General features: G+C 31.1%; 1 long non-coding RNA gene and 1 pseudogene across 1 annotated transcript in view; one reads left to right on the forward strand and one right to left on the reverse strand.

Moving 5' to 3' along the window:
* Positions 1 to 4,823, reverse strand: part of LOC126743855 (uncharacterized) — a 133,384-nt gene extending 128,561 nt beyond the window's left edge. Inside the window, exon 1 of the long non-coding RNA XR_007663011.1 lies at positions 4,742 to 4,823. This is a non-coding gene — a long non-coding RNA (uncharacterized LOC126743855). The remainder of the gene's footprint in view (positions 1 to 4,741) is intronic.
* Positions 4,824 to 36,341: 31,518 nt separating this feature from the next.
* On the forward strand, positions 36,342 to 37,308 carry LOC126744170 (piggyBac transposable element-derived protein 2-like; annotated as a pseudogene).
* The last annotated feature ends 27,246 nt before the right edge of the window (positions 37,309 to 64,554 follow it).

The following is a 64,554-nucleotide window of genomic DNA, read 5'->3' on the forward strand; positions in this document are numbered from 1 at the left end:
TTTGTGGATAAATTGAATTAAATTGTATATCCTGAAGTAAAGTTCTACAGTTTTTTTCTACGTACCTCGTTTTTTACCTTTTCCTGTCTATTCCTCTTCTATTATCTGCCCTTGCCTTCAGCTACAAAGGTTTTAACATTTTGTTGATTTACAAATTTAAATCAACAAAAAAAGTTGCAAAAATAAAAAATTTAAATAAATTGAAAATAGTGTGTGCTTGTAGGTGCTCGTACAAAATGTAATAAACAAGTAAATGAAACAACGACTATGGCATACATATACAAAAACACATAAATACTCACATACAGAAAAAGTATAAATAAAATAACAAAATACGAATTAAAATTGTAAAACAAAAATAAAATAAATACATATACAAACTACAACTATATAAACCAAGGGAAAACGCGTGATCAAACAATTATGATAAAACATTTTCTTAAAATAAATATTTAATTAATTTGAATTCAATATATTTTCTAAGGGTGCATGCACACCTATTTGCTGGAAAATTAAAATTGTGATTTTCATATTTTTTATAGGTTTATTTAGTTTTATCAAATTGCATTATTTATTAAAAAGATAAAAGTATACTAAGTATTTTAAAGTAAGTTTACACAACATATCTATCCTTATAAAAATATTTTAATTGAAATATTGTTTTTTAATGTGTTGGTACATTTTATCATGTATGTATTAATAATGTTCACACTGTTATTATCTAAAGCAATTATAAAAGACTGTATTAATTTAAAATTTCTTAGGCCACATTTTATATAAACCAGTTAATAAAAATTATTTTAGGTGTTTTATAACATTAATTAACTACCTTATTTTAATATTATTATTCTAAGCACTTTTAAATGAAGTTTTTAATTTAATGTATATTTTGCACAGTAAAGGTAGTCTATGGTATTGAGACGCTCTTTTGACGCTTTTTTAACGAAAATTCCAACTGCCTTAAGTATCCCAAATCAAGTATCCAAAATCATGAAAGTCAAGTAAAATTACCAAATCAATCGAACTTACCTGTAATGAAGTTCGATTGTAATTATATGAAGTCCTCGTGAAGTAAATAAGATAAAACGTAGTCTCTCTACTCATACCATACACCACGAATTTTAAAGTAAACAATCCGCCCCATGCCCAGGGAATTCATTATTTAAAGACTTACTTAAAAATGTTTCATAATATTTTACGACAATCAAAGGTCCTTCCAACCCCTTTTTCAACTTAACCCGTAAAAGTTAGCAAAATTAAACACACAATCAAGTAATTTCCGGATCACATTGACAAAAGAACTACACCGGATGGGATTTCTCCGGGATATTAGAAGCACTTCAATACTCGAAATTCGTCTTGAAAACATATATGCTAAGTGCCCTGAAGAAGGCGTAATATAGGCCGAAACATTGGCAATAAAGAAAACAAAGTTCTGAAGAGCTTGGATTTTAATACTCCTTAATCAAAAAAATAATCTATGGTAACCTATTTCTATTTAAATATGCTGCAATATTTTAAAAACTTATTATCAATAAATTTTTAAATCATTAACTATAATTATGCTCATAATATTTTAGAAACACAACAAATGTAAAATATACCACAATTGTTCAATATGTTACTTTCATCGTTCTTAAGTATATTATTTTGATATAAGAGCACCATTTTTTATTTTACTAATTAATAAAAAAATTGCAATTATTAATTCATAGTAAAATATGTTATAATATTAAATGGTATTTAACGCTCAGGATGATATATTGGAAGAAATAAATAAAGAGAGAAAATGGGACTCTAGATGGAATGGTGGATCAACAAAGGTTAAGAAGTATGATGTTGGCTTAATTCATTTTAATATTAGAAGCTTAAATAGGAACATTGATAACTTAATTTCTTATTTAGATACATATAAATTATATTTTATTGATATTATTGTGCTTTCTGAAACCTTTCAAATTGATTCGATAAACAATTTTAATATACAGAGTTTTATATAATAATGCTAAGTATAATAAAAATGATGGTGTTGTTATACTAGTAAAAAATAATTTTAGTGTTGCTTTTTTTTCACTCAGTTGACTACTCAGAAGAAACTCTAAGTAGAATAAATTTTGAAGAAAATGGCACAACTTTTGAATTAACAGTAATATACAAACCTCCACCCATTTCAAAGTGATTTTATAAGTGATTTATTTACATACTTATACTTATATTAACTCAGTCACAAGACTTCTTTAAAAAACTTGCCTAGATCACTTGCTTATCAATCAAAAAATAAAATCTATTAATTAACAACTAAATTCATAAGTAATTGAAGCGGATATAACAGATCATAGCCCAATAATGTTTCTTGCTAGTCAAATAGAAGAAAAGCAATATAATTTAATAAATTCTTACAATGACATTAAAACTAAATTGGATATTCCTAAGTTTAGACGATAGTAGTCGAGATTTTGATTGGTCAATGGTGATACATAATCATGACTCAGAGATAGCAACAACAATTTTTTTAAATAGTTACGAACAATTATTATTAAACGCTTCACAAACCTTCAATATAAAGCACAAAAAACGAATGAAAAAAAAATTATGGAAAAGATTTGATACCCAATTAGATAAAGAATCTAAAGAATATAGAAGTAAATTAAACAAACTCATACATAAACAGAAAAATGAATATTATAGGCACAAAATTGAAAATAACAAGGGAAATATGAAAGAGTTGTACCAAATAATCAAAGATACCACATACGAAAACGTTAAAAACAAAACGATGGTTTTTTTAATATAAAAAGTAACTATAGAGAATATTTTATTAGTCGATTTGAAGCATCAAATTATTGTAATAGCTATTACATATATGTTAGAGTAGAAATGAAAACAGCAATTCCGCCACCACATGAACAGGAATTGGATGCCCCGATAAGAAAATCAATTTATTTTAACCCCATAAGATAAAATGAATTAATAAAGTGTATCTCAACGTTAAAAAATAATAGTTCATCAGGTTATGATGGTATTCAAGCTGATATCATTAAACAGACACATTTAGAAATAATTAATCCACTATTACATATACTTAACCTTATATTGGAAATTGGTAAAATACCCCTCCAATTTAAAACATCGGTAATAACACCCATAAATAAATCAGGTTTCAAAACATCCATTAATAATTACAGGCCTATCAGCCCTATTGAAGTAATTTTGCGAAACTCTGTGAAAAATTTATTAGACTAATGAATTTCTTAAGAACAAATAATGTTTTATCTTTAAGTCAATATGGATTTCTTGAGGGGTGAAGTACAGAAGATGCCATGGATTAACTAATAACTGTGGTAGAAAATAATTTAAATTCAAACAGAAAATGTTTGGCTATATTCCTAGATTTTGCAAAGGCCTTTGATACTGTGCCTCATAATATACTTCTTAATGTTCTTGAAAGATATGGAATTCGGGGTACTGCTTTAGAGTTGTTTTCAAGTTATTTATCAGGGCGACTACAAATGGTTAAGCTTAATAATGTCCTAAGTGACAAACAGGAAATTAAGATTGGCATTCCACAAGAAACAGTTTTGGGTCCAGTACTCTTTATAATATATATGAACTCACTACTAAGGGTACAGGTGGATGGGATGGTCTACTAGTATCTTATGCAGATGATACAGCCATTGTGATTTCAGGAGAGTCTTGGGACATTGTGAAAGATAAATTTGTAAATAATTTAACTATAATAAAAAATTGGCTTCAAACGCTTAAATTATCATTAAACTTAACTAAAAAAACATATTAATGCGAATAGACTACATTAGAGTTCTATTTTGATAATCACTGTATTAAAGAAACTTCATGTACAAAATACTTTGGAGTTGTAATTGATAAGTTTGTGAAATGGCAACCACACATTGATTATCTTTTCAACAAAATTAATTCATAAATTTTACTTATTGAGGGAATTTTTAAATACTAAGACTTTAATAATGATTAGAAAGCATTTGTGGAATCAATTATAAGTTACGGTATATTGGTGTGGGGAGGACTTTATGATAACTGCCCGTACAAATTAAATATAATACAGAAATATATTTTAAAAATTATTTTTAAAAAAGATAGATTGTACTCTACGCATTTACTATTTAATAAAGATATTTTTAACATCAATTTACATTTAACGATCAATTTACACTCACACAATCTGTTCTTATATGTATATGTATACATATTCGAACTAATTTAAAGTCTGTTGTTAATCATAATTATGATACAAGAACTAGGTGCAATAGGCAAATTAAACTACCACTAAGTACTAATAATCTTAATCTGAGATACATAAATTACTTTGTACCTAAACTGTATAACTTGTTGCCGGATGCTTGTAAAGGTTGCACTTCCATAAAAAAAAATAAGTTATGTAAGAGTGTAATCTCTGAAAGCGCTCACCAATTTTAAGAGCTTTTCCTCGGAGCATTTGATCACAGATAGTGTCATGGTTGGATGTATCTTAAATTTTTTAATATATATGTATGTATACATAATTTTTTAATTATGTATCTCTCTAATTTGCTTAGTCTCTTAATCTTCGTGATAATATTTATAATAGAACGTAGAATAAGTAACATGATTTGATATCGCACATGCAGATGTTTCACATCTAGGTGCTTGATTGTATCAATATTAATATATATATGTTACAAGTCAACAATATTATAATTAGGAATCAACAAATAAAGAAATTTACCTGCCATTGACGGCAACGCCGGTTACACATCGGCAATATTGGCCGTATGCAGACCACACCGTCATCATCTCTTGTTAAAACCATATTATTCGTGGTTCCTGTGTTGACCTTAAAATAGACTATGTGAAAATTGAGGTAAGGAACGCAGGCCTTCAGTACTCGATTGCAATATTTTATACATTTATTTTTTAATTATTAAGGTCTTGTATATAGTCATCAGGGTCTACACTAAGATAACATATCTTTTGATTCCTTAATATGACTTACAGTGATATGATATTACAGTTACACATTAAAAAGAAACTAATGTGAAAAAAAAATCTAAAATACAAATTTTAATTTACTCGTAAGGATACGCGATGTACGGCACGAAAACAGAGAATGAATTCCATGGGCATGGGGACCATCCTAGGAATGCATAGGACCGGGCGGATTGTTTAATTTAATATTCGTGGTGTATGGTATGAGTACAGAGACTATGTTGTTATCTTATTTACGGAATTAGGACGAAATATAATAAGTTATACCAACATCACGTTAATGTCGTGACAACGAAACAAAGCCTACACATTAAAGTAATTATGTGTAATCTCGCAATTTGCCAAACCGACCAAAAAAGCATTAGTAAGTATACCTATATATATGACTAGTGGGCGTAGAAGACGTAAACCAACTTTCTTGTCCAATGAGGAGAGTGATGGCGTTGCGGAAGGAAATTGTCCATCACACACCTTGTGCAATGCAGGTATACGCCGATCTGATCCTTGAACCTCAATTTGTTGTTGCAAATATCGTGCATGCAGCAGATTACGTTGCTCTTTTTATCTTTACAGGACCGGATTTCATTTGTAACATATTATCATCTTCTAAAGTCTTTATTATAATATTTATTTTATTTGTTTTTCTAATAGTGCAATTGTATTACAGTTACACACGACTAAAGACGACAAACAAAAAGCAATTATTAAGCCATGTAATGTCCAATATTGTCCAAGGGATGTCGACGACATGTAGTCAACATGTTACTACATTACGCTATGCTGCTTAATTTACATTGACATACGTTAAATTATTTATCAATTAAAAAGGAGGGATTTTCAGTGACTTATATATAAATAAAGAGTCTGCATAACAAATTTAGAATTTTAGCATGAAATTTGAAATCAAGAGTCTTGAGAAGAAAAAAATATATTTTCTCATTAACTTTAATGATTTTTTTTTTAATATCTTTTATACAACTAAATATTCTATAAGACTGTCCTGGAATAAACTTACCCACACTTTTCGGTTTGACAAGGTAATTGAGCGGTGTATCCTTTTGATTTTTGATTTGTCTAGCGGAAGACCTTAATTTGCACCACACCGTGTAATGGTCGATCTGCAGTGAAATGATAATACTCGGGTTAACCCGATCGGTTTGATCTTTGCACGATATCTTTAAAGCACTTGCGTTTCATGCTTTATTTTTACAAAACAAATTATGATTTTATCTTGATAGTGGGCGGATATGTATTTTTTTGTTTGCTATAATCTTGTAATAAAAATTTAATTAAAAAAAATGGGTCTAAGTAAAGAAACTTTCTACCGCGCGCTCTTGAAATGGCTTTAATTTAACAATAAATTATGATAATTGCCGGAAAGTCTACTTCTGTCTTATAATTAGAGACGAGGAAAAATACATAAAAATTTGCATTAACGACTTTCTCAACTGCCAATTTCCTACTTAAAATTTAAATGATTGCAAAAATTCTAAGAGTGGAAGTAATATTAAAATGCCCCTTTTCCATCTGAGGAAAATGCGCTCTCGATTTTCCGATTTGAACGTCTTATGAAAAATACGCTTCAGATGAGAAGATGTCGTTTATTTTCTTTCAAATTTGCATAACAAGTTTCCATTTCGGCATATCGATTTACGTTAGATTGGAGAATTTTTTTTTTTGGTTTGGTTGTATGTCGTACTGGATGTGATATTTCGGTATTTTATTTGTAAAAATAGTGGTTAAGATAATAATTCTTTTTGATAAAATACAGTAAACCTGTTTTTTAATAATTCCTTTTTGTTGGTACTAAAAATAAAAGAAAAATATAATAAAGGAAAAGTTATCAACAACAAAAATTTACATTTTTCGTTTTTCTACAGTTCATCTTATTTTAAAATTAAAGGCGCCAAAGTTGGCAAATGTTAAAAAAAATTCCCTTTATGAAGAAGGTAAACTACGTTTAGAAATTAGGGAATATTTAACAAATCTTAGCCAGATAATTAAAGCGGCTGAATTATTTATTTAAGTAGTACATTTTTCATTTATTGTTCAATTTCCAACCTTATAAAGAGTGAAGGAAAACTTTTTGATATAAGTGTGCGAAATTTAACCTAGACAATTTAGTGTTAAAGAATTTAAAAAAATACATGATGAAGGCAGAGCAAGAGCATTTCTTCGAGTAAGTAGAAGTTAAGACATTTTATATAGATTCTAATAAAATTAGACAAATTAAATTTTTTTAATTATTTTCTTATGCGGGTGTCCGTCATATGCTTCTATCAATTGCAGTATTTTTGAACTTCTTGAAAACTACTTATCCCCGTTTATTACTAACTATATTTCTAATTTGTGAAAAACCTTCGTTTTTTTGTGTTAATTTTTAGGCCTAATCTTGTCCTTGTTTTATTTACATGATTCAATAATACCTGAAGATCGTTTGCATTATCAAAAATCAAAGTTGGCATGCTAACGAACAACACGTAGTCTTCGTCGCTCTACAATTTTTGTAAAAAGTTAAGTTTAAAGTGAGTTTTTAGTACCAGTGTTGTGATCTAAGGGTAGCGGAAGGCCCTTTTTTATATTTTGCTTACTGTCTATTTACCTGCCGCCATCATGGTTCTTTCATCTAGTGCCATTCGAGAGATCAACTCTGTTATTATAGGAGTTTTTACCGATAAATTTCTAGACGAAATAGCCGGTAAGGTTGCAAACATGGTCGAAAAAAAGTTTTAAGAGCAAATTCTTCTTCATACAAAGGAAATTGCTTCAGCAAAAACGGAAATCTCCGCCCTACAGAAAGAAAATAAACTATTGCGTAGCCGTTTGGATGACCAAGAACAGTCCCTGCGCATTAACAACATATGCATTTTTGGATTTCAATCTGATCAGAATGAAAACCTGCAGGAAAAAGTAACTAGACAAATTAATGACAAAATGAATGCGAAATAAAATTTCAAATTCTGCCATAAAAAAATGCTATAGAATCGCATCAAAATTGCAAAGCAATAAGCCGCCGGCAGTATTAGTGCAGTTTGCATCTGAAGCAGCCCGGGCATCAGTTCTCAAACAGCGAAAATTGTTGAAATCTACGGGTATCCAAATAAAAGAGAGAACAAAAGATCGATTGCGATTATTCGAAAATGCGGTTAAAGTGTTTTCTTACAGCAGTGCTTGGGTTTTGCATGGTAGTGTATATGTGAAGTGTAAGGATAATATAGTGCACCGAATTTCCACACAGCAAGATCTAGATGACATTGTTAAAACTCAAAACTAAAAGGTACTGTAAACTCCTTAAATATTGTTTTTTTTGGATTGTTAATACATATTTTTTATTTATTAAACTTAAGAGCATAGAAAGACTCGGATTTAAGATTCAAGCTAGATTGTTGCAAGTAAATCAAATTTACTTAAAAGCAGTGGTTAGGCTTCTGTGTAAGAATACACACTACTTGCATATCATATGTATGAAGACTAACCTTGGTGGCCCGGAGCTGGTTATGGCAGGGAAAACATCGCCAATGAAATCATCTTTATTCAATTCAATTGCCAATGAATCATCTTCTAGGAGTCGAGGTTACCAACAGTGTGTCCTGGCATGACCACATTGCCGAGTTCGCCAGGGCGGCTTCCAAAAAACTCGGAGTGCTTTTCAAAACGAAAAAACTGTATACACCAGAACAGCTGCTGACTCTTTATAAGGCTCAAATACGCCCTTCCCTCGAGTATTGCTCGCATGTCTGGAGCTCTGCACCCAAGCATAGTTTATTCTATACAGAAGAGAGCTATTCGTCTTATCGACAAACCAGAACTGACAAAGAGTCTGAATAGTCTGGAGCACAGGAGAAAGGTGGCTGATCTCTATTTATTCTACCGTTATTATCACGGTAAGTGCTCCTCTGAGCTGGCAGGCCTGATTCCACCCAGGGCTGTTCCGGCAAGAAGGACGCGTCTAGCAGTTGCGGCTCATCAACATCGAGTCCACCTGCCTACCCCAAGGACGTCGCTGTATCGGGACTCATTCATCTGAAGAACATTTTCTTTGTGGAACGGGCTTCCACCTCACACATTTCCCGACGCATACAACCTACAGCGTTTCAAGATAAATGCCCACAAATATCTTCGCGCAAGCACCACTCCAAGAGTGACATATGACTTTCCTCTTGTGCTTATGTTTACCATAAAAAGAAAAAAAAATATCTCACAATCAGAACACTAGACAAGCTTTAAATAAGAATGTAACTATCCCGAAGACCACAAAAACTAAATGTCAAAAAACTTTAGCTCACCTCTATCTACCTCAGCAAAAATCTATAATCAACTTTCCGTAGAACTCATAAATAAACCTTATAACAAAATTAAAAGTAGAATCCACGACTGGATATTAGATGACATCGTCATTTGGTTAGTATGATAGACATAGTACTGTATATTTTTCTTTCTGTTTTTTTCCTGTCTTTCCCCTAATTTAATTTCATTCTATTTTATTTTTTTGAATCATTTTTGTTTATAAATTATTTTCTTAAAAATTGTTTTTATATTAATTAATTAATTTGGATAGATAGGAAATGCACACAGAGTATTTTTAAAATACTATTGTGCATTGGGTATTCTTAGCGGTTAAGCAGTTGTTATTTTGTAATGTTATAATGTATGAATGTATTATCTGCTGAGTATATTATCTAGTATTAAGTTCTTACATTTTAAACACAAAAGGTTAAACGAATTAAACAGTTAAGCGCTATATCATCACGAGAAAATTTGCCTTTAGGGGAGGGAAAACCCCATTTCCACGCCGCCGGGATGTGCGTCAAATAACAAATTGTATTATTTTGGAAACCCCAGCCTCTGTAGCGCGCGGCATCCTATCGACAGGTCGAGGCATTTGAATTTTAAACAGTCATAAAATGGCTGATGTTAATTTTTCTTCAGAACGTAATATTGCTCCCGTCCGATACGTGACGTGAAACCGTAATCATCTTTTAACGCGCCATCGTGTTTTTGATTGGTCGAAATTGAATTTGCCTATGATACCTGTTTCAATTCGACTGTGCGATAGGAGGGTTGTCCCAGGAGTACCCGACCTAATCTAGAGATAGCGGTAGAAAAATATTACTGTATTAGAAAGTACATAATCTATAAAGCAGTATATGTTTAGAAGCTATCAATGTGAATTTGTGTAAGTGGAGAAAATTGGTATAATAATACTTTTACTTAAGAGTTATAAAAGCTGTTACGGATTCTCCTTTGAGTGAGTTTGCTCCTTCATTTACAACACTAAAATATTAAGTAGCAGAATTTAAACGAGATCAAATGAGCTGCCAAGACTAGCATCGCAGTGGTCAACCAAATGAGGTGACGACTTCAGAAATAGTGAAGAAAATCTCCGCAAAATGGTACTGGATGATCGTCGACTGACAAAGCGTCAGCTAGCAGACATACTTATTAAGCATTTAAAAAAATGTTGTATATCGCATATTATCTAAAAATTTAGACATGAGAGGGATGGGTGCAAGACGGGTGCTGCGTTTGCTCACATTGTATAGTAAATTTGCCAAGCAACAAAGTAACATTTTTGCGTTGGTTCGTAACCATGAATAAAACGTGGGTACATCACTTCACACCTGATATAACAGAACAATCAAAATCATAGATTTAAAACTGGCTCCAAAGAAGACGATGGCGAAGAAAAAGAAGACAGTATATGTAGTAAATCTGAATTTACCACCTGCGACGTACGTCTGGCTGGACCTGCCTCTATTTTGGAGGCCTTGCTTTTTGTATTTATATAAATAATCTTCTAAAAAGGTACGATAAAGTAAAAAAGTCTTACAGGTGATACATTTGAAACAGAATTGAAGAATAAGACTGAGAAAGGCACGAATTCTGTATTGGAACCAAAAGTCTAGAGTCCATTTAACGTCTAGAAAGCCATTTAATATCACCAGTCGCACTAATAAGATGGTTACAAAAATTTACTCTCAAAATTCGAAACTTTCGTTCGACATAAATTCCAAACTCAAAATTTAAAAGTGTTTTTTTGCAAGGAGTTGGTCTATCGGTGGGATAAAAAAAGAAATTCCTATACTGCCAAATTCCCTTCCTTAATAATTAAATTATTTTCTCATTTGAACTATTTTGGAAGATGTATGAACAGCCATAATATGTTGAAAAAAATGCGCTTTAAAATTCAACAGTACAACATGTGGTCACGTAGCAAAATGAGGCATGCCGATATTATTATTGGTATTATGTAAAAACGAAAAGAAGAAACGCGGCTGTCAATTATTTTGGACAATGCATGATCTTCAATTCCTCAACCTGTATAATAATAACTTCCTGGGAAAATATTATAATTTTTTTCTATGTTAGGCAGTTTTTTAAATGCTTTGAACTGCCTGGAAGAAATTTCTTTATATTGTTCTTATTTAGGAATTCTTGCTCCAGGCAGTGGAATTAATTATTCTATTTATTCCAGATATTTGGAACAGCAATAAAAAAAGTTTAAAAAGCAGTTTAGTTTTAGAAGATAAAAAAAAATTTATTTTGCTTTATTGCATGCAAGGAAGTTATTATTCTGTTTCTTTCATATAATTTTTTATTTTTTTTTAACTACATTTACGAAATGTCTTAATATTATCGTTTTTCGTGTAGTTGATTCTTTTTTTCTTTTTTTTTCTCATCTTTATTATGGAAAGTCAATACTTTATTATTATTATATTTTTAAAGCAATTTAATTTAAAAAGGTCATCAAAAGTAAAGTATATATATATATAGGTTTTTAATTACCTAAAAGTAAAACAAAATAAAAGCATTTTTCCCAGAGAGTTAAGGTTATTATTTTGTTTTCACCAGGCACCTTGTAATATTCTTAGTTTTGTGATATTAAGAATTAGATTCAGGTTGACACGTACTTAAACACACATTCTCTACCAAAATCCACAACAATATTAAATAAAATTAAATTATAATAACTCTTTTGTTAATATCTAACTTACGGCTTGTGGTAATAACCTTACACACTTACATGAACCACTTATTTCCTTATACATTTCGTATAGAAATAATAGGTTATGGCACTATTATTGCTACTAACTTTGGAGCTCATGTTGGTCCACTCAGTTTTCTTAACAAAGAAATTGTATAAGCATGAAGATATTTGTCCATTTCTTTCCGTCGTCGGTTTATCAATCATGGAGTTAAAACCACTTTATTATAATTTTAAGACTATTTGGTGAGCTTTGATATTTCTGGAAATTAAATAAGATTCTTGTTTAGTTAATTTAACCTGTATATGTCATATACGTCGAAAATATACAGGTTGGGGAATACATCATTACGCATAGAGAGGTGCTTAAAGCCGAAATATGGCAACGTGCACGCATGCATCTCGTGCGCTCTGCTACTCGCTTGTTACGTCGTTGGTTTTCAGTAAGACGTTATTTAGCGTCTGACATGATGATTGTAACTGTACTACTTGCTACTTACTACTTAATATACTACTTGCTACTTAATATAAAATTTCGCAAACTCTTACGAAAAAGTTTCTAGAATATTTTTCTATATAGGCTTTATATACATCAGTGTACAATTCACATAGAATCTTTATTAAAGCGTTAATCTAATAAAAATAAAATATAAGATCTGATGAAAGCAGAAAAATGTTAACGCTATATAAAAATAGAATTAAAACCCTCAAAAATAAACGCAACAAAAATTAATTTTTTTAATTAAAGGTTCAAACACTTCTTTCTTTGGCCAAATAATAACCTAATCTATCACAAAAGCTATTTCGTACTTTCAAAAAAGTTTCTGGTAAAATAGTTCCATAGAGTTGGCACATTCAATAATTTTCTTTCGCAACCCTATTAGGTTTGTCGGGCTCTTGTGTGTAAATAGTATTTAAGATAATATAAAGTATCGCATATAAGAAATAAGATCAGAAACTTTATCTATAGCTATTTCTACCGGTAACAGCATTATTGACAGTAATTTCTAAAATGGTGAATAAGTGTAAAATTTAAAAAAGGAAAATCATAGAGCTTAGAGTTTTTGGCTAAAACTATAGCCTACCCTTCATTGCTTTCATAAGATGCAATTTAGTACTGCTGTATTTTATGACTTAAAAGTAATTAATTATATAACATTCTACATGTAATCATATTATATTATATAACATTCTACATGTAATTGGAGCAATTCTTCTTACCTTGTGCGCTGTTAAGAAAACACTTATTACACCTTCCAAACATTTACAGTCATGTTATTTTCAACGTCTAAAAAAAAGATTGCTGTAGTTTTTGTCTTCTTTGGTTCATAAAAATAATTGGGTGGAAGAGAGAGGTTAGAAAAAGTATAATTTTCTATAAAAGATATAAAAAGCATTTTTGCAACAGTTCAGAAGATAAAAGGACCTATTTCAACTGGCTTAAAATGTCTAAAAGAGACAAAAATAGTTCTCTAAAGACGTCAAGAGACATACACTTTAACTGCATCTCAGATACTAAAAATAAATAAAAGCAGAACCATTTTTTTAGACCAGCCGACTTTTCTTAATATTTAATTGAGATATCTTAGTCGTATTCTGCTACAACTCACCACGATATCTCAAGTTATCAAAAGTCAAATAAAACAAAAAGAAAGAAGAAATTTGGGAAATATGATTGATGAACACATAGCGAACAGATAATTGATACTTGAAAAAAATGATGATAATAGTGTTATATTATGACATGAATAATTGCATAACTATGGGATCAAACTTCTGGGGGTTGTTCAGTGCAACAGAAGAATCCATTTGAGTATAGGAACCCATGTCCGGAAATGCGTCACTACGCCACTACGGCCCTAAGGCGCGTTAAAATTTATAAAAAACATTAATTACCTATATAGGATCTGCTGCATTTATTTTTACCTTTTGTACATGATACGATAACAACAATTGTTTAAAATCAACGCTTATCAATGTCAATTCTCCATGTCATTTTAAAAAAATTTATAGCTTACAATTTTTAAACATTTATTGCTAATGGAAAACTTTACCAATCAAGAATTGGCGGATATGCATTTGGCATAGGAAGCAACAAACTGCAATGCACGAGCAGCATCGCGGTTGTATCATGAACGTTATCCCAAACGGCAGCATCCTGGATACAAGAAGTTTATTGCGGTTCATCGGCGGCTCGCTGAGACAGACATGTTTAAGACCAAGATGCATGATACTGGTGTTGCTCGAACCGTAAGAACGGTCGAATTTGAAGAAAAGGTGCTTCAGCGAGTTGCCGATGAACCATCAAATAGCACACGTGACGTCGCTAAGAATATGAATACGAGTATCGCTTCTGTCTGGCGGGTACTACACGAGCAACAACTCCATCCTTGCCATTTCCAGAAAGTTCAAGACGATGATCGTGGCTGCAGCCGATTATCATCCTAGAGTTCAATTTTGTCGATGGCTTCTGGATCACATCATTGCACAACCAAATTTTTTACGATATGTTTTGTGGACCGATGAAGCCTCTTTCACAAGAGACGGTATTTTTAATAGTAGGAATAGCCATGTTTGGGACGTACGCGAGTATTTGGCTCAGCGGTTTGGGCACCGTTGGATTGCCAGAGGTGGAGCAGTTTCTTGGCCTCCTAGGTCACCCGATTTAACGTCGCTCGATTTTTTCTTGTGGGGACATGTAAAGTCTTTAGTCTACGAAACTCCAGTAGAATCAAAGCTAGACTTAATTGGACGAATAACAGCAGCATTTGAAATCATTCAAAACGAGGATCAAATTTTTAGTGTAGTCCGCCGAAATCATGTGCGGCGCTTAATTCAGTGTATTGAGATTGGAGGAAGACATTTTGAACAATTGTTGTGATGGTATCATATACAAAAGGTAAAAATAAATGTATCAAATCCTATTTAGGTAATTAATATTTTTTCTAAATTTAAACGCGTTTTAGGGCCGGAGTGCCGTAATGACACATTTCCGGACATGGGTTCCTATACTCAAATGGATTCTACTGTTGTACTGAACAACCCCTAGAAGTTTGATCCCACAGTTCTGAAACACCCTGTTTGAGGTGTTATAGAATAAAATGCTTATTTTTAAATATGTTAATCCTTGAGTAATTTTAAGAAGAAAAATTTGAATAAAGCCATGTCATAAACTTTTGAGGTACGAGTAATAAAATCTTATGAAAAAAATCGTTTCTTCATCATAACTTTAATAATTTCCTAGATATGTTTATGAAATTAAGCACACACCCTCTGAGTATCAACAGCCATTTTTTTATGTAGATTCTTTAACCAGTAGCGTCCATACAGAAATGTAGAATTAATATTCTTGAAAAATATTATGTACGCCAATGATTCTTCGTAAAGTGAAAACTATTTTTATAATCCTCATTCATTTTTGACCAAATTTTTTCCTTAACTTTTTTACGTCTGATTAGCGATTACCGCGAAAAACAAATAAAAACATCTTTATGCATGGTCAATTTATTAGTGAAAAAAAATTAATTTATTAATCTTATAAATATATGAGCATATTTATATATATTCATACCTTATTTTACCATTAAATTCAGAGAAAAATACGTGAACAAAAATAAAAATAGTTTAGATTTAGTATTGAAAGTGGCCAGCACAAAACTGTATTTTTTTTAACACTCTGTAGCACAAAAGATAAGGAATTTAGGACATAGCTTTATTTGATCTTTTCTTCATAAAGTTACCTAAGGATTGACACCCTTAATCAGCATCTTATTCTGTAATATCCTATATAAATAGCAAAAATAAATTGAAATGGTTGATAGAAATTGAAGTTTATTTTTTGTTAAGAAGGCATTTTTGATATGAAACAACTTTATTTTCTATAAACTCTAATTATGATAAGAAAGAATAAAATACAAATGCAAGCAGTACATATTGAAATCCTAGTAAACGAGTTACTGTATAAATTTGAGCACACTAACAAAAAAACATGGTAAATAATTGTGATGTTGATCTAATCAATCAGCTTTTGGTTTCACTATCTAATTATTATCGTATTTAAAAAATAAACCGTTATTATTGGTTAATATTTTTAGGAGCTTCTACTATCAGTACCTTATACTCTCAACATATTCTCCCTATAAAACGGAAATGTCTACTTTTTAGGTTTATCTGCGTACTTATTATAGATCATCCTGTACAGAAACTATATAAGACATATTGATTTAAAATCTCGATCAAAAGTATCGTGACGAAAGTCAATTTCATCATAGCAATATAACAGTGATTGCTTAATCACCCGGAGTAAGTTTCCGGAACTAACCGGAAGTAAGAAAATCGGTTATGATGGGGGAGTGATTTAAAGATATATATATATATGAAAGTTGTTTGGACAACTTTCACTAGTCGTTTCCTGCTTAGGGTTATTATCGAGGGGGGATCGACGGAATATTGCAGATTCACTTCCGGAGTCGGTCTAGTGTAAAAATAAACTAAATATTAACGTCAATATTATATATTGATGGTGGATGTTTGCTAAGGCAGTCGATGGGCAAAGGGTGTTTATTAAAGATATATGCTTATTTTATGCTAGTTTTTTAATAATAGAGATGCGTTCATGTTTTTTAGTAAGAAAAAATATTGTTATTACAACTTAAAGGGATATTTGCGAGCTAATTAACAAAAACGTAAAAAAGTGGGAACCGTAGTCATTTAAGTTATGCCTATTATAAGTGGTTTTTTTTGCACCCTTTATTAGATTTCTTTAGCCTAAAATAAAATAGGATTATAGCGATTTGTTTTTTGCTCTGTTATAATAGGATTATTTATGTTCCATGCGTTTAGGAATTTCTTCTCTTGTTCCAGGCCTCTGGAAGTGACTTTTTGTGCCTCTGACGCAATTTTCCTGTAAAATAGACGGTAAAATAAAAATCCCACACACATTACAAGGTAAGATAACCGAATACTGTAAGAAGTATAATGCTTTTAACGCAATTATTTCGAAACAACAACCGTTTTAGTTCCAAAAGCTCGGCGCTGAAAACGCGCGGCGTAAACAAGACGAAAGCCCAGGATAATCGCTGTAGAGATATGCAAAGCTATCTCGTTATTATAATCCTTGATGAGCGTATTTCACAGGGGGTTGGTCGGAGATACCGTGGGGCCCAACTTCGCGCCCGTTTTCCCTCATTTCCCTCGCGCTCAAAAAGACCGTTATCAGAACGAGAGGGGGCGCAATCCGAACGCCGCGTGCCGGGAATTATGAATGTTATTTCTCATGTTGACAACGGCAATATGCCCCAGATAATGATAATAAATATTATTTTAATGCTGCCTGCGTAACTTTGGGACACGGCATGTTTTTCGAGAGGGATGGCCTGACATAATGGTAATCTGGGTTTTTTTGTTAAATCGTGTTTTAATAGGAAGCAGAGGGGAGTGAATTTTCCTGTTACTTTTCTAATATAAACTAAATATGAAGCAAAAAGTTGGGAAAATGTTTAGTATTTTAACAGTAACTTAGAGAACAGCTCAGATCATTTTGATTTGTAGCAGAAACAGTTGTTCAAGATTTCTGTAGGTCAAAAATTCCACTATTGACTAGGAAGAATAGTTCCATTGCAAAAATCATAATGGAAAAGACAGACTTGCTGGGTCAGATATTTGCATGAAAGTCTGCCGTAAATCAACAAGACAAAATTTTTTTGATACTCGAGATAGTATTTTGTCACGGAGATCTTTAAAAAGTTTTCAAAGGCTTAAACAGTAACAAGGCCACCAATAGTATTAAAAAAATATGCCACTTTGGGATACGGGATGTTTTCCGACAGGGTTTTGTGCAAACTGTTTGCTCTTTCATACAAAGAGGTCTCTTCCCTGAAGACCGGAAACTTGCGCGGATGCAACCTATACCTCAAAAAAGGAAGAATGAGGGTGCCCATCCATTACTATCCAAGTAATGGGAAAAGCTCATTAACTAGAAAATTTAAAAATACCTGCAGTTCAATAACATCATTAGCGACCGTCAGTATGCTTTTCGACGAATGTTTGGACTGAGGAATATGGTTAATCAGCATTAGCTATGGATATTTACTCCTGGACTTTTAATCCAATTTACAGCATTGGTGATAACGATACATTGGTATGTACCTTCAAGTCGCCCAACCAGATAACCTGAGCTAATACTTATTGCTATAGACGTTGCCAGGTAACAAAAATAATTCTGATATTAACATCATTATGGAGTAGGATATATGTAATCTGATTGAGTTTAGTATAGCTCAGGTTACTATATTGACAGAGAAGGCTGCCTCTGTCTTCGTTAGTTCGCTCATTAGGTGTGGATATTTTAAGCAATAGGTGTTGACATGATTATGTAGCGCGAATATCTAAAGTGGCTTCGCAAAAACTTGGGAATCTCTTTTAAGCGAAAAGGCTGTATACACTGCAAGAGCTTTTAACGCTTTATAAAACTGAAATTTGTCGATTTCTTGAGTATTGCTTTCACATATGGAGTTCTGTTCACACACACACTTTGAAGCTGCTTGATTTCATTCAGAAAAAGGCAATACACATTTTATAGAAGATCAAAAGATACCTAGAAGCTTGGACCGTTTAGCGCAATAATTCAAATGCAATAATAATTTCTGCAATAATTCCTCTTTCAAAACGACCGACAACTGTGTTAACCTGTTTCAAGGAACTAATTGCCCTAAATCGATTAAATTTGTGCATTCTATTAGCAGTAAATAAAACTGGAATTCAATGATATCAAAACTTGGATCAAGTGCGCAATTCGTTACATACCTTTAAGTCTAGGAGTCTCGAGATTGTGAGAACGCTTGTAAGTTCTTGTGGTGCTTGTGCGATGTTCTTATTTTTCCTAAACTCCGCTCTTCAGAGGATGCATATCATTAAAAGAAATGTGTCAGACCAAAGCTGGGAACTAACAGGAATACCAAGAAGCCACTGAGGGCTTAACAGACAAAGTTGGTATCGTAGAAGAATCTACTTGCAGAGAAATAGGCATTCTTTGCAAGTAAGTTATAAGTGTCAACAGAATCGATTTAGAGATAAATGGGTCCGCATAAGTGGCTTAAATGTACATGCGCTAGTGGCTAATTAATCACAAACTGCTTGGATGGATGTACAGTATCGTTTTTATTTATATAGAATGAGCATAACCTAGATTACAGAAATTCGTATGACGGTGCATACCTAATGAACTAACAATAAACTGTTCGATTGACTCACTTAAATACAATAAATTTAAGTTAAGTAATAAGTAAATAGCATCCGGCAAAATCAAAACATATGCGAGCGTAGACGGAATATTGACAATTCTCGTCTTAACATAAGATCCCGTGCTAAAACATGGGATGCTCTGGTACCTAATTTTAGTAAATTAAATAATTAATTTTAGTAGGTGAATAATTTATAATAAAATAGTATTTACAACGTTATAACTTTATTCTTAGATGCGTGTTGCACGTTACTAGCTTCTTTATGATAATGCAATATGACAATTAAAAGAATATGAACTTAATATGAAACAATTAAATAAAATTAAAAAAATACCCTTAACGTCTATTCAGAAACTCGAATTGAAGATTGATCGGGTCTCTTCATTAAACTTGCAAGAAAACGGGGCTAAGTGAGTTAAAGTCGGGGACTCCTTGACTCAGATAACGTCCTCAGGCGGAATAAAAACCAATTTGGCGGAATGACCTTTTCGGCCGTTAGTCTCAATCAGGGCTTAGCCGGTCGGTGTCTTCCCCGCGCTACAATACCCGATGCAAAATAATGAGTGTAATTAATTCAATTAACCGTTAATTAATGGTTTCGTATTCGTGTATTTACACGGCTGCCTGCGCCTGCCTTAATGGAGTTTTGAGCCTGGACAATCGATATTTCAAAGGGTCGATGGTTTGAATAAAGACAGTTATCTAGTATATAAGGACATACTTTAAACTTCTTTAATTTGTAAAGCTAAATAAGAAATAACGTGACCAACGAAGGTAGATATATTGCTGAATCCAAATTTTTTCACAGAGGAAAGCTTATCATTGTAAGGACTTTTCCCGCACTACAGTCCATGTTTAACTAGATAGCAAAAATTTTTAATATTAAAAAAAAATTACACATTTTTGTCAAAACGGCTCCAGTAAAAAAATTGAGTATTTTTAATTTGCATTTTTGTAATCTTTTTTTATTTTGGCCTCTTTTCTTTTTTCATTTATTAAAAATCTTCCCTTTTTTGTTAATTTTAGGTTTATGATTTTTTAACGTGACTTGGTTTTTAATAATTATAATTATTTATTTATAATATTATACTGTAAATTGGGGCTACTTGCATACATGTTCAGTACATTTCGTAACTTTACAACTTTACAAAAATGACATTGCACCGACCTATTTAAGCGCTACCCATGGCTGGTATAAAAATTGGAAGAATGCAGCCATTGGTCCCAAAACAATTTTGTTTGTGGGGTGTGCGAGTTACCCTATGGTTGGGGTATTGGGACAACTTGCACACGTTACAACCAATTAAAAATCAATATTTTTAAAGAAAAAATAATATATTGTCAAAATATATGAAACTTAAAAACAAATTCTGTACCTATAAATTAAAAAATAAACAAACTTTATCTAGCAAAACTTTGGTAAAAAAAGGCACATTCTTTAAAAAAATTACAAGTGTAACAAAAACAAAACATTGGCTAATTATTATTGTCAACTAGGAAGTCCTTGTCGGCATCACTGTCATCGACTGGAGATTCATTGTCTTCCGAATGCTCACACCATTCGCATTCAAAATAAGGGTCTTTGCTGTCTTTATTACAGGGTCCACAAATCCAAGCTCGACATTTCGTGCATTGTATCTAATCAATTGCACCTCTGTAGTCTTTTTAATTAATCTTGCAGATACAACACTGGGAGTTATTAGTCTTTCTTTCTCTCTTGCTTTTCCTGGTAGGGAGTTGCTGAGTGCATGGCAAAACGCTAGATGAAGAAGGTCCTGGTTCTTCGGCTGTAGTTCGAAATTCCTCAGGAACGGTTAGAGGATTTTCAGTAATATTAGGGTCTGTAACAGTGCGAGACGCATCACTTCCAGGTTCGACTTTTTTCCCCTTTTGCGTTTTTTCTCAACCCCTGTTCCACGGTGCTGTCTCAACAAATCAACCAAGCTGTTGTCTAAGACTTTTTCGATGTCTTCTAGTCCACCAGGAATGCGCTTCAAAACTTCGTCGGGATTTGAAGGATGCAAACCAGTTGCTCTAAATCCTGATTTGAGATTCTCTGCTACATTTTGACTTACCCCTTTTCACAAACTGTCCAGTAGGTTCGGAAATTGTTCTTTCGGGATACAGCCTTAAGACAGTGACTTCTTTCTCTACTGATCGAGAATCTCTCTCCATTTTCTTTTCATAGGCGCAAATACGGCCCCATCAAGGGGCTGCATTAAATGCGTGGAATTGGCTGGGAAGGGAGTTATGTAGATGTTAATTGTACAACATGCCTCCATTACCTGTGGTGAAAAGTGGCTTGCTAGGTTGTTATTTTCTCTGGTGGATTCGACGTGAGGCAGGAAAAGCTGGAAGAACCACATTTCGAATAAGTTCATGTCGAACCCTCCGCTCGCACTGCTCGCATATTTTGTTCCTCGTGGTCCACCTTGCGTCCAGTTGTCATGAAGATTCAAAGCTTTATATACAACCATTGGTGGTAAAAGATCTCCATTGGCATTTTCACAAAACATTAAACTGATCGTAGCCCGGGAATGCTCCTGAACTCTTTCCACTCTCTTCGTGTTCCTTGGTACTACCACCTTCCTGGACCCAGGATCATTTGTAACGTTGGTTTCATCATAGTTATACAAAATTGAGCTTTTCACTTCTCTAATTGCTAAGTTAATATTATTAAAGAAATTTAAAACTTCATTACGATCCGCTGATGCTCTGGATTTCTTTATATTTGAAGCCATTCTAACGCTAAAATGGTTCCTTTTTATAAACAATTGTAAGAAATCAGGTCCAGGGAGGTTATTTTTAAATATTCGAACATTTTTTCCTTGTTTGTCAAAGAATTTTTTTATTACGTTACGAATATCAACTTTTGTGAGAAGAAATCCCCAATTTGCTATAACACCCAATGTCTTTGAAATGAGAGCCTCTTCTTGATCACTTAAAACCTTTGGACGACCGAACGATACGAACTATTTTTATACCTTATTTACCTGTAACAACAGAGAGCCGACATTAAAACACAAAATAACATCAACCTAAAAAAAAAGTAAACAAAAATAGACGTGGTATGCAAGTTACCCCGGGATGAGCAAGTAGCCCCATATTACGGTAATTAAAATTGAATTGGCTTATAATTAAAAAATAATGATTTCAGTAGTGATTTTAAAGGGTCTCTAACTGGCAACTAGTAATAGATATTTTCTAGTAAACGAATTATAAATTTTAAAAATCATGGAAAGCATTAAAAAAATCCCTTCCAACATCTGGAAACTGCCTCTAAAAGTCTAGAAAAATATAATATTCTTTAAAATCTCTAAAAGTACTTTGTCAAATAAAATAAAATAAAATTTTTTATTTATTAAAATTCTTTTAATTTTAGTAATTCAAAATTTCAAAATTATATAAAAAATAGATGCCATATCCATTTAAGTTATGCATATATAAAAAAATATGAACTAAACTCTTTATTTTTATGTCTTGTATCCTCCATTTATGTTCTAGACAAAAATCTTTGCTATACTAGATAACTATTTAAAATATATTTCTCGTAATAAAGGTTAAATGCAAAAAAACTTTTTAAATGCAAAATTCCACCAATGCTGGAATATTCCCAATGCTAAGACTGTAAATTACATGAAAGGTAATGACGTTCAATCATAACTCCTTTCCACGCTGAGTAGCTTAAAAGCTAATGAAGCTCATATTAGTGTGTATGCTTAGTTAAAATAAAATTTTCATTTTTAATGTAATTTAAGTATTTTTTAATTCATTTCCTATTCAAGTTTTTCTCGAAATAAAATACTAAGAGTTCGAGAAAATAAAAACAAAGTCCCTTTTGGGAAACTTACTAAATTAAATATTTAAGATATTTCCCTAGAATATCCTCAACTAGTAATTTGCACTTTAGCTGGGTATGTTTTCCTCGTATATTTTAAAAAGACTTGTTAAGTTTTACTTCAGTCTCAACAATCAAGAGTCTTCTGCATTCAATACGCGTCTTCTCTTTTCAATGAGTTGATTTTAGATTGTAGCGTTTTTAACATTTTGCTTTGCTTTGCTAACCTTTTGCGGAATCTTTTAACACTTACAAGTTCTTTTTCAATTTTTTTTAAGACATTTATTCATTTGGTCCTTGCTAAATAGTAAATAGCATATCTTTCAAAACGTTGTTCCTTAAAAACAATAGTCAATTTGAGGCAATTTTTCTTAATTAAAGTCCACGAAATATATAGCTCTGAATCATATAATGGAATTACAAGATTTCTTTTCAATAACATCTTCTATTTTAGGTTATGATACAAGAGTTCTTAAGTACGAAGATAAAAAATTTGATTCTGCAAAGTAGATTTGCGATTTAGTCTTTTTTTGAATATTTTTTCTCAAAATAATGCCAAAATACTTTAAATTTTCAGTCAATGGAGATGTCTTACTCAAAGGCTTCTTATACCGACATTTTTAATTCCTTTAAAATCTGTGATTTAAGGGTACCTTTATCAATTTAAGCCCAAGAGCCAAGAACACAGACAACAATTTTAATATTATCAAATTGCCATATAAAAAAAGGCATATATTATGTGTCAAGGAATATTAAATCTTACTATAACATATTATAATCTTAATATTCAAATTGCTGACTCATGTTAAGTTCTACGTTTTTTAAATTCTATAATTTTAAATGTAAAAATTTATTAACAATATAATACTAAATACTTATAAACAGACTAAAACTATTACTAATAAAATGTTATGATGTAAATCCAGTAACATTCTAACTAAAAAAAAAATTATTTACGATTTATGTCGGACGTAAGTTAAACACATGTTCGGTTATTTTGGACTCATTTATTACAAATCTGACATTAACGATTATGTTTTAAGTAGCGACTAATGAGATATGGATATTAAACCTGGTCAGATGGAGAAATATGCAACATTTTAACACGCGGAGCCAGATTTATGAGGAGCTGATGCGGATCACTTAAAATACTCACTTATCATGTCAGGAATAATTTACTACAGCGTTAAGGTATCGTTTATGAAGTGCAACAGTATTACACTGTAGTATCATTTTGAAGTTTATTACTGAGAAGTGGATGCTTCATTTTGTGTGTCAGGTCAAACTACGATTTAATAATTGCAATAATTTGTACTCGCGGTGGTTTTTTTTATACATTATCATACAATTGCTTAGATTATGATACAAATACATATTAACAAAATATGAAATAAGGCGCCAGAGTGTCCACATCTATATCTACTAGAGATATAGTCTTGTTGAAGGGCAAAATAACTAATCATAATTCCAGTTTTTGATCTTTATAAATCTAAAAATTAAGAAAGGTGCAGAAGGAATTAGAAGAGATAAGAAGAGAACAACAAAAAAAAGGAAAGAAAAATAAAAAGGCGAGAGGTTGTGCAACAAAAATTGTTTATATGGTGTTAAACAAAATTAAGTAGGTATTTTTGTGTATATTTACTATTGCGATAAAAATTACATTTAATTTTTTTTATTAAAGTGACAAAATCTGGAATTAAAATTGGTTCTATGCGTGCGGATTGTAGGAAAAGTAATTTTACGCAAATTTCGGTTAAGTATAGCAGTTTCAAAAACCCACTTGTCATATAAATATCTCACCTGTCTACTTCTAGAGACTCGCATTTGTATCAGACCCTTTGTCCACGTTTTATTCCAGAAATTAAGCGATAATATTCGAGTTGTGATTATTTTGGAATTATCTGTTTGGTTCTGCAATCACGAAATAATCCATAGATATTATCACAAAAATTAAAAAAAGAATTTTGAAAGTGTTCGAATCTAATATTCAACAATTATTATTTTTATCTAGCTTAAATAAACAGTCTTCATGGCGGCATCGGGATCTCAAAATATAACCATTAAGAACAAATTTATGGGTTCGGGAACTTTTATCGAAATACCGCAGCATTGGCACTTCTTTTATAATTGTATAACACTATATGGATTATGTGCTTTTCCGTTCGTATTTAGTCTGTAAGTTTATAAGGTTGAAATAACATCTTAATGTCTTTGTAACAGTTCCTATAATATTCGGTTAATAAATCATTATACAATATATTCATTTGTGCCTTTTATTATCTTCTAACTCGAACAGGTTATGGGCCCAGGTACGCCGCGTTAGCTCACCTGTATAAAGATAATAAAAAGTGTACACTCGCGAGTAGTATTCGTGTTTTGTGGAAAGCCGGAATAATGGCGGAAAGTGCAAAGTATAACGTCGAACAATTAAACGGTCAGAACTATCAGTAATGGAGTTATTTAGTAAAAATGTTGCTTATCAATGCTGACTTATGGGGAGTAGTTTCGAGTGTATTACCAGCAGAAGAAAGTCGAGACACTACCTGGAAAAAACGAAATGATAAGGCTTTGTCAACTATAGCCTTACTTGTCGATGTTAGTCAATTAGTGCATATCAGAAATAAAGAATATGATGTGATGCCTGGGAAGGACTAAAGGAAAATCACCAGAAATCAAGTTTATCTAGCATGGTTTAAGTACAAAGCGTTTAAAAAGGAAAAGGGCAATAAGGTCACTGAAAGTAATACTGATGATGCATGTTTTATGGTTAATTATAGCTCAAATGACGAAAAAAGGAATTCTACTTCGTGGTATGTGGACTCGGGAGCTTCGAGCCACATGGTTAACTACAAAGGATTTTATACCCAATTTGACAGTAGCAGAAAGGGCGTTGTGAGGTTAGCGGAGAAAGGGCAGCACTCCGAGGTTCAGGGTATAGGAACAGGACTCATTAAGTGTGCGACTGGTGCGGGAGTGGAAAATTTAAAAATCGATAATGTTTTGTATGTGCCGCGATTAGATTCAAATTTACTATCCGTGAAAAAGCTAACAAGTGCGGGATATGATGTGCAGTTCGATAAAAATGAGTACAAAATCGCTTTACGCGGAAAAGTGATTGCGAGTGCGATGCCATCACCCGACTTATACAAGCCTTCGACTGTGGACCATGCACTGAGTGTTTTTGAGCATTCCAGTAATTGTCAGCATACATGGCATCGACGGTTTGGACACAGGGACATGGATGCAGTTAAACACTTAATGGAAAGGAAAATGGCAATCGGGATTAATATTAAGGATTGTAGGATTAGGGAAACTTGTGACTGCTGTTTCCCGAAATTTTCTTAAAGCAATACATTTAATATTCTTGACTTAATACATACAGATGTTTGCGGTCCCTTGAGGATTGTTACTCCAGGGGGTAAACGATACATTTTAACACTAATTGAGGATTTTTCAAGGTATACAACTATATATTTATTAAATCATAAAAATGAAATTGTAAAATGTATAAAAGAGTTTATAGAATTTACGAGTAATCATTTAGGCAGGGTTCCGAAAGTAATTAGGTCAGACAGGGGTGGCGAGTACGTTAATAATAATTTAAGGGAATTTTTAAAGGGTAAAGGTATAAAAATTCAATATACAGCGGGGTACTCTCCAGAACAAAATGGGGTTGCAGAGAGAAAAAAATAGGTCGCTAGTCGAGATGGCTAGGTGCATGCTAAGCGATGCGGATTTACCAAAGACATATTGGGGGGGAAGCAATAGTGACAGCCAACTATTTGCAAAATCGCCTACCTACGAAGTTAAAAGAAAAAACACCGTTGTTTGAGTTACGGCATAAAGTAAAACCAAATGTGTCGACTTTGCAAATATTTGAATCTAAAGTGTATAGTCACATCCCAAAGGAAAGATATAAAAATAAATATGATCAAAAAGCTAAGTTATTAATATTTGTAGGTTATTCTCAGGAATCTAAAGCATATAGGTTGTTAAACGTAGATACAGGGCGTATTACAATTAGCCGTAGTGTAGTGTTTTCTGATAGGAAAATATGTGTCGAGAAAAAGAAAGAGAAAAGTGAAGAAGTATCAATCGAGTTTATGATGGAACAGGAGGACACAGAAACAGTAGAAGAAAAAGAGGTAGCAGATTATGAAAACACAGAGGATATAGAAAATTCTACGGAGACATCTTATACGTATGACAGTTTAAGTTCAAAACAATGCCATGCCAGTGATTCAAGCTATCAATTAGATGAAAATACGGATAAAGAGAATTTAGGAAAATAAATATTTTGCAAACAAAGTTTGTTAAGAATTTAACAAACTTTGTTTGCAAGTTAAATAAAAGTTTATATGGTCTAAAACAATCTGCTAGGACTTGGACCCAGAAACTTGATGAAATTTTGACAAAAGAAAAATTTTGTAAGAGCAATATTGATTCATGTTTATACATCAAGGAAATAAATAATAAAAGGGTTTACGTAATAATATACGTGGATGATATTTTAATAGCAGCAAAAGATACTCGAGTAATTAATACGTTTGAAGAAAAACTTAAATGTAATTTTGAAATAACGAGTTTAGGATTGCTGAAAAATTATTTAGGCATGCAGATTGAAAGAAACGAGCAAGAAATATTTAGTTTAAATCAGGCCAGTTATATAGACAAATTGCTGGGTAAGTTTATGATGAAAGATGCCAAAGAATCTCATATACCGTTGGATGTTGGATGTTATAAGCTTAGCAAAGAAAAGCCCATGAGGAACAGTGAAATATACCAACAACTAATTGGTGGTTTATTATATGTTGCAGTAAATACAAGACCGGATATATTGGCCAGTGTCACCATATTAAGCCAACAAAATAAAAATCTAAAAGAAGTAGACTGGAATGAAGCAAAAAGAGTATTAAGATATTTAAAGAAAAGTAAATATAAAAAGCTTGTTCTAGGACAACAAGGAACAGATAGTACATTATATGGTTATGCAGACGCTGACTGGGCAGAAGACAAAAAAGATATAAAATCAAATAGCGGGTATATATTTATGCTACGTGGTTCACCTAATAATTGGGGATGCAGAAAATAGAATTGCGTATCTCTATCATCAACCAAAGCAGAGTACATAGTATTGGCTGAAGGAAGTCAGGAAGCAATTTGGCTGAAAGGAGTAATAAAGATATTTGTGAATTTAGAGCCAAAAGTTGTTGTATATGAAGATAATCAAAGCTGTTTAAAACTTTTAGCAAATCAGAAATTTAGCAATCGGACGAAACACATTGATACAAAGTACCATTTGGTCAAGGAATTATATGAGAATAACGGTATTACTTTCAGGTATTGTCCAACTGAAAACATGATAGCTGACATGTTAACTAAACCTTAAGTTAGAATACTTAAGTAATAGAGGGGGTCTGTTTGACTAATTGAAAAATAATTTTAGTTGCAAGGGGATGTTTGAATCTAATATTCAATAATAATTATTTTTATCTAGCTTAAATAAACAGTCTTCATGGCGGCATCGGGATCTCAAAATATAACCATTAAGAGCAAATTTAAGGGTTCGGGGACTTTTATCGAGATACCGCGGCATAAGCACTTCTTTTATAATTGTATAACACTATATGGATTATGTGGTTTTTCATTCGTATTTAGTCTGTGAGTTTATAAGGTTGAAATAACATCTTAATTTCTTTGTAACAGTTCTTATAATATTCGGTTAATAAATCATTATACAATATATTCATTTGTGCCTTTTATTATGTGAAATGATTAAGGTCAATATTGGTTTGTTTCTTTCTCTGTTTCTTTAAATATTTGGCCGTGGATCTTTTTTTCTTTTTATCTGTTAATTGTTTCCTGAATGTTCCGCTTTTTAATTATAACTTTGTTTTTTCTTACCTCCGTCGTTTCAGATGGTCTAGGAGTGTTCGGCGTTCTTGATTAGTCAGGTGGGTTACTCATAATAGTTAAATATCCTAGTTTTCTCTTGTTGGGTCTATCAACTATATCAAGATTTTTGTGTTGTTGTTTAAATTCATGCAAGTTCCTGTGTTAACTCGTAACTAGTTTCTGTAATATGGAGTCATCTACCTCCTTCTCGCCTTGGAACGTACTCGCTCTCTATATCTGGATGCAGTGAACCATAAATAGTAATTTGTTTTCTGCTTTTCTTGTCTATTGCTCTGATTTCTGCTGCTGAAGGTCCATTTTAATCAAAACTGTATTTTACCACTTGATTTGAAGTTAATTTTAAATATTTTTCTGATTTTCTCACATATTCTTGGGTAAGTTTCTCTTTCATTAGAGTTTCAAAAGCAAGTGTATCTTTCAAAGATAACACTTAGGCAAATTAGACAATAGTAGACAATAAGTCAGATCAGTAATGCCAATATTAAAAAAATCAAATTTTCCAAGAACCGATTTAATAACAATGATATAAATAATCCTGTGCACCTGAAAATATAAAAATACCGCTACTATAAACAATTATATGATCAAGGTATCCTCTAGAATTTTACAGAAATGTTAATGGCCTTATATATTGCCAAATACAGCCGCACGCATCTCCGTTATAGCTTTGTGTTTATTACTGTAGATTCCGATATGTCTTTGAATCTAGTGCTGTTAAGTCGTCTTAATATATTCCACGAAATATATAGACTGTTTCTGTAATGTCATCTTCATTAAGTACGGTTATAATTGATCGTGGAAAAAAGTTAAATACCTCGTGTAAAACTGCTAATAGTCGAGTATTAGTACCGATCGGGTTTAGAGTTGTCATAAAAATATATATAATTGCGCGTTACTGTGCTGCTGGATGTGCTATAATTACAGAAACTGACTAATTAAATAAAGTATTTTATTCTATATTGGTTGTTTTTTAGTGCTCTCTGGAGCATAATGTTTAAAGTAGAGCGAGATTATAGTGTATAATTTGTTTTGTATTGATATAACTATGGGAGTTAAGAAAAATGCATTTTTTGAAATTTGATATAATTTATTTAATTGTATTGGAAATTGTTAAACCTGAAACGAAGAACAACTTAAATACATTTTTCCTCTTATTGAAGATTTATCTGTGTTAAATTTAAATTAGATTAGTTATACGTGGTGTTTTTAAAGTTGAGTAATTTATTTTATTACCTAGAGTCCAATGCCTGAAACATAAAAAAACGTCAAACGCCCCAAAAAAAAATAGGAGTAAAAATTTCTTTCAGTGCCTGAAATATATAAGCAAGAATAATAACCAGACCCAAATTTAAAAAACTATGTCAAATTATTTAAATGGAAATTTAAAAAAACGCCCGAAATAATAGAAAAATAGTTTTTCACCTATTTTTTATATCTGGAAGCGATCAAAACCCTAAACAATGCAGACAATTATAACAATTTTCTGGAGTCAGTCTGCAGTCATAAAAATTGCTTTAAATCACTGGAAGGCATAAAAAATTACATTAAATGTCTCGAATTAAATTTTCAATAAGCTCAATAATCTTGAACATATAAGAAATTCTGCTTAAACAGTAATTCGTTTTTATGCAATAATATCGAAATAAAAATTTTATTATTTTAAGCCATATTTTGTTGTTATTATATAATTTCGACAATAATAAAAGATCTGATAATTAAAATTTAAATAATGTATATTATTTGAAAATATTTTAATGTTAAAATGCGTGTTGCTCTTGTGGAGGTTGGATTAATATATAAATATATCTATAGAGAAAAAACTGTATTCTCAATATAATGGAGACGCTACTGACTTAAAGAAAATCTTTTATTTTCGGCATGGGAATAACATTTTGCAAATGTGACAGAAAAATGTCTACGAAAACGGCTCTGGGTGAATAAATGAATTATTCATTTAAATATTAACGGTGCGCGATGCCCCATAAAAATGCCATAAAAATGCCAACCGAACAGATTTTTATAGAAATCGCATTGATTTTCAGGATATTTACTGATACGCTGCGCATTTTATCGACTTGTGGCCCGATAAGGCATTTTTCAAGTGTCATTTTCTATGTTGTAATTAAACCGTTTACATTATTGCTTCTGTAATGGCGATTTCTTATGTTCACCAATTTGTATTAAGCTTCAAAGGTTAATACTGGACGTGTGACTTGCTTTTAAATTGTTAACATTTATTTTATTGACAGTTTTATTTAGAACAACCGTTTAGTTTTATTTTGTGAAAACCCGTAATTAATTATACGAAAATCCATTATTTTATACATTAAGTCTGTTGAATCTATCTCGGCAACTTTCATTTTCCCAAAAGTCATTTCTCATACTATCCATCCACCATATGCACCACTTATTTTACTCCATTAATTTTCCAAACTAATCCTCCCTAAGTTCTGGAATTAATTCTGCCAAATTGACCCCCGCAATCGCGTCCATTAAGTCAAAATATAGCGAAATATCATTTTTTAGATCGCCGTCACATTCGGACGACCCTACAGCTACCGACACCCCACCGTAATACCCAAATGACAGACTTTTCATCTAGTTATTGTCCGTATGTGTCCGGAACTTTTATGGGGTCAGATACGATACAGAAACGTTGTTAACCGAAATGAAATGTTGGTAGAGTGTGTTCCATGAGAAGTCTATAATAAAATTGCATGTTATACGTATAGTGGGAGGCAAAATGGGTATTTGGGAGTAGCAGATTAGAAGTATAGGAGGATGTTAAAATGCATGAATAACTTACAGGTCAGGTCTTCTCTTTAGCTTTTTCGTTCAACCGAGATCTTAAAATTACCTCAGATTATTAATAATGCTAATGAACAAAGTATGGAATATAGCTCAAAATTCTACAAAACAACAATCAAAATATTGATCATCAATCTATCAAATAAAACCTATATAATACCTGATAATCAAAGATGGAGGTTGTTTATAAGAAATAACGAGAAGACAAGGCAATATTTAGATCAGCAATAACTAAACTTATAAAAACATCAAACCATTACAAAAACAGTGAAAATAATTACTATTTACTCCACTGAAACATGGGCACCAAGGAAAACAGGTGAAAAAAGAATTGAAGCCTTCCAGTTATGGATGTATATACGCATCCTAAGATTGTCATGAGTGGACCACAGGAAAAACGTCTCTGTTATACAAGAACTAAGACGCAAAAGAGGGTCTACTAAGCCAAATCAATAGCGCAAATCTCAGTTACTTTGGCTGCATATCTAGAAAAACAAGTGAGATGAAAAAGCTCGTGGTAAAGGAAATTAACCTAGAGGAGGTCTTAAGTAGAGTGAATCGACACAAGATAAAAACCTATAGCAACAAATATACTCCAAAAAATACCTAAAATAGCACAAGTTCAATTTTGTATATCTGAAAGTACAAAATATACCATATTATACCATAAAATATATCATATTATATTGTAAAATCTTGTCGTTAAAAAAATACATATTTTTATGAAAATTTCATGAAAAAAATTCTTATATAATAGAATAGACTCTACCCAATGTCCATCGACTTCGAGTACCTGTGTCATCAATAATGCACTGCATCCAATCTGATACATTTCCAGAATGTGAATCACCGGCCAGTTTTGCGAAGGGGCATCGGCGACTATACAAGCCCCGTGATGTCCACTTGAACTTCCTTTGTCCGCCGAGAGAGGGTACTAGATGTTTATAAATGAGATATTTCGATTATTCTTTTCAAATCTGAAATAGTTTTTCTTTTCAACTATTCGGACGTGTTTGGCTTACACAACAGGGTCTAGAGGCTGCTTATCTTGAATTTTGTTATCTTGTTGACTTGATTTAGTAATAAAATGCTTATTATATCAGTGAATGGATCATGTTATATGGTTTTTTATTAATTAAGAAGTCATTACTGTGATCAAGAAAAAAAGGAATTTTCAAAGAATTTTTTTTCTGAACGTGGTAAAGCTAAGATCCTAGCTTCGTTTACAAAATTAATAATGTCTTTTATGTGTTTTATATCTGTGGTAGTAAAATATAAACTGATGCTTTTAAAACTTATGTTCTTTCCAGGGTCATTTCAAACATCTGCCTAATTCTAAGCTAAAAATTTTGAGCATTAGCCTACAAGTACTTAAACAAAAAACCTTAAGTTGTTAAAACTGATTTATTTTGTTTGTGAATTGAAATGCTCATTGTCTAAATTCTACAGAAATATATAAGTCTCAAAAAAGATTTGCATAAAAAGTTTGATGACTCAGAACCTGTAAACAAAAATGTAATTTTCAATTTTTAGTAAAGTGCCTTTATTGGTCTAAACCAGCTTAAAAAAATTAAAAAAATCACAGTTGTTCTTCCTGGTATTCGAATCGATACGACACCTTTAAATCGGTAGAAAACCTAATTTAGTGACGGGTAATGTTGGAATTACAGATTTTTGTAGATATGATAATCCTTTGGTAAAAGAAGATAGTTATTATCCCTCCTTGAACTTCATTTTGCAGCTGTGTAACTCCGCAATTTCTGATATTATTCAGTCATTTGATATCTATTACTACCCATAGAGGAATTTTGATCTCTTATACAACTTAATTTGACTCTTAAATATGGATCATTTAAAAACGAAAGTATTGATAAAGCATTTCAACTGTTGTATAAATAGTTGCATTCTTGCATTGCAATACCAAAAAAAAAAGATATTAGCAAAAGTAAGCAAGAGCAATGTATTTAAAAGATCTGTTATTACTCCTATTTTTAAGAATAGTGATAAAGGCCAAGTTCCAAATTATAGACTAATAAGTATTTTAAATTCCTCAGCCAAAATCTTTAAAGCAATAATTCATGGCAATATATTTAGCAGAATTTGCCCAATAGCAGATGGCTTTTTATTAGATAGATTAACAAATACCAGTATCCTCTTGGTTTTACAATCAGCAGCAGAAGCAATAAATAACAAACATGATTGTATCTAATAATTTTATTGTTCCTAATAATTAATTAGAATTATTTGCTACTACAGGTAGCTTCTATGCTAAATATTATTATTAACTGGGTTCTATTAGAAAACAATCACACTTATTTTCAAATTTCCTCTGTTAATTTAATTAAATGATTATGTAGATATGTTTAGAAGAAGTTCTTGCAGAAATAGACGATTCCTTTCTATCTACAAAGAAATGGCCGAAGACATAACAAACATCTCATCTGATATTAGAGAGGCAATTAAGAATTAAACTTCACAAAATGTGAATAAAAATAGAATAATGCATGACACATCTTATCTCCAAATAAAGCCAAGGTGGAACAAAAATAAAGCCTTTAGTGGGATATTTTATAAAATCTTTTGAACCAAATCTTCTCTGAAATTCTTCAAACACAATCATGTCTCACTGTGTGAAGGCATTTAATAAACTACATCACAAAATGTTATTTAACAGGATTCTCGTTGCAATCATACAACTAGGTTAATGAAGTCTTACAGATAGGGACCAAAGGTTTAAGGTGAGACAATCTTTATCTTATGTTTTATTTGTAACATCATATTACTTACAGGGTACTTTAAAACAGTAACCTAAAACCTCTTCTATTTATAATTTTTACTACACTTACTCATCAAGTCACATGTTTGCTGGTAATTTTAAGATATTTGGGTCTGTTTTCTCTTTGCAGTAGCCTTAAGCGTGATTGGGATGCATTTTGCATATATGCATATTTAATTATTGAGAAGTGTTCTGTAGGGTCTTTAGTAAAAAAGTAAACAACATTGATGTCGCCTATAAAATTGCTCGTAAAGAACTTGTCTGACAATCTAATTGCAAGATTCTAGGTGTTTACTTTGAGAGTGGTCTTAAATTTAATGTTTATTGTGAATGTTTATTGTGACTGTAAATAAAGCTTATCGCATACTTGGTCTAATTTTCTTGTAAGACTTAAGTATGCTTCTATTCTATAGTCACCACAAGCAGAAACCAAAATGAATCTAATAGAAAAGGCACAAAAAGGATCTCTTAGTGGCCTATACATAAAAAAGCATAAAATTGATCCATATTATATTATATTTCAATACAGAAGCATGTTTAACGGTTTCAATGTTATGGTTTTATTAAGCAGAAGATTATTACAATACATATTTTTTGTATGCTTTCGTATAACATTTCATATAAAAATCGTATAAATTTTAAAAGGGATTTTAATTAAACGTTTGAAGATCAACAGAATAAAAAGCCAATTAATTATATTGATCTAAAATCAGACATTTATTTATTTATTTTTTAATTCCCTCTCTTTACTTTTGTTCAATAATTTACTTATCTTAACCCATTAATACCAGCAAATTCCTTGCGATTAAAAAAAGTGGGGATACATTGAGTACTTAGAGTTGCAAGGTGTATTTAGCAGACTTGATTTGACGTGTCAGGCGTTTTTGTTTTCTATTTCTCGCGAAATTATTTATGTGTTATTGAAAATGGATCCCTCCATCTACTCTACTAGGGGTCAAGGGTAAGTTTTATTTTATGTATGTGTAAATAAACATTTTCCGCATTGATTACTAATTGAATCTTTATAAATAATATTCAAAGAAAATAGTAAAGATCATCGAACCCCTGATTTTGTAACCGCGTGTAAAATACGTTACTACATATGTTGTATCCCTTTTAAGGGACGCTAAGCGCTATGTCTCTTTTATTGCAGATTGACCTTAGGTCAACTAATGGACTGTTTAGAGGAGGATGACGACTTGCCGGAATCTAACATCTATATTTTACCTCCAGATGATGAAAATGAGACCGAAGTTGATAGCGACGAATCTGACGACAAGTATGCAGCAAATATAAATCACCTACCTTGCGGAATCTTATCTCAGGAATGTGAAATAGCTTCCGTAAATGACTATGACGATTCTGACCCTGAAGATTTACGGCCCTGATCTGTCCTTCAGAAAAACCTAAAAGACTAACCAACAAACAGGGTACGCGTACCAAAATTCAAGATGGCGGGAGCTTGATCCTGATACTGGCCGAGTAAATAATAGTGACCTTGTGATTATCTGTAGCCCTAGTGAACCCTCACAGGATGCAAAAAATGCAACAACCCCGGTTGATTTTTTCAAATTGTTTTTCAATTAAGAACTTTTAACGTTGATTATTACGGAAAGTAATAGGTATGGACGGCAGAAAAATGTAGAACTAAATTTTACTCTGGACGAACTGCATGTGGTACTAGGAGCGTTTCTTTTGTCGGGATATGGCAAATATCCAAACAGAAGACTCTATTGGTCGAGTGAAGAAGATATCCCAAAAATATTTCAAAACAGCATGCGTCGAAATCGGTTTGAGACTCTACTAAAATATATTCACTTTAATGACAATTCAAAATTAACCCAAGACGACAGGCTTTATAAATTGAGACCCTTGATAGATCATCTAAACCTAAATTTTAGAACACACAATAGCTTTGATGAGCATTTATCCATTGACGAGAACATGGTGCCATATTATGGAAAACATTATGCCAAGCAATACATTCGGGGTAAGCCCATAAGATTTGGCTACAAAAATTGGGCTATTTGTTCGAGTAGCGGATACATGTATGGTTTTGAGATTTATACCGGAAAAAAAAAAAGAAAAGAAATTTGGTTTGGGTGGAGATGTAATACTATCTTTACTTGAGCAAGTCGAATTACCTTCAGGTAAGAGTTATACAATTTTTATGGATAATTACTTTACAGGCCTTCCTGTCTTTGACTATTTATCGAAAAACAATTATTGTGCCACAGGCACAATAAGAGATAATCGTTTAGAGAAATGTCCGGTACAAACTAAGAAGGAATGGAATAATCAGCAAAGGGGAAGCTATAAGTATTATCGAAATGACACCAGCATGCTCGTACAATGGAAAGATAATAAAGTTGTTTCTGTTGCATTCAATTTTGAAACCACTGAAGTAACTAAGACACTTCGTTGGGACAAGGTCACCCGATCTAAGAACACCGTTCCTCAGTCAAAAATAGTAGCCAACTATAATAAATATATGGATGGTGTGGACAAATCAGATGGTCTTGTTGCGGCTTATAGATCAAGATTTCAACAAAGGAAATGGTATTGGCCACTAGTCTTATATTTATTAGATGTATCTGTTGTGAATGCTTGGTTACTTATGCAAAAATTGAAAACAAATCATCCTGACTCTGTTAGTTTATTAGCGTTTCGACGATACATATCGCTAAGTTTTTTGAAAAGTTTTGGTACTAAACCCCTGCAAGGAAAAATCAGAGTGCCTTGATTTCAAGGATTCAAAGATATGATATTAGCAATCAAAAATAAACTTATAGCTTTGTTGCTTAAATGCTATTTATCTTGGCAGTAATTTTAAAGATATGTGAACTATAACGAGTGAAAAAATTGTTTTTATATATTTTTTCTAATTTTTAACGTTCAAGATAATTTTTCTTTGTTGAGTTATATGCGATATCTTTGTAAGGATTCTAAAGATTACTCAATAAGAATTTTTTTTATTCGTTCTTTTAATTTATAGTAACTTCTAATAGCCAGAGATCCAGTTTCAGTGAGTCTCAGTTATATATTTTGGAAATCAATCAGGAATAGCTTGTAAATTGAAGGCACATGCATTTTTTAAATTTAATATATTTTTAATACAAATTTTAGCCACTGATCTCTGTGAAAATCATTAAAAAATATATTAATAATCCATTTAATTAAGTATCCAAATCGAATAGCTAATAAAGATTTTTGGCGACAAACTTCAGTATTTTATGCATTTGAACTAACATCAAATATAATATAATAAAAGTGATTAACAGCTAAATTTCAACTTTAAAAAATTTACAAAAAAAATATTTTTAAGTTTTAATTTGTAAAAAATTATTATTATAAAATCCTCTATTAACCTAAAACCCGTAATTAAAAAAAATATTATTTTTTTTATTTTTTTTAAAGCATTGATTTAATATTTATCCCTCTTGTTATCTTAAGCATTTATCAACCCTAAACTAAAAAATATAATTTTTTTTGTGTTTCGCTTACATAATATTATATAATTATTCTTTTAAAAAATTAATAAATTTATAAACAATGCAAGCCAAAATAAGAAAATATATTACAGAACATACAAAAACACAATGCAAAAGGATAAAAGAGCCCAGACAAAAAAGAAACATATATAATTTTAATAATATATCAATAGTTTAAGGACCATAAACATATCAATATATATTTTTTTAATAATAATTTAGTACATAACATTTTCATATTTAATATAAAAAGTCATGATTTTTAAAATAAAAAAATTGTTTATAATACCAATCTCAGCAGTGATTTTAATTAAACCTACTATTTACTTAAATTACGTTAATATAGAACCAAGAATTTATTTTATTTTATCTGCCTCATTTTCTTATTATCAATGTCTTTATTTATCTGTGATTTTTACCAGTGATTTTTACCATTTAAGTTACTGCTACGATAATATTTTTTTTCAATGCATATCTATTTTTTATCAAGAACCATAAAAAAAAACATAAAATAAAAATTAAACTTCTTTTGCTTAATTGCTATTTATCTTGGAAGTGATTTAAAAAATATATGAGCCATAACCAATTAAACAAAATAGTTTTTCCTTGACTGGGCGTAAAAGATAATTTTTCCATTGTCGACTGGTATGAGATAACAACATAATATCTTAGTAAGGATTTTAAAGATTAGTTAATAAGGTTTTTTTTAATACTAATTTAATGCAGACAGTCAGTTCTAACAGTCAAAGATATAGTTTTAGTGAGACACATATACCTAGTGATACAGAAAAAAGGGAATCTCTTGATAAGCCTCCTGCTATTGAATAAAGCAAAGACTTGTACCTATCTATGCTATTTTTAATATTTTTAATTGAATAATTAAATCTGTTTATTTGTGTGATTTAGTTTTTTCTTCGTATGGGCTTATTTACCAACTAATTTTAACAATAAATATATTAAATTATTAGGAAAAAATTGAATTTCAAAAAAAGTGGTTATTCATAATAACGTGCGATTTTTTGGCTTTTCACAATAACACAATTAATAATGTTGGAGAAGCGACAGCCTCTCTTAACCTCTAAATGCAATAAAAACTATTTTTTCGTGTTTCAAACAAAAAAATCAATTTTCCATATTCACCATCGATCTTTTTAGAGATCACTATAAAGTATATTTGAGTTAGTGAAGATCTTAACAGATAAATCCTCAGATGGTTTTTTAAAAAAAATACAAATTTAAATGAAAATTTTAAATTAAATTAATTCTAGATTTCCTTTCAATTTCTGTTTTTTAGCTTCTTTTCTCGCATTACGACTAATACATGAAATAAACAAAAACGATTAAAAGAACACTTATTGGTCATTTTTAAAACCTCTAATAAATCTGCTAGATTTTAAACCCATAATCATTTAATTTTAGAATAAAAAACAATTTAAAACAAGCATGTGGGACTTAAATAATGTCTTTTCAAACCAATGGCATATCGAACATCAGTTTTACCTGCTAATAAAATTATATTGATCCATAATTTATTGCAAAACATCGAATATTATCGTTTATAGGATGTTGTTTTAATAAAATGCCTATGCATAAGCAACTTGATTCTTGATAATATTAATAATAATAAATATGTTTATTAGGATAAAATATGCATTTTCACAAATTTGCTTAAGATACTGTATCTATAATTAAAGAAAAAAAAATGTAAGTGTCCTAAAAGGCTCTTCAGACGCCCTATAACAAAAGAGTTAAGGGTACTGCTTAAGCCTGAAACTAAGTATTAAACTAATATTTAGCTTGTAAGCTCTTACTTTCTAATAATATTTAAGTATACTGATCGTTATTAAAATGTACAGTCAATTGCAAACCCTCAAAATTGGGCAATAGTACATATGACATTCTACATTTTTATAATCAATATAAAATATAATTAAGAAAAAAAGGAAAGAAGAAAAAAAATTAAAAAGTAAAACAAATATGTGAAAAGGGATATGAGAGTAAGGTGTATCAACGGGCATGATTATTTGAAGTCATACGATAGTAAAGTTTTATAGGACATACATCGCTATAAGCCAAAAAGTCTAGATCATCTACCAAACTTAGCTAGTCGCTTATTTGTTCACAGATTAAAAGTTTTTTAAAGTTTCTTTTAAAAGTAACCAAGGAAGAAGCCAATAGCTTTAGCAGCAGTATGTGAATAAGATCTTTTAAAGATTTGTTCACGATGCCTGGAAATAGAAACTCTAAGAGTATAACGCGCACATCTATCCTAAATTCAAGCTTCTTAAATAAATAATCGGGTATTTTAGTTTTAATAATTAAAAAAAAAACATTTGTCTGCAGCTTTCTACGATTGTACATATTTAGCCACTTTGCTCTGCGTAAAAAAAGTGTAATATGTTCATGCCTACGGATTCCATAAATTAGACGTAAACAAGAATTTTGAACTTTTTGAATACGTCTTGCTTCAAAATTATCAAGATTCACTTTATTGTCTGATCAGTATTTTGCATAAAAAAAACAGAGATCAGACTTAATTTCCTCACACAATTTCAATTTCTAATCCGACCTAAATTCGTCTTCAATACTAATTTAACGGCGGAGTGCAATAAAGGCCATAATATAGGTCGATTAAAAAGGACCATAAGCTTAGCATGACACTTTTTAATGAATGTTCGTATGCGATCGTCCCCGTTCTAATCGCCTTACGGCTCCGATGGACCGCCCGCGGCCTTTATTGCTGTTTTCTCCTCGTGTTTTCCCAGTAAATCAGATGCGCGCCCGGAAAGCTTCCACGATTCTTCCGGACTCCGGATTGACAATTTGTATTAGCCCGCCGATCCGTACAACAAATTAGTGGATTATTAGTCTCAGAGATCAATATCGAACGGTGAATCGGTGTACGCTTTGTCTAATAGAAAAAGTTTAGTTTTTTAAGGATATGATGGAAACTTGTCCTCTACTCTAGAAAAAAAGGATTTAAGGAGTCAGGAACTACATTCCTGAAATATCCTTTAAAAATTCTTTAAAAAGTTTTGGTAAATAATAGCTGGCTAATTCTGGAAAAAATACCTGAATCCGTCGATTTTAATATTTGGTTTAGGGTTTTTCTACGTAGAAATTAAATAAACAAGGTGACTCAAAAAAAAAGATATGAACCACAATTTTTTAATGCAGAATTAGTAAGAACACATTTTTTACAAAGGATATGGTATAAATGAATATTGGATACATAAGCAATTTTGGATGAAAAATGGACAAAATGTAAAATTAAAAAAATAAATATCTAAATTAAATGTTCGAATTGAGCACGGCTAACAACCTGACAATAACCAAGGTAATTTAAAAATTCTTTTTGAACGTTTTCAATGATATCTGGAGTAATATTTCTAATTTTCTGGCGTATTTGTTCTTTTAAATCTTATAAATTCGCTGGTTTAGTGGACATACACTTTATTTTTTAAGTATCACCATAAAAAGTAATCGAGGGAAGGTAAATCTATCGATCTGGGTGGCCATTCAATGAACCCTCGTCTTCCTATCCAACGATTTGAAAAAATTTTATCTAGATGTTTGTAAACGGGTAAAGCATAATGTTGGTACATATTAGGTTCTTCCAAATCCGGATACAAAATTATCACAGCGTGAATAGGATCATCTTAAAGAAAGTCCAAATACCTCTCACCAGTGAAAGTGTCATCAAAAATGTAAGGTCCTAAAACTCTTCCTTCCACACTTTATGCACAGTAGATCTCGATAAATTAACATCAGAAGCCGTGCCTGTGATTGTGACGCAGAAACTTTTAAAATTGAAAACACAGGATGAAACTGCTTTCGCCTCTTAAAAAGAATAAACAATTAAAATTAAATTTAATTTTATATAAAATTAACAACATATAAGAACAATTATTTCAACAGTAGTAGGTTGAAAAAGCAAGGGCTTTCGTAAAATTAAAAAAACTAACGATATAACTTCAAAAGCATTTTTTGCTACTCGTGATAAATTGTAATTAAATGAGCACTAGAACGTCCCTTTTACATGCTCTCCGGAAAATTGTTTCACCAGATTTTCCTGTAAGGGAAACGAATCGTCGTTAATAATTAATACAAAAGGTATTATTGTCCTTTAATAGTTTTGCAGATGGTAAATTTAAACTCTTTGCATCTACTACTGCCATAAGGACAATACTTAAAGTGCTCTTATATTAATAATATTTGCTTTCACTTGTAAAGAGGCATTGTAGTAGGACATGTTTATCATAAATGGCTCCTAAACATTGAGGAAAATTCCATAAGTTTTCATAATCATCGGCAGTTTTAAGCCACTCTTAAGGTAAATTATATAACTGAAAAAAAAGATTGTATCTAAAAAAAGAATATCCAAGTAAGACTACTGTTGTTCATTAAGTTTCCTATAGACCCATTCATTGCAATCAAAAACCATTCCTACTAAGGATTCCTCAAGCCTTCTTGAATTACAGCAAGTAGAAACATGTCATGGCCCAGTGAAGCAGTTGAAATTAATAAAAATAAGAAATTTTCGTAAGAATTGGTTAAATCATTCATCTGATCCTCAGATCGATGAAGCTTTTAAAGCAATAAAAACACTTACAGAGTAAGGATGTTAGAATGGCTTAATATGACTGAAAGGCATACTTTAAATTCCGCTGTTTTTTTAAAATAAAATTATAAAATTTAATTGCCCACTATCAATTTCAACACTTCAAAAGAACATGAAAAATATATTCCTTATGTAAGTTTTCCTTTTTTTTTGTTCTCTTCATCTATTATACTCTTTTCCCAACATTACGTTACTTTCTATACAACTATAGCTTTTGTAATTTTAATCCAATGATTTTTTTTTATTTACGTAATATATTTATACTTAGGTTAGGTCATAGCAAATTAATATGTATATAGTATGCTTTTTATATTTGTACGTTTCTTCATATACCTAGGCATTATATTTATAAAGGGTGTTTGACGGAGGGTTAGTCAAACTTGGTGGGCGTATAGATATGCTCAGATAGAAGATATTTTCTTAATAAACTTGTATTCTAAAAGTCTGGGTTTTTTTTATATCACTGATTTTATGTTATTTTCTGGATTTTCAAAAAATTATGCCTTTTGACATCTTTAAATTTTTTCAGCATATTTTTCACGTTTTTTTTTACATTTGTATTTAGTCTGTAATGTATCCTGAATCTAAAAAAATCAATATCAAGTACAAATAATACCGAAATAATTCTCAAAACGAATTATTTTCAAAAAGTTAATACAAGTAGCAAAAAAAGTTAATACAAGTAGCAAAAAAAACTAAATTCTATCAAGACGTTTAGGTAGTTTTAAAAACATCTCCAGTTAATACTCTTTTCAATGATATACGATGTAAAACACAAAGCCGACTAACCTGCCACAATTCATGACTTTAAAGGAAAATAAAGTAAAAAAAAATATTTTTTAAATTTTATGTATTTATTTCAAAATTACAAATTTTGTTGAAACTGTGCTCCCTTGCCTATGTGGTATAAAAAAAACATGTTTTATACATGATCATTAAATGCAATAAAAATATATCGCAAATGCAATTCAAAATTAAAATTTTCAATGGATCAATTTAAAATTTCCATATGAACTTGAAGCGAAATAATGCATCTTTGTATATTAATTTTATTTTTTTAGTTAATGTGTTTTTATTATAGAATTCGAGAAGCAGAAAAATAAGGATGGTGTACTTGCCGACATGTATTTCTGCTTTTGACTTCTTCAGGGCAAGGAAACTAGAAATCAAATAAAATTTCTCGAAATAGAAAGTTGTCTATTTTAACGATTTAAATTGAAAAAAAAAGTAAATTTTTTATTTTATAGTGTCACTTTTTTTTAATTTTTAGTTACTGGGTTGAAATATTTTGATTTCATTAAAGGATGTATATTTTAGAAAAGATCTATAGTGACACTTTTGGACCACGTGTCATATAAATGAAATAAGTAATAATAAATGTAAGTATAGTAAGTGTTTTTCTTAGATCAATTTAAAGATGAATATAGAGCAACTGCTGACGATAATAATTTAAATAAGACAAGCTCTTTAGTGGTTAATCTAATAAAAATCTAGAAAAATTAAATCTAGTGACCTAAATGGTTATATTAGTAGACTTCTTATAGATAGGTACATTTATGTATGCCATAAATTGCTTGATTTCTTTATGTGCAAAAGAAGTAGGTTGGCTTAAGTTATTTAAAGTTTTACATTGTCTTACAGTTAAGCATTTAAAAGAATAATTTTAGAGAATTTTAAATAACATTGAAACTGGCGCAAAAAAATTAATGAATTGAAAAATTGTTAATATATTAATCCAGAATTAATGTAATATAACTAGTATTAATAATAATAATAATATTAATAACAAAAATTGATAGATTTATTTATTGAAAACATGCCTGATTATATTTTTGATAGAATTTAACAAATCATGTCATCTCCAAACATTTCAACACCTTCTTAATATTAATCAAGTTCTACTTACTAATTGATTCGCCAGAATTCTATATTAAATATCTGAAATAAAAGAAGGGATAAAATACAACAAATATTTTTTTATCAATATACAATAAATAATTAAATATATGGAACGAGATAAAATAAAGAGATAAACACTAAAATACAATATTGTGGCTTATTAGTGTTATATTAGTCCGCCTAGGTGTAAAATTTCTAATTGAAGTTCTTTTGGTAAATTTCTGTTTTTTTTTGTTACATTTTAATCATTTTCCGTATATTTTTTTTAATGAGACTGTCACAATTATCACAAACACTTACAATTACTCACTCAAATCACAATCTCACTAAAAAATCAAAAATATTTCAAAAACCAGTTTTAATTAATTTTTAAAATTTTTAACTTTAAATGATTTATCAAATTTCTTTCATAAAAATTAATCTTTAAGATGATATCTAAGAAAAATATTCATGCCAATTACTTTATTTAACCATTAATTTAATAATAAAAAACTAGCACTTGAAAAACATACATTAAAATAATAATTATTATTACATACGCACCGTAATAATCATTTGATTAACCACTAACATCAGTTACTAAAACTATTAATATGTACCTACATATAAGCATCTTAAAATAATATTAGGTGAAATGAGATAGTAATTAAAATATTTTTAATAAGAAAACGCAATAAAATAATACAAAATGAATAAAAAGATACAGGGATAATACAAAAATACAATAGCAAAAAACTTTAAAAATACAACTGAAATATTACTTCTTAGCAAATTGTTTAACCTTATTTTAAATGAAATTAGGTAGAAAATTAATATCAGTTTTATGGTTGTTTTGTTGATTAAATGTTTGATATGAAAAAGATTTCTAAAAAAAGGATTCATAAGTATTTTAGCCAAGATATTTAACCAAACTTACGTGAACCTACTTATGTAATAAAACTATAATTAATCTAATTCCTGCGGTAACAGATTGACTATTATAACGACTATTCACTTTTGGCTAATAATATTGGATAAGCTAATAGATACAGTGTGCAAATTGAAAAAAACACCGCCAAAAATTAAAAACAAAATCGATTTTTCTCGATACAATTAACTAAATTTTATTAGTTTTACAAAGCGATTCAGACAGAGAATTTTCAAAAATTTCAACATTACCTTTTTTATCATAAAGCATACGCTAGGTACGGCCTCCCCATTTTAAATTTTCCATTTGCAACCCGATCACGACCAAATTTCCAAGACCGAAAATACCAAAATCCAATTTAAAGCCGTTCTGTGTACCTAAAGGGGCGCTTTATTGTTTTTGCCTCGCTAAGAAACGTTATTAATATGTACGGTGTTATCTCGGCGAATCATCTTATGGCAAGGAATTTGTATCTAAAGACCATAGAGTAAATGTTTATTGTACCAGACGAGAAGGCGACGATATTAAAAACGGGAAAGTCGGGGCCCCCTCCCGATATTACGTGACAGAATTCGGTCTCTGGCAGCGCCTCCGATCAAAGGAAACGTTTGTTTTATGCAAATTTCTCGATACAAACCCCTCTCTTCTTCATTTATTCCGGCGCTTAATAAATTCTTTATATCGAGTTCCCATTAAGGGAGGTATTAACTGTAAATGCTGTAAATATAAGCTGTGTGACTTGAAATCTTAAGAAGTGTGATTTAGCAACAATATCTATAAGAAAGACACATTTTTCATATAGATTTTTTTCAACAATTTTCATATTTTTCAATCTCTAATTGATGAATCGAGGCTGAGGAAAAAAAAAAGCCCTGAAACATAAATTTCTTCTTTAAGATGCATTTTTGCCTTATTTTTCTCTGTTTTATCAAGAATTTTATCTACCTGGTTCCCATATTAATTGAAGAATATTTAATATACTAAACGATAGAAGTTTTTGATGGAAATTTATTTTTGACTCACTATATTATGTTTTAGGAAAAATTAAAAATTGTAATCAGGCTTATCGGAGGTACAGAATTGGTTATGGCTTGAGTTTCCCACAACTATCTTTTTTGTTAAAGATGATATTAAAAAATGCAGTTAAAAAAGCTTCTACGGCAAATATTTTCTCTATTGAAAATTTTATATAGTTCATATTATTAAAATGTTTGTTTAGAGTCAACTTACTTAAAAATTAAAAAAAAATATTAAAAATTTAGGTAAACCAAGCCAAACCTTCGAATCCAGATATCTCAAATATACCACATAAAAAAAAAGATGTCAATGTGTCTATTATAAGTTTTACTTTTTTTTAGCAATGGAGAGAGTCAAAGAGTAATTTAAGCAGATATTTTCAAAGATAACGAGGATCACTTGTACACTATGCAAACTATTCAATAATAAGAAAGCAATAAAAATTCGATCAAATAGCGAGAAAAACTCACTCTGAGTCCTTTTTATTTCCAGTTCTTATTTATATTCATTATAATTGGTATTGGTATAAATATTTATGGTAAACTGGTACATAGTCAAAAGTAGTTACATTTATATTTAAAAAAAGTAAGATTCACAATAACTAACCCCAGCACCCTTACGGATTAGGGTACCTTACTAGTTTTTTAAGTAATTTGTCAAATGATCCACAATCAAAGGCTTTACTTAGGTCACAGAACCTACTAGCCAAATAATCCTCCACGTCAAATACCTTGTGCATGATGAATATGTAGTTCAACAGAAGTGTTAAGATTTATTCGATTGCTGATTTATAAAGAAATGAGAGGCTTCACATGCATAATTTTTATTATTTAGGCATGATTTTATCTCGCGTTTAATTATATTAAAACATTATATTTAAATTAAACGTATTGTATGTGATGGAGCTACAGAGATAATGTAATATGTAAATAAGATGAAGAAACTGTAGATTTTAACTGACTAAAGATGTAATGAAAAAAATTATCGGATGAATAATCCTGAGAAGAATTGAATTTCTATTTTTAATCTTTTCTACAAAATATTGAGTGAATTTCGAAAGGGACACATGCTACCTTTACGGCAACATATGATTTGTGTCAACTAAAGTCGTAGTTTTCGGAAAACAGATGTTAAAAGTTTAAAAAAATGGTATTTGTAATATTTTATTTTGTTATTTGTTGCATTTTTCCTAGGACAAAAGATTTTTTTTATACCAACGTAAATTATGTACGCTGAAAGACAATTTTGCCACCTACATTTTAGACCTAAGTTAGTCCAAATCAAATGAAAAGTGTGGAAATTCTAACCCGTTATGTCAACACACGTCTTCGCAGTTTTTAACACAGTTATATTTAAAATCGCAAATAAACTTTTATTCTCAATTTTTTTTTTATGTTGCATAGAATCTTCACGTGTTGCATCTATTAATAATCGCTCCTCATGCCTTGATCCCAAAAGCCCTCATAACGCCTTTTAATTGCAGCAATATCTGAATGTAATCGCTCGTCTCGTTCATCACTTCTAGCACTTAAATTCGGGGGAAAAATCCAAATAACTGTGAAGTAGGTACATTTTGAAAGACATGCTAGCACCTATCAACATGTATGAAGCTAAATGTTAATTTCTTTATAATTTTCACTAAACGTATATGATTAATGTATTTTAAGTCGTTTTTTACTCCTGTTGTATCCAAGAATCCAAGAACAACTTTTTGGTATGCTTCCTAAAGTTTAACATCGGAAGTGTTCAGGCAATGTTGAAATTCTATGTCCGTAAACAATTTCTCAATCTGTTGACTGATACCCGCTTTGATTTTCTCCATTGACAATCTTGAAAACTTGGTTGTCAAGTATTTAAGAGCTACATTTATCATTACCCCAAGTTTATATGCAAAGGAAGGAAAATCACTTTTTTTCTTTATAACAAATGCTTTTTTGACAACGCTGCTTTTTCCCATGATATGCTTCACACGCTTCGACCAATTACGTTGAGTGAATTTTTTTTTTATCTCTCTATCTCAAAGACACAAAAAGTCTATTTTGCAGAGTTACCCTACAGACCAGTCAGTATAGTGACAGGTCTTAAGTTAAGCATATCTTCCATTTATATGAACTATAGTTAATCAATTAGTTCTTTTCTTGTCTCGTACGTTTCTTTGATATTTGTGGAATGAGCAACGGGAATCTATGGTTTCTTGGTGCTTTTGTACAGTAAAACAGCCCTAACACTGTACTTGTTACCATCAATGAATTGACGCCACTCTTTCGGATCGTAAGTTTCTCCAAGTGCAGTAAACAACTCATTTACATTATAACTATAAATATTATTCAAAGTTTTTACTGCGGTTTCGGTAATACGTTTTGTTAATACCTGATTCCAAATAACCACGTTCGTGGAGAGAGATTTCCGATTTTTCTTTTGATCAGTTGAGATCACGACATAAATCGTTTAATGCTATTTGATTTATTAGCTCTAGTTTCTAACTCGCTGAGCTTAACTGAGGAAAACTGCTAATATTTAAAATTAAAGGTGTGGTTTCTTGAAAACTGAGTGACTTTGCTTTTAGTATTGGTGGTTGAAGTTTTGGGTATTGGGAATTATGCAGTGCGTTTTTTGTCACTGATAATAATAAGAATAATAAACATAATAATAATAATAGTCAAACTTTTGCACTAACGGAATATAAAGAACGGCATGATTTAGTTGCAAAGACACTGCATCAAGAGCTCGCAGAAAAACTAAATCTTTTATCAGCAGCCAAGGTACCCTATTATAACTATAAACCAGAACCAGTTCTTGAAAATGAGCAACTCAAATTGTATTAGGATCGCACTGTATGACAGAAAGAACGACATATAATAAGAAGAATATTAGGTACAGGGATCTAGAATATCAGATACGAAGATAATGAGAAATGATCGAAGTGCGGACAGTTCCAATTATTGTGTTAACAACAGAACTAATACTAAAGAGCCTGATTGAAAACATAAAACTGCTCAACCTTAGTAGTCCAGGCAGTAGGGCTTTTTACCTTGCAAAAGGTGGGGTAGAAGTTGTTTTGGAATATGTTAGTTACGGGTAGACTGTGACCAAAAATACAAAATTTCGACCTTAGAGGAAGACCGCGCGCATCGCCATCTTGGATTACATATACAAAAAAAAGGTTTTTTGGTATTATGTCCGTAATGGTTAATTTTACGACAAAGTATGACATAAACAAAATTAAAGAAAACAAAATTTCCCACAATTTATGTAATTACACTTTTTTTATACCTCTAATATATAAAGATTTACACGGACACAAACATGAAGTTCTTTAAAAAAATACTTCAAACAACCATTTTTAGTTTTAAAAAATATGTTTTTAGCTATTTCAGTAATTTTGTTACCCTTGTTAAAAGAGGTGATATTTTTCCGCTATCGTTGATAGTAAAATGTCATATTTAATTACATATCTCTCACGAAATTGAAACAATACTCAGTTTGCAATGCAAACTGAAAGCTTATTTCCACACCACCATGAGGTAAAGCTAATCGGCGCGTTTTTTTTACCGTAGTGTCCCCTGTAGGCCTACTCCACATATTTCACTTTTCATTTACGTTTCAGTTTCTCTTTTAGATAGTCACGGTTAATTTATGTCTCCATCCTGAATTTCGTCATCTTAGTCATTACCAGTTCTTTGGATAATTGGGTTCTCAATTGATAATAGTTTCTCATCCTCGTCCTCGCTGTCGATAAGAACCTCTGTGGCATTGTCGCATGTCTGACCATTACAGAATCTACACATAATAGAGCAATTCAGTCCAGCTTTTTTGCAGCTACATGCTCCTCCGCACCCTTTTTTACAATGACATTAAATAATTTTTAATAATATTTCTGGAGTTGATTCCTCTGGCGTCATGTTGTTTAAAGACGTCAATGATGCCAGTGAGTTTCGGGTATTTTTGAATAATTGATAAAAATTTCAGTTTTCCTTGGTTAAAACGGGACGATGTTGTGTCACAGCCACTAAACGCATGAAGGAAGAGAATGTTCTCAGCTGCCTCCTTTTGTTGTAGGCCCTTTGCAGAGTACACTCTTTCAGGATTTTTACCTCTCCCAGGTTTGCAAAAGTAAATGTTGTCTAGATGTGGCGACATCACCGCTGTTAGTAGAACTAAAAGATCCACGTCTTCTCCGATGATGAAAACTGCATCAAATGTTGATCCTAAGGAAATCGCTGTATTCACAATCATAACATCAGCATCTTCTTCAGTCTGCTTAACTGTAATAGTAGTTTCTTTAAATTTTTTTGTCAACATCGAAATCAGGCGAATTTTGTTGCTTTCATTGTCTAAAAATCGTTCTTGCGAAACTTGAACCAACATTGATTCGTCAAAAATAACATCGACAGTTGTTTGCCTCTTTGATCGGCGGCGGCGTAGTCGTTCTGCTGCCTTTGTACTTTTTTGGCGACCTTCCGGATATCCATGAAAAACAACGACTGCATTGGAACCATAGTAATTTTTTACATACTGAATATATTTTTCGCATATTGACTTGAAAGTATCATTACGATGCCATAGAACTTTGTGTAACAGATATCCTCCATCCACAATATTGATTTTGTTATGTCCGAGATAGACACTTTCGGTACATTGATGTACCGATTCGGTACAACACGTAATTGCAAAATATAACAATGATTTGGTACCTTTACGCATTCCGTCTTCTGAGAAAAGTGAGAGAGGAAATGGAGAAAGTTTAAATTTAAGGTAATTCTTTAACTCGTCGTCAGATTTTTTTCGTAATGCACATTCTCTGGAATAATATTAGTGGGTTTATAGGAACTGTTTCCTCGCCAACTTTTATGCTACTATTAACCGCTATTAATGGAGAAATTTTATCCTTGTGTTGTAAAATTAAAAAACCCCGTTTATAAATACGAAAAATCTCGAGTTCTGAGTATTTTTTTAAGAATACCATCTTTGTGTCCGTCTAACTCTTTATATATTAAACGTACAAAAAAACTGCTAATACATAAAATATAAGAAATTTTATTGTTGTTCACTTTGCTTAGAACAAGTTTTGTTGTAAGGTGAACAAATACGGAGATAATGTTAAAAAACTGTTTCTTTGTACCTATAATCCAAGATGGCGGCACGCGCGGTCCCCCCCGGTCGAAAATTTGGATTTTTGAAGAGGGTCTACTCATAAATAATATATTTCTAAATAATTCCTACCCCACCTTTTGCACGCCAAAGAACTTTTTTTGTACCCACTTACTGGTCTATAAGTAAAGCATCTATAAAGAACCGTCGGAAAGTTCATTGGAAACGCAGATAACGTCAACTAGTTTAAAAAACATATGTAATTTTATTCTAAGTGTATTAAGTGTAAATAAAGGTAACGAACAGAGTCCAATAATATGGAAAGGACTCCATCAGAGCTTCATCCTTCTAATATCTAGGATATTTGGTATAAGTGAATGTTACCCCACCTCAGGGGGGAGTGCGATTGCCATTTGGGTTGAAATCCTAATAGTAATAATATTAATGATAATATAAGACTTTTTATAAAAAAAAACAAATACATACATAGTTAATCAATATGTAAAAAATAATGGCGAAGTATAGCCCTAGGACTACTCTTACTTACCATTAAAAATAGATAGCATATACATAAATATAATTTTACATACTGAATCATCCTGCTAACGTATAAAGAAATATAATAAAAAAGATAAACAATTATTTTTAGAAACATGATTTCGAAGTTTGATAGAAATACAAAAAGAGGTATAATGCCGAAATTAAATGTTCAAGTACGGGTAATACGTCGGGATCTACAGCGTTGGTATATTTTCCTCCTAGAATTATAACCAGACAAAAATAGCAATCAGTCACATGATCAGTTCAGCCATTTGAGTGGATTCTTCCACTTAAACGGATTACCAAAAGATAAGTGTAATCGTAGGCTTTTGTTAAATGCATTGAAAGGTACATAATATGTAGAAAAGGCAGAGTTTAGAGTCCACGTTTTCTCTACTTAGCTTGTAACATGTGAGTGGCAGCTTTTTTCAAGCTTGAACACTCTCTTTGAGTATGCACAAATCACAAATTAAACAAAACTTATCGGATGTAAAGTCAATAAGCATTCAACAGCTGTTTGGCAAAGAGCACGATTTAAATTGACATAAATCGCATATTACCGTGAAGGCAACATGTATACCTTTCAAAATTCATGCACTTCAGAAACACGGCTGTTTTGGAGATGTTGCAGGTAGTAACTGCACTATGGCACAAAAAATAGTTTTTTTGCAAAAAATTTCGAAAACTGTTCCTTGAAATAAAAACTACGGTTTTGTCTGATGTAATTAAAGGCTATGACCATAAATTAGTAAGTGTACTTATAAGTAACTTATAAGTAACTATATTACTAGACTTCTCCAAAGCATTTGATACTCTCGATCATAGGCTTCTACTTCCAAAATTACTATGGTCTTGATAAATAGTCTCTTGAACTCGTAAAGTTACAGGACATAACAAATATTAGATAATAACAAAAAATCATCAACTGTAAATGTTCTGTCTGGTACTCCTTATGATTGTATTCTGTCCCCTCTTAGAACATTGAAAGGCTAGAATTAGTAAACAACAACTTTGTTTGAGTCCAACATGTGCACAGGGGCAAGAGGGGTGTTTTATTTACAAACATATGTGCCGATTCTCTGTTGTCAAGTCGACACAAATTTCCAACGGAGGAAATTTTTAGCTATATTTTAACAAACATTATAACGTTAATTTAACTTATTTGTGTTGTATTTTATAGGAAAATTTAAAATAAAAACTATAAATACTACAATTAACCTATTTTAAGAATAAATATAATATCCTTAAGCAAAAAAAAACAAAATTATTAACATTCTTATCCCTAAAACTGCTTCTAAAAAATTTGAAGCGACAACACCGGAGCTTAAGCGCCTAAGCCATACGCGTTGTGTCATCTGTCAAACGGCTTTTTGTTTATATTCGGGATTCGTGTATTTTCTTTCATTTTTGGTTTAAAAAGGAAAAAAGGCCACATTTTAGTGTTTTTTTAAATTGCTAGGATAGCAAAAACTTGTGTCGTTTGTGCCGCATCTTGAAAAGGCGATTCATGCCGATCTTTTCACAAGTTAGTACCGATACTTTCATAACATCACATCATGGGGTAACCATCATCATAAACGTAGAATAGGGGATCTTATAAATATAAACCTAATAAAAACTTGAATGTGAAAGTGTGTGAAAAATACCAAAATATTTATATTTTTAAATCTAAATATATTTTTGAACATATTCATCTATCAATCGGCTATAAAAAATATAAAACTAGAATTTTGTCCCTGGTTTTATTGCAGGATTTTATGTTTTTTTTGTTGTTTTGGCAGAAAGATGGCATAATACCTATGTACCTATCTATATATAGTTTGATATCTATGTATAAAGTTAATTTTGTCTTTCTTTAAAATTTGTTCCATAATTTTTTTTTGTTTTACCTTATTGCAACTTACAATAATATATATAGTAATTGGCACCACATATTAATTTATTACTGCAATTTTTTTCTGCTTTTTGATTGAATATCAAATACTTATTATAGATTGCCTAATGATTATGCCCAAAGGGAACAATGGGTTTCATTAATGGAAATCAACACAATTAAAAAGAACATATTTGTTTGTTCAGATCACATCCCTAGAAGTGATATAAGGGAGATAATATTATCAGTAGCCAGACTTTATTAAAAAAAATCAGCTCTACCTTAAAGGTAATTTTTTTTAAATATATTTTTCTAGTATATTTATAGAGTATGACTATATTTTACCTTAGAATTATTGATAAAGGTTTGCATGCTTTTATTTACTACATTATGTAAGCTAAAAAAATAACCTTTTAAAACTTGTGCTTAGGCTATGTTGTAAAACATACAGCTTCATCACAAAAAGTATTAGTGTTACTCATATAAGCTTTATTTATACCTAATACTTAAAATTAGGTATGTGTGTAAAACTATTCTTTTACTAGGATTTCTGAGGCACTGGTTAAAAACACAGCAGCCGATAATTCAGTTAATTTACCAAGTGATTTACCCTTCAAAGCTGCAGGGGTAGCTTTCCTGAAGAGTGCAAAAACTTCTTTAGCTTTCAAAACGGTATATAGTACAAACAGTGAAGCTAATATAGACAAGTATGGATAATTAAAATAGATTAATATTCTTGATACACCAAATTTTGTATAATTACAGATCTGATCATTCATCATCAACAATAACTGCATCTGAGAATTATAGTTCTACAGTAACCGTGCGGTCTAGGTCAACAATTACTATTTCTCATCTAAGCCGTTTTTGTTTAACTGCTACACATGCCCTGACTCTGCCAAGGAAAAGGTAAAAATACACTCAAAATAGACTAGGTACTAGTTTTATGCCATGTATCGTCCTATTCTATATATCTTATTTAAAAGTGATATAGTATTTTATTGTATTATATTTGTTTAATTAAATGCAATTAATCAAATGTATCATATTACAAAGATTCTTTATAATAACATACATTTTATTGATCAATTGGATTATCATAATACATTTTTTTAATTTTTTCTTTTTAATTTTGGTAATACTATATTTTTATGTATATTATTCTAGGGCAAAATCAAAATGATATCCTGAGGACCTAAGCACTGATGATTCCACCGTTTCAAAAGCTAAATCACTTGTCACCAGATTATGGAAAAAAAATAAAAAACAAAAAATTAAAAATTAAGATTCGAAGATTGCAACAAGCAAATTTGCGCCAAAGAAATTGAATTAGATGTCTCAAGTCATTATTAAAATACTAACATACTAACAAAAAATAATAACATGATTTTCGAAAAAGCCCAACATACTACATACTTTATTTGACTTGTAAAAGTACTTGTTTGTATATTACTTTTAATAAACTATCTAATCTAATCTATTGTACATAGTCTTTATTCTTAAGTAAGCTTTGTTTTTTAGTATAAATTAATATGATATAATATTTGGTATTAGGTATTATATAGGTCACTGTTAAATGTCTCAAAACCATTGTACAGGCTAAATACTCATAATAAAAATCTTATAACCTACAAAAAACCTGCAACTCCTTCACAATTTGAACATCCTTGTAGTTTTAACTTTTTTCGCTGAAGCAATACTGTCCCTGTGAAAAAGTCAGCACCATAGAAGTATATATTATGTGATATAAGTAAGTGATGTAAAACTGAGTTTTGTCCAATATAACAATAACAATAAAATTTTGCAAAATGTTAAAAATATGTGTCTTAAAACATGATTTATTAAGAAATCTATAATATTATATTAATAAAATATTTAATTTCCATAAAAATGCTTTGACAAAAATGCTGCCTTTTATTAGGACCTTCCTCTAATGAAGTCCGTTAAAAAAAAACACATAAATAGCTCATAAATGGTAATATTACTTATACTCAAACTCTTTAATAATTAATAAAAATTTATCAGGTAAATATTTGTTGACGACGTCACTGGTAAAGAGTGCTTGTATCGGTGACATCAACAATGCGATCGAGCGGCGTTGCGATGCCATTACCGTTTTCTCGTTTCTTCGTACTTTATTTTCATTTATTTAAAGTTAATATTGACTTCAATATAGAGTATCTTATCAAATTTATTTTTAAAAAATGCTTGATATTTTATTAAAGGGGAGAAGTAGTATTGTTTTGTGCCTTCGGAAACAACTGAAAATTTTTATGATATTATAAAATGATTTTTGCCATTTCTCTATAAGCACTTGGCATCATTGCATCAGAGATGTTGCAAGCAAACAAACCTGCCCATAGTTCCACGGCATACTACTTCTAGCCTTTCAATGTTCTAAGTGTCCCCTCTTCTACCTATGATTAACACATCAACAAATAACTACATAATTAAAGCATAAGGCGACAACAAATACTAAAAACATTCTTTTCTTAATTTCTGATAAAAGCAAAGTTTTTTGAATAGTCCTATAAGAAGAAAGGAATATTTAAAAGAAAATCCTTATCTCATTTTACAAAACTCACTACAAAAAATCTAGGGAGTTTTTTGGTAAATAAGGATCTGCCTTTTAGTTTTTTTTACAATAATACATTAAAAACTGCACTAAAAAAGCATTTGGCTTAAAACTCCTATATAGCAATCGTTACTTTCTAAATTTTAAAATAAAAAAGCAATTATGCGAAACCCTAAAACTTTCACACTGCGGATCTGCGATTTCATATATGGCCCTTGCCTCTACAGCAATGATATACTATAGACTTCTATACAGATTTCAAAAAAACGATCATATATTCCACAAAATATCCGAGTACAAATTCAAATTCAAAACTTTTTTATTTGTCTTCAAGATACAGAGTTACAGTTATAACACAATGATAATTAAAAAAAAATATGACAAATAAGGACCACCTCGCGATTATATAACCAATCCACAAGACTCGTTTGAATACAAGCTTGTGTGAAGTAGCCCTGCGCTTTCTATAATACTTTACAAGTAATATAGAGGTATAGTTCAAATATAAAATATTAGAACCAGGTTAACACATAAAATAAAATTAAATATAATTCTGACATATATAAGTGTTGGAAAGAAAAAATATACATCCTAAAGGTAAGATGCGCGAAAGGGAGCAAGAAATATAGAAAGAAAGTGTGCAAAAGGGAAGAAAAGAACACCGAGAACCAGGCAAAAACAAAGTAATGAAATGTAAATTTCAATTGTTAGTGGAAACTCAAGATATGCATAAGGCAGGCGAACATTAACAACAACAAAAAATAAATAATGTAAAAAAATTATTTAAATTATGAGGAGCTTTTTTAAACCACTAAAGCGTATGCAATACAAATATATCAACATGCTTAAAATAAATAAGTTTAAATTATCTCCTTTGCTCCTCCAGAAGACGCGATTTAATTAAGTCCTTGTAAAGGTTAGGCGATATTCGTTTACATCATGTGAACTATTCCACATTAATTTTTGGAAATTGGCTGATATTTAATCGAATATTAAAATCAGTTTTATTTCTAGTAGAGTGAGTATGGTCACGAGCACTAAAAAGTGCCCTTAGATATGGTGGATCTCCACTTTTTATTACTCGGTATATACACAAAAAAAATATGATATTTGCGTTTATTAAACATTGATAAAATCGAATTATTATTTAAATGTGAGGTAATGTGATTTCTGAAAGCTATATCAAATAAAAAACGCATGCATATATTTTGTAATTCTTAAATAGATTTAGAGCTACCTAATGTAAGAGAGTTGTGATAAACGATATCTCAATAGTCGAAAATTGATAAAACAAGAGAATTGCATAGATAATATTTAGTTTTTGGTGGAAAATATTTTTTTAAGTAGTTTATTTTCCTTAAACGCATATATGCTATACCAAGTTTTTGTTTAATGTGAGTTTGAAATGAGAGGGCATTATCCGAAAACATTCCCAAATTTTTCGCTTCAATAACTACTAGCAGAGAGGTGTCATTTATTTGAATATTAATAGTGTCAGATAATTCTGTTACTTGATTTTTATTGTTACCAAAAAGAATAATCGATGATTTGTTTGCATTAAGTCTTAAGTTATGATTTTGCACATACTGATATATCAACGTATTGCTGTATTTTGTAAGAACTCCTTTACTCTGCTACATAAACAGAGAAAAGGAGTGGCCCTAATATGGATCCCTGTGGTACCTCTGCATTCATAGGTAAATAGTTGGATTTGGTGGTATTGCCAAATTCTGTTTTTTAACAAACACAGTGCGCTCCGTTTTTAAGATACGATTTAAAAAAAAATTGAATCCTTAGATAATTCAAAATATGTTAGTTTGGTTAAAAGCATTTCATGATTAATAGTATCAAAAGCCTCACTAAAATCTAAGTCCAACGCAAGCTATTTTTTTTTTATCCAGATTAGTTCTAATATCAATATTGAATTTTACTAGAGATGTGGTAGTACTGAAATATTTTCAAAAACCAGACTGACAATCAGGAATTACGCTTATTGATTAAAAAAAATGGTTAATTGATTAGATATGTGTTTTTCTAATATTTTTGAAACTGCAGGTAAAATACTGATTAGTGTCAGATCCTTAGAATTTACAGGATTGGATATCTTACGTAACGGTATAATATTTGCTTGTTTCCATATATCTTGATATACGTTTTCTAAGATACAAGTATTAATTATGTTTAAAAGAGGCTTTTTACAAAATGGAAAGCAAAGTTTAATATCGTGTATAGAAATTCCATCTTCATTGGCTGCATTTGTTTTTATAGAATTTACAATTTTTAATATTGACATAAAAAAATTATTTGTCACTTTGTCATATATATTTTGTCTGTAAAATTCAATTTTATCATGGTAGAAAATATCAGCTCCATTGTTACAATTCGAAAATAGTTATTAATTTTAGTTACATCAGCCAAGTGAGGAGAAACATCCGGTTTTGAGTCTTTAGTAATGTTGGTTAAATATGGAACGGCACAGAATTCTGCCCTAGCAAATTTTGTTCAAAGGCTCCTAACAGCCTTCAATTCCTCTTCATCTCAAAGAAGTAAATTTTGTTCTATGAATAATGTACATACATAACGTAAATATAAGACAAAAATAAAATTTAATGTTTCACGTATAACTCCATTAAACTTTACAACTCCTTTTCAGACAAAATTATAAAATATAATGTATATAAGTTGAAATATAAGGTGTGCCAGCCATTACTCTCTAAACAAATTGGATAATAATAATAACAAAATGTATACTGTAGGGTGCAGCTGTTCTTTATAAATTATTTTAATTAGCTTGTAACAAAATAAAATTGCGATCTTTTTTATTTAGTCTTTTTTTGCTTAAATAAATAATTGTTGTATTTTAGAGAGATAAGGTATTTTCTTGCTGTCATTTAATGTGATTTAGGTCAGATGATGAATTTCCGGGTTGAATAAGAGAGCAAACTTATTAATTTCATTTGCACAATAAATTCATTATCTCTCTATTTATTTTTTTTACAAAATACTCCATATAGGTAGAATGCATCCTTACACCCGAGTCATGTCAAACTTGTATAAACAAACCCGTGAGAAACTCAATTAAAAACCCAACAAGGCACCGAAGACTATCGCACTTGCTATCGACCATCCAAGTATGACTATCTGCGGTAGCTGCTGCGTGTCTTCTTCATATTCCAAGTCGTAAGTCACAATCACGATGCCGTATGGACGGACCATCGACAAGCATCTTCGCCACACCTTGAGCGCCAATTAACATTGGTGTCCTCGCCAATGCCATTTCATTAATTATACAAAATAGCGACGCATTTTGTATTTTATATATATTTCTCTTGTCCCTAATGTATTATTAATTAAAATTTATTGACGCTTATTTTCATTTTGGGATTTTAGTTAATTAATGCACCTTTAAGAGAAACGGATACGTCTTCGGTTTATATTTTTATACGTACGTAAAAATAGTTTAGAAGACAATGCTGAAATGCTTAATTAAATGTTAGGATTGCAAAGGTTACATACTTTGTTATATAATAAGATGAGCCATTGGGGAAATAAAAGGTAAAAGTAAGTATCTTCCTTATTGCTATAAAGTGGGCTGTAATTGTCTAAGAGTCTCTGGAGGAGAGAACTGCCTTTCTTTCGAGTTAGTACATCCGAAATCCAAGAACTATCGCTGCTTATGTTTTGACATGCTTAATAAGTGACTCGTTTAGCAAAACTCAATTTCATACTTTCTGAAATAAGAAGTGGATATTTCTGTTTTCAAGGGAGAGATACTTTTCTAGCAAATTTATTTTTAATATTCCTTTTATACTTACTTCGCAAGCTAATAAAGAAATTGGTCAGAGCAGCAATTTTTAATTTCCAAATATAAATTAAGCTCTATTCATTTGTCAGTTTGGTCTGCATAGAGCCATTGGACACCCAGATACAACTAACCGGCCAGCTTGATTACCAGACCTGTCATCTTTTGATTTTTTTCTAAATATAAATAAAACTATATCTATATCCATTGATCAAATTGATTTGCAGAGAGGCATCTGTTATATCTTTTTTTGGCTTGATGGCTTCATTATTTAAACATATATCATTTTTGTGAATTGATTTTAGTAATTTAAAAAAAAAATAATTATTATCTTCAGGGTAGTCCATAAACCAATAACTTCTACATTTTGGATACTAGAACCCAAGATATTCACTTATCAATAACAGACAAATTATTTTGTTCCTGGCATAAGAACTCCACTTTCCATTACTTAGGGACTTTGTTCTGGTTCCTAATATACCTGCCAAATAAAGGTAGTATATGCCGACACGCGTTTTAGCTTTTTGGCTTCTTCAGAGCAGGTCAACCAGAAAACCAAAGGGAAGAGAGAGGAGGATTTAAAATAATCTTTTACGTCCAGGAATTTGAAGTTATTGTACATTCTATTCAGAACTTCTTATGGCTTGGTCTCTTCAGGTTTTGGAACTAATTGTTGCTCATTTATTTTAGACTTCTGGTATTTTTCGTGATAAATGCCTAATGCATTACAATATTAGGTTCAAAGATTCAAATTCGGTGATTTTTTGACCTTGAATGCAAAAACTGCCTATAACTCAGAAAGTTTTTAAGGTACAGAAATCGTTCTGACATTCTTTTACTCAAATATTTTAAAGAATACTCCAGTTATTTTATGAAAATAATAAAAAATTGTTTAATGAAAAAAATAACCCCAACCAAAACTGTCCTAAGTACCGAAATTTTGAAACTAGGATCACGTTTTTACCGTCAAACCCATCTTCAGAAACGCCCCTAGATCAGTGTAAAAAAATTATGAAAATATTTTAAGTGAAACAATAACAGAACCCAAGAAACTAAAATAACACTTCAAATTACAGACTAAACGGGGTCAAAGCACGTTCAGTCGTAATAAACCTTTTTTTATTCTCAAACGATATTTTTTACTCATTTGAAAAAGGCAGTGAAACTCATGCTATTTATGCAGACTTCAGAGAGGTCTTTGACAAAGTCATTCATAATATTTTAGTCGGTATCAGTGGTTTTTTATTAGTGTGGATTGAAACAATGTTTAATCAAACAAGTGGTACACCATTTAACATCCCTTCAGAGGTTTCCCTTCCAAGGTTTTCAAGTAGGGTAAATCAAAAGTAAAAGTGGGAAACAATTTTTTTTAAGAATCCTTGATAACAAAAAAATTGCGGCAACGTTGCTCCTCCCTTCTTTTATTTAAAATATATAAAAAGTAGGCATTTAAATTAAAAAATGGGAATAGGGGTAATATGGGGAAAACCGACCAGATGGACAATACCGACCAGGCCATTTTTGATTTAAAAAAACCTTTAAAACAATTTTACTACAGCGACACCTATGACCGCTTGCGTCATCTAGAAGCCAGTATTGTGGCCACCACTTTATCTAATGTTTAGAGTCTGTGGTAAATTAAAGTTGTTTTTCCAGCGTGCTCATGTATTATTTTTGTCCCACAAAATACGTAAATATGTTAAAATCATTGTAAAATAGGGCATTTTTTTGATACTATATTTTAGATAACACCTTTTGAAGTATAGATTTTATAAATTTTTCCATGTTAATCTTTTTGATTTTTTGTAGGTTAGGTTAATGTAATCAGACTATATTGTCGGGTATAATAGACCATATTGATCGGTTTTACCCGACGTTGGTTGGTTTTACCCGATTATTAACAAAGTTTTTTTTCTCATAATAAATTTGTTTCAACATGCCTTTTAAATACCACAGGAAAACTAATCGAGCTTCCTGGAATATTGAAGACATGACGTAAGCCATTAATGCAGTTCAAAATAATACTTTAGGCATAGGGAAGGCCGCCAGAACCTTTAATGTGCCCTATGGAACTCTACAAGACCGTCTTACGGAAATGTTGATAATGTAAAAAAGCACCTTGGAAGGCAGACAGTAGTAAGTCCTGTTCAAGAGGAAGACCTAGCAAACTATATAATTAAAATGTCTAGGATGTTTTATGGGTTGTCTAGGTTTCAAGTCAAGAAAATTGCGTTTCAATTTGCACAATCTAATAATATACCTAATAACTTCAATAAGGAAAAAAGAGTATGTGGCAATGATTGGTTTCTTGAAACGTCATCCTTAGATCTCCCTTAGAAGACCTGAAAGTACATCGCTAAATCGAGTTAAGGGATTTAACAAAAAAGAAGTTGATTTATTTTTTACGAATCTCTCTCAAGCGTATGAAAAGCATAAATTCAGAGCTGACCGCATTTACAATGCAGATGAAACTGGAATAACTTCTGTTCATATTCCTCCCAAAATTCTAGCTGTCAAAGGACAACCTCAAGTTGGCGCAATTACGAGTGGGGAGCGTGGCAAACTAGTTACTGTGCTTTGTGCCATGAGTGCTGCGGGGGACTATATTCCCCCTATGTTTATATTTGGCAGAGCAAGAATGAAGTATGAGCTTACAAAAAATGGCCCAGTAAATGCAATTTACAAAAATTCTTAAAATGGGTGGATCTTTTTGGAATGGCTTCAACATTTTGCTACACACACTAAGTGCTCAAATTAATGATAGGGTTTTACTTATTATCGACAACCATTGCACATTAAATGTCTACAACTTTTGTAGAGAAAATGGAATAGACATAGTAACCTTACCTCCTCACACATCACACAGGTTGCAGCCATTAGATGTTTGCTTTTTTGGGCCCTTAAAAACCGCGTATAATCGTGAGTGTGATTATTTTTTAAAGGCTCGAAATTATCAAAAAATTGATCAGACAGTTATTGCTAAATTATTTAAAAAAGCATACAATAAAACAGCTACAATGGAAAAAGGTGTAGAAGGATTTGAGACCACAGGAATATTCCCAATGAATCGAGAGGTAATAAATAAAGAAGAATTTGTTGTCATTGAAGAAGAGGAAGGAAACGAAACACAAGAAAAAGTGAAAAACAAAACATTAGGCAAGAAACATAACAATATCGACAAAGAAAAAAAAACATATGCCCATCAACTACTGATATGAACGAACCTCAACCATCTGGCCATCTGGATTGTGTCAGTTCAAGAAGCCACAGCAAAATAAAAGTGATAGTGATTCCAGCGATTCGGAAGTAAGTCTAATCTCTTTCACCGATGAGGACACTGATAATGAACCAGACAGGACCATTGGTACAACTCTCATTTGAAGATATTCAACCAATGCCACGCTTTTTAAGATCGGTAGAAAATAACCAAAAGAAAGCGCACTCTCAATTCTTTACTTTAACTCCCATCAAAGAAGAATTGGAAGTTAAGGACAAAATGAAAGCCAGAAAAAAAGAAGTAGAAGCTTAAGGAACAAAAAGAAAAATAATAAGCAGTGGTAATCAGAACGAAGAAAAACGAATACAAAGAAAGTATAAAAGTAGGACCCAATACCTAATATATTATTAATAGAAATTATTTTTTCTTAAGTGGTCGATATTTCCCATACTCCCCCTACCATTAAATAAGGAAATAACCCTTCACATCTTTCATTTCGCGGACGATCAGATAGTCATAGCGCAAGATAAAGAAGATTTAAAAAAATATGAAAAATGGGGATTACCAATAAACAAATAGGAATATATAAATGCGAAATCGGTTTTTCTACCTTTTTCTATATTATTGTTGCATTTTCTTAATAAGGTTTGGATTGTCTGTAAATAGTGTTTTTCTCGTTTAGTTTGTCAAATTAAACACGAATAACACTACTTTATTCCCATATTTTTATAATTTTCAGACTGAGATAGGGATTGTTCAGTAATGGCATTAGAATTACTTGCACTAGTTGTTTAAATGTTCATATTAATCTTACTTCTCTAAGTAAATTTTGAATGACCATTATATCTGAAAATATGTCTGCTCGCTAATACCAAAATTCCTCATTCCAATCCTAAAAATGAACGAGAAACCAGACGTGAGAGAAGTGGACAAGCACTTAAAAGAGAACCATTTTC

Source organism: Anthonomus grandis, chromosome 13 (genome assembly GCF_022605725.1).
Source record: "Anthonomus grandis grandis chromosome 13, icAntGran1.3, whole genome shotgun sequence".
Classification (NCBI taxonomy): Eukaryota; Metazoa; Arthropoda; class Insecta; order Coleoptera; family Curculionidae; genus Anthonomus; species Anthonomus grandis.